This window comes from Ursus americanus, chromosome 26 (genome assembly GCF_024610735.1).
Source record: "Ursus americanus isolate L20-20 chromosome 26, mUrsAme1.1.p, whole genome shotgun sequence".
Lineage (NCBI taxonomy): Eukaryota > Metazoa > Chordata > Mammalia > Carnivora > Ursidae > Ursus > Ursus americanus.
In genome coordinates this window covers 11877623-11933128 of record NC_142152.1, presented here as the reverse complement: position 1 = coordinate 11933128, position 55506 = coordinate 11877623, and the positions used below count along the sequence as shown (strand labels likewise).

The 55506-nt window shown below is 43.7% G+C and overlaps 2 long non-coding RNA genes and 1 pseudogene across 2 annotated transcripts; 2 read left to right on the top strand and 1 right to left on the bottom strand.

Moving 5' to 3' along the window:
- The first annotated feature begins 9860 nt into the window (after positions 1-9860).
- Positions 9861-10333, top strand: LOC123800595 (LYR motif-containing protein 4 pseudogene; annotated as a pseudogene).
- Positions 10334-12271: 1938 nt separating this feature from the next.
- LOC123800724 (uncharacterized) lies at positions 12272-26283 on the top strand. Its single transcript, XR_006781993.2, has 3 exons — positions 12272-12397; positions 23669-24051; positions 25966-26283. It is a non-coding gene; the product is annotated as an uncharacterized LOC123800724 (long non-coding RNA).
- Positions 25476-31576, bottom strand: LOC148107685 (uncharacterized). Its single transcript, XR_015721719.1, has 3 exons — positions 31414-31576; positions 30338-30540; positions 25476-25770 (listed from the first exon to the last, which is right to left on the bottom strand). It is a non-coding gene; the product is annotated as an uncharacterized LOC148107685 (long non-coding RNA).
- Between the last annotated feature and the right edge of the window lie 23930 nt (positions 31577-55506).

Below are 55506 nucleotides of genomic sequence, written 5' to 3'. Positions count from 1 at the left end.
TGCATAGGTATGGCCACATGACTAAATTCTGGCTGTTGAAATCTAAGTAGAAATGTTGTATGGGACATCTATTAAAAAAAAAAAAGTCATAAAAAGAAAGGGAATATACCCTCTTATCTGTTCTCTGCATCCTATTACCTGGGCCATAATGTGATGACTGGAGCCCTTTCAGCCATTTTGGACCATGAGGAAGAGAGCCAAACCCTGGGGTTAGCGTAATAGTGAGGAAGGAGCTGGCTCCCTGACAACTTTGTGGCACCTCCATGCCAGTCGTGGGATGCTACCTCCGAAATTCTTTCATGTGAATGAATGAATGAATGAATGAATGAATGAATGAATGAATGAATGAATGAGCAAGCTTCTCTCTTATTTAAGCCACCATTTTCTAGGTTTTTCTGTTACATGCCGCTGAACCTAATCCTGATACAGTGCCACAGTAGTTTGATAAATTACGTTAAGCTGGATCCTTAATGCTCCATAAAAACAGAAATAGATCCAAAAAGATTTGAAAGAAATATAACAAAGACAAGTACATACTACTATATTGAAAATTTTTAAACCAAAAATAAAGATACAGACAGGAAGGATGGGATAGGTGCAAGAGAAAAATTAAAAATTCAGAGAGAAAAATTCCAGGCAAAAAAGACGAAAAATTACCAGTATCACTATGTTATAAATATTTGCTCGAGTAAGAATGGGTCTTGCCACAGTCACCAAAGTTCCAAGGTTCTGTTTTGCAGGGACAAAACTCTATCTTAAGAGTTCACCGGAGGGAAAATTAGATTCTGAGGAGAAAAACTAACTCTAACCAAACTGACAAAAGTCTGAAAGACCAGAGCGTCCCTTGAGGGCAGAGCCCCTGCCTCTCTGTCTTGGTCACAACTAGTACCATATTTGCTGAATGAGTTAATTAATTTTCATTGCAATGTAACTGCCAGGGGGATCAAGAAACGCATAACCTCTGGTTACTCAGGATCTTCTACAGTTCCCATGGGAACGAGGCAGTGTAGAGTCACGGTTCAGAAAGTAGATTCTAACTATATTCGAATCCAAGCACCGCCACTTAATAGTGGTGAGACCTTGGGAAACTTTTTAAAACTATGTGTCGTTTTTTTCATTCATGTAAAATGGGAGTGATAATATTATCTACCTCACCGGGTTGTCCTGGCTATAAAATGAGTTATTACATGTAAGGCTCTTAAGAACAGCACCTGGCGCAGTTAGCACACAACAAATGTTTATAGCTCTACAAAAACCCTAAGCTAAAGCAAGCGTTTGTGGACACTATTATTATTATCTGATCTACATCCAAAGTCAAGATCACATGAAAACAGAATCTCGGGAAGAAAAAGAAGTAGGTGATTGGCAAGGTTTCCTGAACCGAAGGTTGAGTGTCGCTTTAGTTCTGCAGTACATGCTACAATACAAGTGTTGGTATTTAAAACAAAGAGTAAAGGTTCTAAAAACAACCCCCTATAAATTGTGCTGTCTCAGTTTACAAGACTTGTAAACCCACATAGATTGGGTCAAGGGGAGCTAACTTCTATTTCTTTCAAGGCTGATCATTTAGTTTAAAATACACTTCCTGTCTTCTGGGCACTTCTGTCAAACGGCTGAGAAGTCCATCCAACTTACCTGAGCTCTTTAAGGTGCAAGGAACCAAATAACTCGGATGACTCCAAGGAAAAGGGGATTTGAACAGTTTTCAGTTCAAAATACATGAACTGAAATTGACCCTGTGGCTGAAGCACCATCAGATACCAAGGCAACCAGAGGTCGGATCCACATCTCCATCCCTCTCAGGTTCCCTGCCTCATTCTCTGCTCTTCTGCTCTTCTCTCAGTACCGACTGACTTCCAGTTTTTATCCTACCTTTTGGTTTCTGGGGCTCGTGATTTTTGTTCCCTTATAATTTCATCTTTTTCGTAGTATAAGACATAATCTTAACTTTCTCGGTTTCTTGATTCACATTCTCCAGAGAGGGAAATCTTGTCGGGTCTTCATGTCTTTCTCTACTAAGTCACGTCATGGGTCTTCTGGCCTTCAGGCAGGTATCATTCTGGTCCAAACTACTATGTCAAGATGGCGGTGGCTGCCGCTTCAGCAGAGTCTATGGGCCTGGGCACGGCAGACCCTTTAGTAGAAGTAGGGGGTGGTTACACACAGGGATTGACATTCCTGACACCCTGCTGTAGTCCTTTCCCTCACTTTCCCCCTTGGCTTTCAACAACTGTCTTCATCTCTCTAATATTCACATATAGATCTTACCACTCTGTCCTTCTGTCCCCAGTACTTAGCAATCCAACTCAAGCTCAGCCTTCATATCAGTCTTTCCAAATTCCCTGATGCATTGTTTCCAGTAAATGCTCTGTTGATGAAGTCAGGTGGACTCTGTGGGAGTTTATCTCAACGCACACAATCTAGCGTCTCACCAACAAAATGACTCAGCCCCCCCTTACGCTGTCACAAAATGAGCTCAGAAGAAATCATGAGTTATGTAAAGGCAACACTCATGGCTCCTTTTAAAATCAGCGAAAAGGTGAAAGCCCTATGATAATGGAACAAAACTGTCTTCACATAGGAAAGATAGACATTTTAAAAGCTAATTGACAGGCAAGTTTTATTAAAAGCTAATTCTATCTGGTGTTGAAGCAAAGAGTTTATGAATATATACTATATAGATAGCATATAGCTCTTATAGATAGCATATAGCTCTAGGGTGGCTCAGTCGGTTAAGCGTCCAACTCTTGGTTTCAGCTCAGGTCACGATCTCACGGTTGGTGAGATCCAGCCCCAGCTCAGGCACCGCACTCAGTAGGGAGTCTGCTTGAGAGTCTCTCCCTCTGCCCCTCCCACCTCCTTTAAAAATAAATAAATAAATCTTTTTAAGAAAAGAAAAAGAAGTCCTCTAGCTCTGAATTAACAAGGGGGACTGGGAAATACAAAGGGGTACACGGATGTTTGCTGGGCACTGATATTTCTGCCACGTGCAGTAGATGACCAACACAGCCACACGTGGCCCAGCTCTGGATTAAGTAATTTGGTTTTTTTTAAAGATTTTATTTATTTGACAGAGAGAGAGACGGCGGGAGAGGGAACACAAGCAGGGGGAGTGGGAAAGGGAGAAGCAGGCTTCCCGCTGAGCAGGGAGCCTGATGAGGGGCTCGATCCCAGGACACTGGGATCATGACCTGAGCCGAAAGCAGACACTTAACAACTGAGCCACCCAGGCGCCCCTGGATAAAGTAATTTAAACATGACACAACCTGAAGATGAAATGGACAGCAGGAGGTGAATTCTAGAAATCGTGAAAGATGTGATAACAGATTAGGTGAAAAAGTGACTAATGATGAATGAAATTTGGGGCTTGGATGACAACTTATTTGATACCATTAATAAAAGTCATAGTTCAATATAATCACATTTAGAATTCAGTCTTCTGATCCCAACCCAATATTCTGTCAGGCTCAATACTTCATTTACAAAAATGCAAAATCCTAACAAAGGATCATTGAGTCAGATGGTGTCCCCAGTGTCTAGAATAGTGCTTGGTCTATGGGAAATGCTCAGTGAACATTAAATGAATGGATGAGTGAATGAATGAATGAAGAAAGTGACTTTATGTCAACGTAAAGGATTTGACTAAAAAAAAAAAAAGTCTTTACATGTTGTTAGATCCTGCAAATGGTTTCCAAGGCAGTTGTAATCCCTTTTAATAGCTATTTTTAAAGTATCCTAAGAAACCTTCCACATACTTATGTCCACATTCCTAAACAATAGAAGAAATCCAATTAACTTTGTCTTTCCTTTTATAGGAGTATTTTTCATTTCTAGAATAAGGGCCTAATAAAAGAATCTATGCAGCCCTTTTACTTTTAATATTCTGTGTGCCTCTAAGACAAAATGTGCTTGATTAGTTCCACCCTCCAACTTACAATGAATGTATTTACCGACTCCTCCCAGATAGATATGGCTGTGGTGATCACATTTTACTCACCAAATGGAGTGAAACTAAGTCTAACAACTAAATCTAGTACTTAAAATCCGAATTTTCCTGAAAGTCTAAGACACATGGACACCACAGGGATGAATCTGAAATATTTATTTGAACTCTGCATGATTCCTCATGACCTTGTACTTCAAGTGTCCTTGTTCGTATATCAGGGCTGCTATTCACCAATAGGGCAACATTCTGATCGGTCAGAGGTCTATTTTGATTGTCTGAGACCATGCAATAGTATTTTGAATATTCGAAGAGTACCTTTGTCTTCTGTGAGCTTTAATTTGTAACAGGGAGGCTAATTGAAGCTCTGGTAAACAAGATTGCACTCAGATCATTTTGATTCTGTGGTAGGAGAGTTTTTAATCCTTTCGTCATTGTCTCCCAATTACCACTTACCACTTTGTTCATCAAAGAATGTGGGATAAATTTTACACTCATTAAAACAAATCTAGACTCCAGTATTACATGTAGATGAAGTAAGACAAATTTTTACAGACACAAACTAACTTGGATGTGTGTATGTGTGTGTGTGTGTGTGTGTGTATGTGTGTGTATATATATATGTGTGTGTATATATATATTTAATGGTTTTAGGTTTAAGTCAGTCATACTCTGACAGAGTAGCGTGAACCATATAACATCTGGAGGTACCCCTGTATTAATGACTCATAATTTCAGTTCTAGAAACATATACATTTCTAGAAAAACCAAACTGCTAGATAGAGATGCTCATTAAATTGCTTGTACAAGAAAAAGGATATTACTTTTTTTTAATTATAGTTGAAATGAAAGTTGAATAAAGTGCATCGGATTTCCCCTAATATCCTTACAATCATCTTCAACTGCTAGAATCATCTTCCAATGTTTTCTAGACTCAGCAGCACAATTTACTCTCATCCTTCGTATTTCCCAGCCTCCTTGTTACTCAAGTTGGAACCATGTTCTAGCCAATGGGCTGCAGACAGAAATGATATTAAGTTAATTCCTACTCTGGTTATAAGTGCCCCTGTAAGAACCTCCAGCTTTTTCTTCCCCTGGAGGCTAGATATTTCAGATGATCTCACTATAAAATAGGTAGGTTGCCAGGATCCCTGAGTGTCCACTAGGAGAAGAGCCACCCTACAAGCAGCGGACTGTGACATGAGCAAGGAATAAATGTTTATGGCATTAAGCCACTAGTGTTAATTAACCAACTATGATAGTGACTAAGAGGATAATGGGGGCTGAAATCTAAGCCCTGGTTTAGTACCAAACCATGTAGCTTGGCAGACCTTCACCAAAATGAGGGCCCTGGTCCGCATGCCCTCAGGGGAGTTGTACCTTTTGTAATTCTCATGTAGATGCCATACGGACTATCAATAGCCCTGACTGCATCCCCTCTCAATTGATCACCCAGTCTGCACTCTTTCTCCCCTTCACAATCCCTCTATAAAGACCTGCCAGACCAATATTCCTAAGGCATAACCCTGATCATGACATTCCCTGCTCAGAAACCCCCAGAGGAACCCCATTGCTTTGTGGATTAAGCCCAAAATCTTTAACATGGTCTCCAGACCCTCCGCAATTCATTGAGCAAACCCACCTATGCATCCCAATCACTACCTTTGTCTTCTCACTCCTGTGTTCTCCATCTCTGGAAGCTAGTGTGACATGGAACCAGGAGCTCCCTCATCTTGACTCCACATAGCAGGCGCGCCCCAGCTCATACCCAGCTTACAAAACCTCCACCTTCACTCCCTCCACGAATTTCTATAGTGTGGAATTTCTTCAAGTCCTCCAGCCTTCAGGAGACACCTTTTCCTTTAATATCCAAATCTAAAAGCTCAACTTCCATCCTATGTATGATAAATTCACCTCCATCTGGTTTATTTGTGGGGGAGAAGGAGGTCTGTCTCACAGTTGTTCTTGAGGCAAGTCAATCTATAGCCTGTTCCCCCATTCTGGCTCTGCAGCATAGCTAGAATTCAGCTGTATTCTCACCCCTTGTTGGAAGGTGTCAATAGCAACTCATCTTACTTGTGTAGAAGTCCCTACTTGTGTGGAAGGTGTCAATTGCAACTCATCTTAGCATGAGGGAACCAAGAGGTAAGGGAAAAACAACATAAAATGCATCTACTCCTACTCTATGAGCAGCTAGGATTGGCAGATAAAATATAGAATATCCAACTAAATGCGACTTTCAGATAAACAACAAATCATTTTTTAGTATAAGTATGGCCCAAGTATTGCATAAGACATATTTATGCTAAGAAATGACTTGTTGTTTATCTGAAACTCGAATTTAAGGGAGCATCCTGCATTTTTATTTGCTAGATCTGGCTCCATAGTAGTGTCCTCCCTTTTGTTAAATTCTTGATCTTTGGCTCATATTGAGGAGGAAAGCAGGACTCTCCCTGCCAATGTATAATCCACCAAAAACACAGCCATATACGTATATATTTATATGTATGGCATGTATATATAGTATTATATAGTATCCTTGTATCAAAATAGCATTCCCCCTTCAACAGCAGTGTTTTCCTTCCTATTATCCATGTGATATAATGATTTCTACACAATAATATCTCCTGTATGACAAAAATAAGCCTCTTGAAGTCAGGAATCTTATTCTTCATATTCTTTCATTGGCTAGTTAGATCTTGGAGGCAGCTTTCTGGCATTAACTATCTACTTGCTACATTGGCATTTCAAGAATTCAAAACTAGCAACAGCGCCAGAGATTTTAAAGCAGATAACAGTCAGAAGAAAATGCCTTAGGCATGTATAATAGCAAAGCCCTAGCACTTTTTCTGACTTGCATCAGCCTTGGATTTTTACTTTGGGACTTGCACATATGTTTCCAAATATCTTCCAATGTCTTCCAGGAAATACTTGGGTGGGATTTACGTGAGGTGCGTCAGACACTCATAGGAACCCGCAAGTTATGGCTAAAAGTCATTCTCTTAAGATAGCTTTCCAAAGGTGTCACTCTCTTCCTAAAACAGTCTAAGTAGCATCCCCACTTTGTGGGTGTCATTTCACTCGTACGAACGTACTTACACGCTACCTGCAGTGCTGGAAAGGAGCAACCTGGCCACAAGTTAACATCTTGTGAAACACACAGCCTCACTGTTCAGCTCCTACATCCTGTGCTTTTTTGGTAGCACCTCTGGAAGCCAGAAAGAAGGGTGGGTTAGAGATTAAAGTTAACTAAATACCGTAAATGCTATATAGAATCATGGAAACAAATGGCCTTGTTCTTTCTCTCCCGTATTCAAACAAGTGCAATGGTCCAGATGCTAGTCGCTTAGGTGTCTACCGTGATGATGATTCTTTCGCAAGGAACAAGAAATTAATTACAGCCATGGAGGTGCCCTGGAGTCATAGTAGAAAGAGTGGGTATGGTCTGGCTTCTGTAAGCAAGTGATCCAGAGATGGGGGACATTTCCCAGACTGCTTTATGGAAATCTAACCCTTTTAGAGAACTTTGGTTACTTTGCTGAAAAAGAAAAAGAAAAAATATATATATGTATGTATGTATGTATATATCAAGTAGCAGCAGTTTTTAAAATGAGATAACATATGCACATGATAAAAAATGCAAAGGGTATATGAAAGGGCATAAAGAGAAAAATGAGTCTCTCCTCCACTCCGTCCCCTAGTCCTCCTTCCCTGAAGCATAAGTGACACCAATTTCTATATCTTTCTAGATGTATTCTCTGATGTGTATAATTATATAGCCCTTAAACAGATTTTACTTATATATAATATATATTATATAAAATAATAGACTATTATACACATTGCTTTTTCAACTCCTTTTTAAATATTTTTATTGGGAAATATATAGGTAAGCTAAGGGTAAAAAATTTAGATAGTGGTCTCATATTTGTATTTAACAACATCATTTTTTAAAAATTTTTATATAAGTTTAATTGATTAACAGATAATGTATTATTGGTTTCAGGGGTACATGTCTGTGATTCATCAGTCTTATATAATACCCAGTGCTCATTATAGCGTATACCCTCCCCAATGTCCACCAGGCACTTACCCCATTCCTCCACCCCCATCTCCTCCAGCAACCCTCAGCTTAACAACATATTTTCAAAAGCAGTCCATATTAATACATGCCACTCTGCTTCAGTATTGTTATTGTTGTATAATAATCCATTATATCGATGTACCACTAACCAATCCCAATGTTGATGGGTTTTTTGTTTGTTTCCAACCTTTGCTATATATTGAAAAAGCTATATATTGCTCTTTCAGTTATTTTTCCTTCTTAGAAAAATGGCTTCAAGTATCAAATAAGATATTCAACAGATACTGATTGACCACTCACTATGTCCAATACATGATACCTAGGCCCTGTAAACAATAATGAAACTAAGACTATTTCTATACATTTCGCCCTCTTCAAATTGTTTGGTCATTTCACAGGTGTGTGCTATGGGATTTGTATTGACCCTCCCAAGTCTGTAACTTAAGATCCCTTCTTCATCCATTAAAAACAAATCTTCTCTTCTAAATTTACCTCACCATGGCAAAGTAAAAGTTTCATAGATCCAGAACTTTAAACTATCACTTGAAGACTATATATCAGTTTTCTCTGCAAAGGTAAACCTATGCTTAATGATATAATTACAGAATTTAAGAACCGGGGAAGGACCTAATGATCCTACAGACCGATCTCTTCACTTTACAGATGAGGCAAGTAAAGCTAAGAAGAGGTTAAATCACTGAGCCGTGGTCATACTCTAGCTTATTTTTCTGATACAAAATTGGTTCAGTATACCTCCCCATCCCCCATTTAAAAGTCAATCTGACTTTCACTTGTGGCCATGATAGAATAACAGGGACCTGATTTACCTTTTACCATAAAAAAATGGAAACCATTTTGATGGTTTGAGTTAACAATTGAGTTAACTATTAACAATAATTTTCAAATATTGGACAACATGCAGCAGAGGACAGTGATCTTAGAAAGAAGAGAAACAAATGAAGCGAAACTATTATTACCCCAGCTTACTGCCTACAGAGAGTCCAGGCTACAGCACAGGCAAGGGAACCCCAACAAAGCCTGGCAATTTTCCTGAGTCAAAGAGACAGAAGTGAGAATTCAGATTGGCTAAAGCAGCTAGAATTTGTAGGGTAGATGACCAGAGGGGAGAAAGCTGCACACACAGAAAGTACTGGAGATCTGCAGGGGATCCCCCTTGAGTCTTAAAGTAACATACATGTGTATGGAAACTATGAGGCCAAGAAAAAAAAAATACCTGAAAGGAGCAATTACTGGCATCCACCCAGGGCTGGAAATACTTCACATCCCCAACAGCCTAAATGGAAAAACTTTCTAACACATTGAGCATTGGCTTGAGTATCAGAAAGGTATTGCCTCTTTAGTAGGCCAAATGAACCCTTCGTTCTAAAGGCTGGTCTGCTCCTATCAGCATTTAAAGGCAAGCTTCAAAAGGATCAAACTCTTTCCTAGTAACTTAACTGTGTCCCAGAACATAACTCAAAAATATTTAAAGGAATACAGAAAGAAAGAGAGAAAGAATCAAGCAGCCAATATTGTGAAATTCATAATGCCTGGAATCCAATATTTTTATTGATACCTTTTTTTTCACCAAGCATGCAAACTGAAGCAGGAAAATGCAACCCATAATGAGGAAAACCAATCAATCAATCAATAGAAACAGATCTGACAGAGATGGGCTCCCGGAGATCCAGGCCCAGCCCTCTAGCAAGACAGAGCCCCACGGCATTTTATTTTCTTTTGTTTGTGATTTTACATAGACTGAAGTTTTGTGGGTTAGGTTAAACTTGGGACCTCCTCGAAGAGGACCCATTTATTTATTTATTTATTTCCAAAATGGCAACCTCCAGCAGTGCACAAATGTTAGATCTGTAACAGGCGATGCTGAGAGAGAGCAAGCATTTCAGGACCTACAATTAAAGAACTTAAGATGTCAGGAGGATAATAAGAATGTAAGGGGTCCTATAGAAATTCAAACCCTAATGAAAAAAGTCAAAGAGACCTTGAAATAAATCATCGACAGGTCCACATCGGCCAACTGTATTTGATTGACAAGCTTATCATTGAGAATCAAGAGAAGCCTTGGACCTGGGGAGCTACAACTGGCCCCCATTGGCAGCTCTGGACCACCTTCAGCATCCATTCTGTGCTTGGTATGGGGGCTCCCAACAGACTACTCGTGGCCTCTTCTATTCGCTTAAAATAGCCTCTTGCTCTGCCGGCCCTGTAGGAGCTGATAAACTGAGTCCGGTTTCCATTCTTCTGCAGCCTCAGTAAAAAAGGATGGCTGTCCTTGGTTCAACTGTTAGAATTAAGAGCTGGAGCTCGCTCAAAATAATGCTGTGTATTATTGGGTCTTCTCTCTACCTCACCCCTCTTTTGTATCTTATCACCACTGGTATAGAGTACCTCCACACTTTGTTTCTTGCTTGACAATAAACAGAATTGTCTCCCTAAAAAAAGGATATGACACAGGTGATAAAATTGTAGACAAAGACATTAAAACAGCTGTAATAACTATGTTCCATATGTTCAAGAGAGTAGAAAGAGTGAGCATATTAAGGAAAGAAAAAGAAAGTTTTTTTTTAAAAAGAGCAAAGTTGAACTTACTGTGAAAAATACAATATTTGAGATGAAAACTCAGAACTTCTATGACAGTTATAATTTTTGCCATTATTTCTATCATTAGTAATGTCACAAATGTAAAATAACATTTTCATTGGGTCTAAAAATACTCCTTTTCATATAGAAATCTCAAACCCACATACCGTTGTGCATCAAAACTATCAACGTAGAATAGTGTTTGCATAGTAAAAATATGTTAGCTGCACTTGCTACTGGTATTTGTAAAGAACAGACGCACACAGCCTTTTCTGTATGCAAAACATGTTAAGCCAAGCATAACTTCTATTCAGAAGAGTTTAAAGTCCAATGAAGAATAAAAAATTGGGTTCTGCAACTTCATTTTTAAGCTTGGTGCATGCATAAATTAAAGAAAAAACCTTTTATATGAGCCACTTAAGACAGGGAATAAAACTAGAGACCCTTGCCAGAGTCAGTGACAGCAGTATTCCCAATTTGAGGGTGAGCTGAGGCTTGAAGTATCTAACGTAAGAAATGTAGTAAGAAGAAGGAGCAAATTAAGCAAGAAGCTGAAGAAGACCAAAAGGAACTCTTACGAAGAGTGGAAATGTAAAAAATGTGAGGACTACGGTTTACAAGTATGTATGAATCTCCCTGACAGAGGCGGAGAAGGCGATAACATGAAAATGCAATTAAATCCAACCAACAGTTATTGAGTGCCTGTTACCTGCAAGACACTGCGCCAAATGAAGTACTATCCCCTTCCTCCAGCTGCACGAAATATGATGCAAGAGATGGATGCAGATACATAAATAATTGTACCATAAGTCAGACTGATAGCTGCAGTAACATAGACATAACAACAGCTAAGGGAGCATAGAGGAGTGAAATAATAACTGGATCTTGGGGCTGGAAAATGAGGGAAGATGACATAAAAGGCAACTTTCGAACCATGTCCTGTAAGATACAAGGGATTTTACTATATATAAAGGGAAATTCTGTAGTTAATTTAATCTCCCATTTAATTCCATTTATTTCCATTTCATTAATTTCTCCATTTAATATCCCCCTCCCACATACCACCATTCATTTCTCTGCCTCTCTCTGCCCTACTTTATAATCTAGAGACCATACCATCTAACCATCCTTAGTGGTTGGCTGGCTTTTAGTTGAGTTTGGCCAATCAAAGACACTTGCCAGAGATTGGAGGGCAGGAAGAGAGAGAGGCTGGGGTATTTATTCACTCTCCTCTCTCCGGTTCAGCACTGTGGTTTGGCAATGGCTGCAACCTTCCCAGTCCTCCAGCTTCTACTCATGGCCCCCATTCCTATGGCCCCAGCTCTCCCCAGGCTGTGGTGACAGTATTTCATCCCCTTGGCCCTTCAGGCCTATAGAAGGTAAGAACTTTCCACTCTGCTAGCGTCTGGATGTCTTAAACACTCTTGTGGCTTCCCTTTACCTTGATTGTGTCTCTTAAATAGTCTCTTCATTTGGACAATCCAAGTTGAATCCAGTCTTAGAGAGAGTAATATAAGCAAAGGCAAGGAGGAAGCCGTGTCATGATTGAGGAACCATGACTGCATTATGGGGAACATCATGGAGTGGGAATCTAGGGTAGAGGAGAGGAGTTTTAGAGAACTGGGGCTAGATTGCGAGGGCCTCGGTAAGGAATTTGGACTTTACTCGTGGGTAAGAGAACTCCAGTAGTAGTTACTGAGTGGATACAATCAGATCTACTAGTAGGTGGAGGAGGGAATGCAGAGGAACAAGACTGAAGGCTGGGAAGCCAGGTAAGGAGTTACTGCAATAAGGTCCTAAAATGGGGCCTGGATGAAGGCAGTGAGAATAGATTTAAAAGTGGTCAGCAATACAATCTATAGCGCGTGGCAAATAAGTGAATTGAGGGGGGATCCAAGGGAATTTTTAAGGGTGACTTCTAGGTCTCCAGCTTGGGAGAACGGTAGCCCTATAAACATAGAGGAAGAGGTTCTCAGGCTTGGGAACATGAGTTTCATCTGGACCACCTAAAAATTGAAGTTCCATGGACCATTAAGGCTGAGAAGCTCAGCAACGAGTTAAAAAATTGGGTCTGTGTAACAGGAATAACGTAAGAACTGGAGATAAAAGCAGATATTACAGAGTTCTTAGTCCTAGTGGTCCTTGAGAATCAGCTGAGGAGTAAATGTCAGGGTCCAACCCCCAGATCAATTAAGTCTGATTTCTGGGTGGAATCAGAAATCAGACTTACTTGGTGTATATTTCAGGAGATTTCATCTGGGTTTGGATTTTTAGACAGCCCCCTCGCTAATTCTTAGTGCCCCCAAATCAAGAGCAAAACAGAAGCAGCTAAGAACAGATGCTGACCCGGGAGATGATAAAGAGTGGCAGATAGAGATAAAAACAGCAAGAAAAATTTTCATCAGGTGAGTGGATAAACACATCACATGCCACCGACAGGTGGAAGAGGAATGAGAAGAGGTCGCTACATCTGGTAAATAGGTTCTTACTGATCCCTGGGAAAGCAGTTTTAGTAACTGCAGCAGCCAGATTGCAAGAAGCAGAGCAGAGAGTTTAGATGAGGAACCAGAGGGAGCATAGACCACTCTTTCAAGAAGCTTGGTCCAGTAGATAGGAGAAAAGAGCCAGTAACTTAGGAACAAATGGTTTGAGAGAAGTTTTGTGGAACTTTATGGTAGGGCACGTCAGCTGACTAAGGTCAGGAAACATCAGAGAGGAAGAGGTGAAGATACACAGTGGAGGGTGGGTGGACTGGAAGAACAGGGCCGCAGGGGAACCTGGGGGTGGTGGGAGGTTATCAGAAGAGTCCCCCCGAGCAAGGGATATCAAAGAGATAAGCTCTAAGTTGAGAAAGGTTGAGGGAGTTTGCGGCATTGTTTTCATAATGCAGTGGACAGCAGGGGTGACTAGTGAGAACAAAGGAGGTAGATAGGAGAGGGAAAAGCCAGAGAACAGTTACTGAGAACTTTCCATGTGCCCGGCACCAGGCTGAAATTCTACCAAGTTACCTCATCCAGTAATTTAATGTACTACCGAAGGACAAATGTCACATGGGACAAGAAGCAAAAATTAGGCCTGTTCTGCCCGATTTCAGCCAACCAGTCACCTTGCTCCTGTGGTACCATTACTAATTAATGGCCCTTTAAAGCTTAACCTGCAATCTGTTTTAAGTTAAATGCTCATTTCTAGCTGAATAGGGAAAGATTTCAGCTATGATAATATTTCCTTAGTTTAGTTTAAGGAGAAGAGCCGTAGAAGAACATTTTAAAGGAAGAGAAAAAGCCTATTATTGAGAACGCTCCATTAGCAAGGGCAAAGAAAGATGGGGCTTTAAAAAGATAGTGTTTAATGGCCCAAGCTAATGGCAATTAATAAATATTTAGTAAGTGGAATTAACCTGCATATTTTTAAGTTCTCCTTTGAAATGTAAAAATGTTAACGTTAGATTACAAATCTATCAGGACTGTGCCACCTCTTTCTGTGATGCCTGGACAACTGTGTGAGCTCAGGGGATATCAGTGAAAGACTGAGTCATCCACATCACCAGGCAGCCCCCGCCCCGCATTATTATCCATGCCGTATGGTACAGGCAAGCAGGCCAGTAAGCTAAATGGCTTCCAATTTTCCAGATGCAGATAGAGATAGGAAACTCATGATGTTGGGGGTCCTTTTCTCTCAGAAACACTTTCCAAAATTGGGATCAGTAAATTTAGAAGTAGCTGCCGAGGGTTTCCTTCCTTGACACCCCAGTGAACCGAGTTGGGGAATGTGCATAACTGCAAAGAAAGGCAGGAAAATTGACCAACCTGCTTGAATGAGCCTTGGGGAACCCCAGAGGGATGATCCTTCAGCTGCCAAAACTCCAGTGGGAATAGAGGTGGAGACAAGGTTGAAGAGGGCTGGGATGAACTCAAGGTAGCACCCCTACTTGGCTCTCCACAGCTTGAATACCGAACCACTATAAATTGTTTCTAATTTATTACTTATGTCTAGCCTACTTACAAAAAGCAAGTTTTACATGATCAGGCCTCCCTCTCTTAAATCCAGAAAGTATGAAGCTTTTAAGTTCTGCGGAAACTGGCATCCAGTTTACATCACTCACCATGCGATCTTAGATCTAAGCACAGTGCCTGGCACGTAAGGCAGTTGGCACTCACTAGATATTTATAGAATGTTTGCATTTTGTGCATATGATCCTGCTTTCTTGTGTTTCTACATATACTTCCTTGTAAAGTGTTTTTAAAGGTACTACTCTACTTTTCCATTATTCCTTCCGTGGAATAGTCTAAGAAAGACGTTGACGCTGTAAGGATGAGGCACTATGTAGACGCAAAGACATCTGCCTAACTCTCCCATGGACATCTTTTACCTATAGCCCTGGAAGTGTTCTAACAGAGGTGCGCTGCAGAAATATTAATCTGAAACTCCAGGGTTTTCTGTCCTCTGTCTCCTAAATAAATAGCTTTTCAAAGTGTTGTAGCTGGAAGACCGTCCAGGGTTGTAGCACCTGACATTTACTTAATGCATTTCTTGAGCGGAGTCTCCATTTCTCTCCTAGAGTCTCCCAGAGTTCTCCATTACATCTTGGGCGGGTAGATACAAGACAAACATTTTCATTTCGTCTCCATTCTAAAAGGTCAAAATGATGACAAAGTCAGAAATAGAACCCACGCCTTTGGCTTTATTGCAGATTTCAGCCTCCTTAACCTTTGTCCAAACATCGGCTTCCTCGCAGCCTCTTCCTTAGCAGTTCATCTTCCTAACTCGTGACCACGCCAGCTGGGTGAGGTGACGCCTAGACTATAATAACAAGAATAGTAAACTTAATCTTATATAGGACCTTTCACACAGCTCCATTACAAAATGCTGGGCCGACTTACGAGTTGTAGAATTACAGAGTGGCGCTACTGAATTAAGTAACAACTGATACTAATAATTAGCTTAATTTATGGTCTAGTCGAACTGTCATAACTGAGGCAGCTTCCCCTCCACCCCTCATCTCCCTGGCTTTTCCTCCTCCTCCCTCCTCCTCTGGCAACAGCAACCAAATGATGTGCTGAGATGGTCACATTAGTCCATCATACAGTCAAGTCACTTCTTCCTTTACTCTTAGCTTTACGACATTATTATATCAAGAATTTCCAACCTTTTTGGAGTTACATCACCCACCATCGTTTAATTTCACAACTGCTTCTCCTGACGGCATGCACTGGGTGGGAAGGGCATACCAGGATGAATTGAAATACCCCGAGACTCTGCAACAACTTCAGAAATGCGCTTGCTTTCCGCAAAATCAAGGTTGGCAATGACTCCTCTACATGGTAACCTTGGAAAGAGGGTTCTCCTCTCCACTTAAACCAAGGGACTAAAACTCAAACACATCAGCAGGGTACTATGGGGTCATGTGGCAGAAATTGGGAATGGCTGTTTTTCCAGTGTCTGTGCCTGGTAGCTTTCCTCGGACACTCTGAGCTCGTTGGTAATTGGAAGTCAATGACCAGTCAGAATTCAAGAATGTTCTTATATGAACTTGATCTAAAAACTCACGCAGCTTAGATTTCACACAGAATACCCAATTTTAACACATTTCATTATTATTATTTAATAACACATTTAACACATTTTATTATACCTATTATACCCACATTTATTTATACCCATTTTAACCCATTTATTAATCACTTATCTCCCTACATCCTGACCCCCAGGTTCTAAGTTCTGAAGCAGGAATATGGGTCGTCTTTACAATCAAAATAATGTAACCTGGTGACCAAACTCTCCAGGGCCACCAAAGCTGCTCCCTCTGTAAGATACGTTCTTGTGGCCAAACTGAATTAGGACTCAAAGGCTTTTTAAATGATCTGCTGCAGAGCGAGGGGTAATTGTCAGTGCCCTCTATGCTCTGATAAAATCGCCAATTTACCTGAATAGAATGTATCTCAATAACACTCCATGCTGGGGAGGGGGCCCCAAGCAGGAAGTAGCACTAACCATTTTATGCATCTTTTATTATTGCATAAAAGTGATTAACAATTTATTACTAGGTTAAGACATCAAAACAATTAAAATGAACATAAAAATCCAACATTGTCAGATTCTTCTGGACTACTGGAGAGTAACTGACATATTCATATTCCCCCCACCCCCACCCCATGAAACTCTTCACAGGAACTCATGTTTCTCTCTAATACCTCCCTACCTAGAGGTGACAGATGGGCCCAGATCCGAGTCCCATCAAGCTTGGGAGTTGCTTTTTTATTTTTGTCAGGGGGAAGAGGTCTCTTTGTTTTCCTGAAGAAGAGCTTGTCTGCTATAAAAGAAAATGCGTGCTCTTTAACTGTGGACTGAACCAAGAGGGATTTCCCATTCTTGCCTCTTGCCACCATATATTTTTTCTGATTTGGTTTGGCCGATATCACAACCAAAACAGAAGCCTTCCTGACAACCACCCTCCCAATTCCACTGCCCTGTAATATCTGCTAGAAAAATGATTCATTGTGTAAAACCATGTTTGGCAAATAGAATGGGAAATTTCTGTTTGCTGAGAGTTCTTTGGTTTTACCCTTTGCTTTCCCAGAACGAACTCGGGCCCTTTCAGATTCTTAAAATCAAAGAGGGCCGAAATCCTTCTCTACAAGTCAGTGTCTGATAAACATGAATTTAAATTCACTGGCACCACTCACTTGCCACAAGGCTCCCTGAGCCTATTTCATCATCTGTAAAATGGGGCCAAGTCTAGTGAGAGCTGTTGGCACTCCTGCCCCATTCTTGCTATTCACTGCCAGTCCTTGCGATCAGCAGCCCGAATTTTACTGCCTATAATATTTACCACAAGTAGCAACTAGTTTAATTATGACAAGAGTTGATAGAAAATCATTTTTGGAAGTAATTGGACTACTTTTGAAATTCCCTGGGCTCATTTCAGAGGTTGTTTCCAAGAAAACAGGCAAAGACCAGAGTTCTCAGTTCTCCTTGAGCCTTGGGACCTCTCACCTTCCAACTTAACAAATGACCCTGGATGTTTATTTATTAGTGACTGAAGAGCTTTTGTAAACCAATTACCATGAGCAAACAGCACTTATTGTAAAGCAATAAACAACAATAAACCTTGCCCTTATCTAAATTCATTGCTCTAAGCCACAGACCTGCAGGGAACAGTTAGGTTTAAAACTCACAGTTGGTTAAGATTGAAGATTTATAGACACTCCAGTCCAGCTCTCCTTGGGGAGCCAACAATGCCAAAGTACCAAGTCTAGAAGGCCAAATAACCTACATAAGGGTCACCTTTGGTCTTTCACTGGGGGCAGGAGAGCAAAGGGAGAAGAAAAAATTCTGGGTTTATCCAAATACCCTTTTTCCCAGGACGTATGAGTATGCAACACATTACAACCAATTTCTCCTCCAGGTATAGTGACCAATAAAATAAATGGAAAAATCACTGTTGCCAAGTTACACAGGGCAGATTGAACACTCACATTTATCTCTATTCTTACAAAACAAATTCAGCAAAAAAAAAAAATTTTTTTTAATGACATAAACCCACAAAGACTAAAAGAGCACTAGACAAACACACAGCAAATGAAAGAAAGAAATGATAGAGGAAGTTGAAACCTAAACAACCTGGAGAAACAAATCAGTTAGAGTCACAGAATCCCAAAGACTCAGACGCTGGGGGCAATGGATACCTCCACGGGTCAGAGTTCTGGGCAGGCCTGAAAACAGAGGGATTGGTTGAACATTGAAATAAAACCCATTCAGACCACTTCTAGTTCCCCTCCCCCTCCCCCACTCCTCCAGGATTCTGTTCAGGAAAGGGACAGCAGACGCTTTGAAGAAGGCAGGACGGTGGCCCTGAAGATAGTCTGCACACCTTCCTGCTTCCCACACCTGGCTTATAGCACGTCAGCAGTGGGCTCATAACCACAAGGGCAAACTGAAGGATTTTTCTCTGAGAAAATGGACAAGCCCAAGAAAAACTGAGGTCCTATTAGTTGACTCAGATCCTAACTAGGGTGACCAGATTTAGCAAATAAAAATGCAGGATGTGCAAGTACATTTGAATTTTAGATAAACAACAGATAATTCCTTCATATAAATATGTCCCATACAATATTTGGGGCATGCTTATATTAAAAAGTTATTTATTTTGGATCCAAAATCCAAACTGAACTGGGCATCCTGTATTTTACCTGGCATTATGTCCCCAACCCCAAATTCCAGTTGGCTTCTTGGTGCCTCATTCTTCCACAAGAACAGAGCCTCAGGACCATCAGATGTGTGAGAAAGGCCCCCAGCAGGAAAGACAGAGAGGTCAAAACCAACAAGGACACCTGAAAGAAACAGAAACAGGGAAAGCAAAGGAGAGAACTAAATGAAGGAGAATGAATGTCATCTGGAAGATAAGAGAAAACTCGCTTCCACAAAACAGGAACAGCATTCTATTAAAAAAGGAAAGAAGAAAAGAAGGAAGTGAAGAAGAAAGAAAGTTCAGAAAATGAGAGAACACTTGGTTATTGAAAATACGATTTTTGAAATTCAAAATTTACTGTAAGGGTTGGAAGATAAATAACGGAGTCCTGGCATGGGTGTTGGATGAGGACAGTATCCAAGGGGGGATACCCCAGCACAAGGCAGGAAAAGTACAAGATGAACCTGGACAATACGTTGTGCTGGAAAGCAAGAAAGTGCTTTCAAGAATGATGGGCATGTGTCAAAAGGACACAGAAGGCAACTTGAAGGGACTCCCACTGCCTAAACTGGGGACAATTTCAGCATCAAAATACACAATTAATAAATTAAAAGTTTGATGAGGAAAGGGATATTTGCAGAGTTTTTAATTAACTCCCCGCTAGCTACTTATTAATTATGAAATAAGTGTCCTGTTATTTCCAATGTGCCAAGATGGCGTACATCAGACTGAGGACCTCCTCTAGACTGAAGGAGACTGAAAGCATGATCGAGACAATTGTTCAAACTTGAATGCGATCTAAGTATCGGGTAACAGTAACATAACTCTTGATGTTTGTGACTGTGTTGTGGATTTTCAGGTTACGTCCATGTTTGTAGGAAATACACAATAAAGTCTGGAGGATGACAGAGGATCAAATCAACAATTCACTGTCAATGGTTCCAGGGGAAAACGTTCTATACACCGTCCTTGCAACTTTTCTGAAAATGTGTGATTATTTCAAAACCAAAAAATAAATACATCATGCAGTTGTCGGGATAATTAAACGGGCTCGTGTATATAAAAGACAATGTGTGTTACAGAACGGTGGTTTCCTGACATCTGGGTTTTGTGGTCCAGTAAAACCTGTCTTGAATTGGGGGCGCGGAGGCACTGTAGTCACCACCTTTTTATTTAGCCACAGAATGGCATGAAGAAGAATAAGACTACCATCCATTACTCCTATTATTTCATCAATGATATTTCTATGAGGAGCAACTCACTCGCTTTGGCAGGGACACAATCTCAAAACTTAAAAAGCAAATACATTTGCCGCTAAGTAAAACTTGGCACACTGCTCTTATTCTTGTTATTTTGCTATTGTACCAACTTGGGAAAATGTCTTCATGAACCAGACCATGTCCCTGTATTTGAAGCCCAGTCTCTCCCCTTCCCCTGCCCATTCACATATAAGGCTGTACTGTCCTATATGGCCATTAGCCACATGTGGCTATTAAGTACTTGATATAGTTTTTAAATGAAGTGTAAACATAAGTATAAAATACACACAGGATTTCAAAAACATGGTATGAAAAAATGTCAAAAATCTCCCCCAATAATTTGTATATTGTTTACATGTTGAAATAATAGTATTTGGGGCATACTGAGTTAAACATACTATTAAAATTAATTTCTCTTGTTTCTTTTTACCTTTGTAAATGTGGCTACTAGAAAATTTTCAGTTATGTATGTGGCTCACGTTGTATTTCCAGTGCACGGCACTGCTCTAAGGAGCAATCCTGTCTTTTCCAAATCAGTTTGTACGCTTTTGTTGTGCAGAGCTGGGAGATGAGGAGAAATGGGGTTGGAGAGGTGGGAGGAAAGAGAAGAGGTGAATGAAGACGGGACATAAACACATGGCCTGGGCATTGAGGACAATTTGGGGGATTTGGTGGTAAAAGTCTCTGTCACATGCAAATTGAGGAAGAGAGAAAAGGGAATTTAAGAAGTGCCCTTTGGGTTATAAATCAGATTCCCTTTAGCGTTCTTTGAGAGATTTGCAGCGCTAAAGATTAGAACGCAGGTTTCATTTCTTCTTGGCTCTGGGATTACCTTCTCTGATTTTGATTCTGGGAAACTGGGCCTCCTGAGGACCTCAGGATTTATTCGGGTTACTTTATTATTCTAAATATTCATTGAATTAGTCCACAAAACTCTTTAGGACTTTTTTTTCCATCCCTTTTCCCCATTCTTTCCACCCTGCCAACTGGGGCCTGGGGTAATATGAGGGTAGCTTGCTCAGTGCTGGAAGGACCCACCTACATTCCCACCCCTACCCTACCTGACCCCATCTCTTGTTTTGTTAGACCTCACACAGCCATCCTACGGGATTGACAGGTGCCGGTGGTCACATTCTAATGGAAGTCTCATCCCATTAAGGATTTCTTACCCACTAGGCTTGTTCTTAAAGGTGAAAAAATCATTTGCTTAATGAGATGTCACTTTCCTACCATCCTCATCCATTAATTATTCAGACCTTCCCTTTACACTTCCTCTGAGGCAAATGGTCTCGGACACACACGGCTTCCTCCCATGGGGAAATCCACCTTCTGAAATGTAGGAACAAGTCCTCAGGACAGGGGCAGAAGAAGGAACAGACAGCAGCCATAGCCAACCCCTCTGACCAACTCCAAGTGTGTCCGAATTCCTCAAGCTCTGGAGAAGTCTAGACAAGTGGCAGTTCTTCCAATAAATTGCTCAAGGACACCTTCCTCCCTTCAATTTCCCCTTCCTTCAGCTCTCCCCTTTCCCCCAACTTTTCTTTTCTAGCTCTCTCCAGCACTTGCTTCTTCCTCTCCCTCTTCCCCTACAGAAAGCGGCTGTATCCTCTTTCGAACCCTAGTGTGTAGGCAGGGCCAGTCTGCTCCTTCTCCAGAGGGCACTGCAGGGAGGCCTTTTCACTGGCTCTAGAATGAACAACTGGTTAGAAAGACTTCCAGTGTCCAGGATGTATTTGGAAAGTCCAGAGTATTTTGAAGGGTAGGAGCCTCTCTCAGGGCTCTAAAAGCTTAACACTTTACTAAACTGCCTAATTTAACTGGATGAAGCAGGCCTTTTCAGGAGTCCACTCGGAGGGCTCCCTCGGCTTGGCTGCCACCACTGACAGGATGCTCCTTTGCAAAGGGGCACACAGTTGTGGCAGGTCATATCCTGAATTCTCACTGTGGCTCAGTGTATACCAGCAGTAATCTTTATAATGTCACCATAAGTATAAGACTTGCTAAGCATTTCTTTTCTCTGCAAAATATCACAGAAAACCATCTGGGGGACAACTCTTTCTAAGGCCGGTTCGTTCGAGTCTCTCTCCAAATATCTCTTCCTCAGAGATGCCCTTCCTGACTACCTTGTCACTAGTAGCAATTCTCCAGCCCCAACTGCCCTGCGTAAACACTACAGTGGGGCACTGTCATCATGTTTACCACTCCCTTCAATGTTCTTGCTCATATTTACTCCGAGAATGTTAGAACATAAAGTCCATTAGAACATAAACTCCCGAAGAGCAGGAATATTGTCTATCTTACGCTGTCTCTCCGATGCGTGGCACATACTAGGTGCTCAATGACCATCTCTTGAATGGACGAGTGAGGTAATGAGAGAGAGCGAGCAAGGGGGAAGAATTTGGCTTCAGGAGTCATGCCCCTCTTGGCTCTGCAGGCAGCCAGGGTACCTGCAAATGCTCCGAACGTGCTGGATATTTAACAAAACCACAGTGGCTGAGGGCCTCGTAGGTACGCTGCCCTGCCCCATCTATCAGAAAGAGCAAGGTGGAGTGCTTTAACTGGAAATGATACTCCATTACTTTATTCCAAGCTGAATATGGCCGAAAAGGGTAGAATACCCTGGAAAGGTACTTGCCAAAAGGATTAGAAGAAAGGGAAGAAGAAAAGATTAATGTGAAGTCGATCACTCTAAACTTCAAAAGGTACATACTGTACCTGGGAACACGGCCAAAACACAAGGGGTGGGTGTGGACCGCATAACCTCAGGGGCAGGCCTTGGTGGGGAGAAGACCCGTGTGGCCCAGGACTGATGTGATATGGTAGAAAATAGGGCAATGGGGTCATTAGTGATACAGATGTACCTACATTTCAAGGAGGACTTGGGCCTATAGGAGGGTCATCCCGGATGCCTTTTTGGCCAGATTTCAGACAGAAATGTCTGGGGGCCTTACAGCACTCTGTTAGGAAGGGCATAAACCTAGCTGGGCCAGTCTGAACCGAGTAGACAAAGGCAGGTCGGGGACTTCCCTCCCTGTGAGTGCATCCGTGCAAGGGCCTAGTGGCGTGGAGGCAGGATCCTGCCAGCTGGAGTCTGCTCTGTTGGGGCAAGAGAATGCTGAGAGGGAGGAGACTGCCTTGCACTGGTGTGAGCTCTTTATCCTCAAAATGGTTTGGGTCCAGTATCTTATTTTACCCCCATTTCAAACCTGTGGGGCTGGGAGGGCAGTTACTGTTTTCAGGGCCATTTATGAGCAGGGAGACAGAGCTTGGCAACTTTGAGGCTTATTTAGAGTCAACTTGCTTAAAATAGCAGGGGAATGGTGCTCTCTCTCCACCAGGTTTCTAAAATGTGGAAGCCCTGCATCAGAATCACCAGGGAGCACCTTTAAAATGACCCACCCCAGAAATCCTTAATCAGAGGACCTCTGGGGTCAGAGTCCAGAAATCTGCATTTTTCTTATGAATTCCAGGCGATTCTTATGCCTACTAATTATTTAGCCCGGCCTACCATCCTTAACTCTAAATCAGTGTGCAATCCATTGAGCCATTCGCTCAATTCTGAGCCCATCTATTCCTGTATTCTTTTTCTCAAACAGTCTCCCTTTGAACTGGAAACACAAGGAGTTCCTTAGAAGAGAGGATCGGGTGGTTGTAAAGTGAAGCACGAAGGAACGTTGATAAGGCCTATTTGAAGCTCTGCTGAGGAACGCTTGTTGAAACAATCATAATTAAAGTGCAGACCGTAAAACACAGCAAAGCCTGGGAACCTGCTCTTCAGTGGTTAAAGAGACACGCAACCCAACTAGCCGATCGAATGCTCTGGGACTAAAAAGAATGGACAAAGAGCTTCGGAGTCATTGCAACTGGCAGAACCAAAGCTCCATGGGCAGGCTGGGGACTGTGGAAACAAGATACGTTGCAACAAGTTCCAGAGCAAAACAAAGAAAGCATTTTCAAACAGCTGTTGGGAGTTTATAAAGTAAGTAAGGGGGAGGCTCTGCCACAGCATCCAGGGCGGTTGAAGGAAATACCCAGGGCCGACGGAGAATGGATTCCCGGGCACAGGGGGGCGGCAGGAATCATAATCTGTATTTTAGTGTAACATACCATGAGCTTGTAGCAGTAGAAGCGAGTCGCTGAGAACAGCGTCCTTTACTCTAGTAATCCCTCGCATTTGCAGCATTCTTATGGCTTAAAATCCTCCATACAGCCTTGCCTACGTGACCCGACAGTACCTTAAAAATACAAAGCCCTGTCACTCTCCTTCGCTAGTTGTAATCTTCACCCCTGCTCTGCAATAGTCATCATCCCTGTTTTGCGAGTGAGAAAGTTGAGGCTCATAAAATGAAGGGATCTACAGAAGATCCCCCAACTCAGTTGTGGAGAAGCTAGGACTCAACTTCAGAGATCTCCCTTCCCTGCGCCCGGCTCCCTCTTACTCATTTCTGCAAGTAAATAAAATGTAGCTCGGGCAACCATAGCAGGTGAGGGCTGTAAGCCAACCTCCCATTTGGCGGATGAGAAAACTGAGGCATTGAAAGTACGATTGAGGCTCCGTGCCGGGTTGCGTGGGTATCAATAGGGCTCAGACACTGGGTCCCATCTCCGATCATCCAGTTCAGAGCATTCGTTCCACTCTGCCTTGCTTCCTCTCATAGTTTATGGGTCGCTAGATATAAATCACCCATGTTCATTTGGAGACTTGGAATAAGTACACTTAAAAAGGGAAGTAGGGGAGTCTAACAGATTAAAAAGTCATTACAGTGATTTAAAAGGGCACCTCTGGCCTTTTACATTTAGTGGCTTTAAAAGCTCGGACCTTCCGGCTTCCACGCCTTGATATTAGAATCAACATACTTGCCACAGTGAGCAGTACAGAAATATTTGCTGAGTGGTGTCCAGATTTCTCCTATTGGTGTAGGTGGTTATAAGCCCCAGACAATGACAAAACTGCAAAAGTCGTTTTACGTTAGACTCTAGTACAGGGAGAGAACAATAGAAAGGAAAACTGGATTCAAAACATGATTTCTAAAGTTACCAGTTACTAGAAGCCACATGAGGGCTCGCCCCAAGACAAGGTAGGAATGAGTGTGCTTTGCAGGGGTGTGAACAGGTATGTGAACGCCCATGCTCGTAGCAGCATTACTCAATAGCCAAAAGACGGAAGCAACCTGAGTGTCCATCAACAGACGAATGGATAAGCGAAGTGTGCTGTATTCGTACGTACAATGGGATGATCTGTAGCTGGGAAGAGGAAGGGAATTTTGACACGTTACAGCATGTCATTATTTCCATAACGAAGACATTTATGCTAAGTGAAATAAGCCAGTCACGAAAGGACAAATATTACACGATTCCTCTTAGATGAGGTTCTTACTTAGTGAAATTCATGCAGACAGAAAGTAGAATGCTGGTCTCTAGGGACTGAAAAGTGGTGAATGCGGAGTTAGTGTTTAACAGGTGTCAAGTTTCAAAAAAAAAATGAGTGTGCCTTTTTATTTTGTTTCCTCCCTCATTTCCTATGGGCAACAGGGCTATATGTCCTTGGGACAGCCTGGGGACTCCAGTTCAAGTTCCAGGTTTTTTTCCTCCCTTTTCAAAATGTCCGCTGAACATAGCACTACAAGCAAACAATAAGACAAATCCAGAATGTGGGACGTTATATAAGACAGGCTGGCCTCTTGAAAAGTCGGTGTCCCTAAAAAAGGAATGAAGGGGAGGTTATTCTAGATCGAAAGAGACATAACGAAACACAATGCATGCATGAGCTATGATGGGTTCCTAGTTAGAAAAGAAAAAAAAAACTCTAAAAGACATTTGGGGAACAACAGAAAAGGTGTGACTATTGACTTAGCATTAGGTAATATTTAAAGATGATTGTCATTTATTCTAGATGTAGTAACGGTATCGGGGTTGTGTCGGAGAGTCTCTTCATTCGGAGGACCTACATGCTGAAGTATGGAGGAGTGAAGGGGCACGACGTTGGCAGTTTTCAAATGACTGTGCACACAACAGCAAAGTAACTGTACAAAACCCACAAATAACAGCAAAAATGGCAATCATGAATAAACCAATTACTGAATCTAAATGATGTGTATAAAGGTGCTCACTATACTACTTTTTCAACAGTTTTGTATACTTAATAATATTTACTGTAAAATGTGTAAAAATTGAGTGTTTCTGCATTAATAAAGACGAAATCACTAATGGATACCTTCTCTCGTCAAACCCACCATCATTGCCGGTTACTGAGTGTTCAGGGCGTACCCGGCACTTTGCTAACCCTTTACACATTATTTCGTGCAATTCTCAAACACTCTATCAGGAGGGTACTTTCATAGTCTCACTTCTACAGATGAGCAAGATGAGGGGCCCAGATTATGTAGCTTCTCCAAGACTCTCAGCTCGTGAGCACAGTCAGGATCTGCAAACAGTCTCTGCAAACAGTCTGGCTGCAGACAGGATAACCACCTGAGAACTCCTGCAAGAACTGGAGACAATTTTAGGCTTTAAGGCAAGCCCATGACGGAGATGTGTCTGGACCAGAAAGCCTGGCAAAGCCCGTCAAGCTATGGCCATTAAGGGTATATTTCTTTTTTTTTTTTTTTCAAGTAAGCTCTAGGCCCAATTCACAACCCCGAGATCAAGAGTGACTGAGCCCGAGGGGCGCCCCGAGGGTGTACTTAACCGTGTAGGCGTCAGGTCTACTTGGGCTGCAATGTCCCCAGGTAAAAGCCTCTGTACCGGGATACTAGTGATGAATCTGGGTATTTTGCACCCCCCTGCCGCCCCACCCCTACTCAGGGAAATTCTGGGTGTTTTACAGCTGTTATCTCACCTGTAGTCTCAGGCAAACAGGGAGCAAGTAGAATTAATTATCTCTAGCTGCAGCTGCAGAGGCTCGCCTCAAGTTCTTGGCTCTGAGACCCACCTGGCCTTAAACAACGACAGTAACTACAACAGTTAAAATTTATCCAACACTTGCTACGTGCCAGGCACTCTCCTAAGTGCCTAAATATACTAACAAATGCCCACACCCCTGTGCAGTAGGTGTGCTATTATCCCCATTTTAGGGGATAAGAAACTGAGGCACAGAACATAAGTGCCCAAGGTCACACAGACCAGAAGTGAAGGAACCTGATTCCAGCCAGAGTCTGCTCATAGCTTCTGTTAATCCTGATGGGACCCAAGAGTCGCCTAGTGGTACTCGGCAGTCCCGGAGAGAATTTTGTCTCAGTGTTTGCCCCTGACCATGGGAGTTGAGGCCTCTGCCAGTTATGTGAACCTGTGTTCTGATTCTCCACTCGTTCTGAACTTGGCCTTGAAGGTCTTGGTTTCTTACAAAACAGCAGTAACTCTTACGTGGTTTGATATCTGAGCTGATCACCCCACCTTGCTACCTGCCTCGGATGTGGTGGCCCTGCCCCTAACAAACCACAGGAAACCTGCAAGCTTATCTTCAACAGAAAGAAGAGAAGGCTTTCTGGTCAGCGTCACCTGATCTAACCAACCACAAAGCCAGCCACTGGACCCAACTGCAAAGTGGGACAGAGCCAGGCCTGTCCCTCCTCTGGCCCCACCTCCTATATTCTCCCACCTGCCACTGTCCCACAGTGTCAAATGAACTCCTTCCACACAGTAAGCTACCAGCCATGCTTTTTTCATCTCCAGAGGACACATCTTAGGATCCCGTGCAGACAACAATATCGCTCCCAAAGGAGTAACTCTTTGGTGGCACAATTTCACGCACGACAATCAAATGACGCTTAGTTTCCTTTCTGCCATTGGAAAAAAGATTTAAAAAGAAAAAAAAAACCCACACAATTTCTGTTCCTGTTCACTGCCAACTAGCCTGACAAATCAGCCAAGGCTTTGTGTTCAGTGATCTCGGCCCCTGGTTCTGTCTTCGCTGGTGGCCACAGTTAGCGAATAGCTTTTCTCCAATTCAAGGGTCAAGCCCAAAAAGGAATTAAGCTGGAGGTGCTGGAGAGGATGGGGTGGGGACCAGTGGAGAGAAGCTGGGGCTTCCTGGATAAGGGACAGAGTTGACTTCTGCAAGCTTGGAAGGACACTTAAAGGGAGGTGTCCTCAAGTGCTGGACATCCGTGCCTTTGCTCAGTGCTCTGGAGGCTTTAGGGCTCTGGGGCGGCAGTTGGCGCCTGGCAGGCAGGCCTCCAAAATGTCTCTGCAGGAGGGTCTTAGTGGTGGCAATCTGGGGAGAGGAGGAGGCTGTTCTGTTTATGTGGCTCTATACATGGGAAGGAGCAAAAATTAATTATCTATAGTGAAGAATGGAAGACACTGACCCGGATTATTTGGGGGAAGGTCTAAAGTGTCCTCAAAGCTCCTTCCACCCTCCCTCCATCCCAGGCTTGGCCCATAACTAATGCCTCAGGGACAGTCTTTAATTATACGACCTTGAAAACACGGGCAAGGGCCTCTGGCAGAGTGTGCAGGCAAAGTAGACACTAATATTGGAAAGCTTTTAGTCCAATAGTTGCATCTTGTAACGAAAGAAGAAGTATTAATAATGGTGGCTATTTTATTGACTATCTCAGACCCCTGTTGCACTCTTCTGCTACCAAGTAAGCCTCTAGATTTTAGTACTGCCCAGGGGAGAGGAAGCAGGAATTTCGATAATAATTAATATCGAGGATCCCACCAGCCAGGCCAAGGTGGGGCTCAGAGCTTGATTCCAGTTGATGTGGAAGAATAAAAATTTGCTCCTTGATGAAGTGGAGCAAATTCATACCTGTTGTTTAGGCAGCAGTGGGAGGGCAGCAGTGGGGAGGAGGGGGTGGTTTGAGTGATCCTCAATTCATCAGGCATCTGGAGAAGCTGCCAGGCTCTGCCCTCCTCCGTTTGCCGTTAGTTGGCAAAAGACAAATTAGCCCAGTGCCTCCCGAGCCAGAGTTTGCAATGCAGAGTCTGCAAGAATGTTTGCTTGGGGAGCCGCACTGTTCTTTCTCTCAGCAGGTATAATTCCATCACATGATTGTCTTGGATCTGCTTTCCCTGCTCCAGCCCAAGCTTGCCAATTCAGACAAGCATCACTGAGAAATAAATAGTCCTTCTCTGTGTCAGCCCAGAAAACACTGGGGGTCTCTTCACATAGAATATAATGAGAATTTCCTGACTTCTGGAGTGAGAGAGGGCCTCTCCCCTTATCCTAAGGCCTACACACTGAACTTCCTTGTAGCAGGCAACTCACTGGCCTCAGTGGGGAAGCCGGGCTAACCCTGCACCCCCCCTCCCAACCCTGTCCTGAGCTTTACAGGTCACTGGAAGACCAATCAAAGAAAGAAGACTTCAAAGAGAGGCAGAGGGCCCAGACCCAGGCCTCCATAGAGATAAGAACTGTGCTGCCTTGGAAACTTCCAGGACAACATTGCTGCGTCTAGCCCCAAGGGTTATTTCTGTTGCAGCATAAGGTTACCTTGGGCAGGTAACTATCACTGTCTGGGAACTGCAGACAAGGAAACCAATAGAAGGGGCCTTCTCAGCCCAAGTCCTAAAGGTTCAGCCACTCAGCCCAGGAGAGGGAGAAGGAGAAGCCTCGTCAATGGTGGCTGCCTGCCCATTTGTACTTTGTGTGGGGTCCTGTGAAGCCAGGTCAGGGTCTGACCTTTCAGGCCACAGATGTTCCCTCTGGATGTCTGTTGAGGGCTCCGTTGCCTTGGGAGACTCTGGGATTCTGAGCAGCCCGGACCGGGACCAAGAGAACTTAGATCCCGCGGTTAAGTTCCACGGACTCCTCGGGACTGGGGTCGGACTCTGTGTTGACCTAATGTTTTACCTGCTCTGAACTCTCTTAGAAGTGTTTTTAATTTAATAAGCCCCGATGTGAACATTTTCATAGCAAAAAAAAAAAAAAAAAGTTTTAAAACTCAGAACACGCCACCAACCAATTGTTCTCACTTGTCTGTTCCCCTGCCCTTTCCTTGTCTACACGCGTCCGCCCTTGATGTAGCACCGTTTCCTCGCACAGATAAGTCTTCCACTTTCCTTATTAGATAACGGCTACCGCCGCCCTTCATTCTGTAGCTCGGTGCTCCTGAAAGCTGGGTGTGCGTCCTGTGGGATGTTTGCTTAAAGTTCACATTTCTGGGGCCCTTTCGGTGTGAGACTTGATTCTGTAGGCCTGGGCGTGGGACAAAGGATCCTGTTCCCCACCCCGGATACAAGACCGTAACATTTAATGACAATATGTTTCTTATAAACCTATGACAGGGAAATATAAACAAGACGGTAGGAAAGCAGATCACCTTACTGTTTTCTCCGGTGCTGGTGAAAATACACAAGGGCCGCCCCAGCTCCTTAGCCGTCTCTCATGCATGCTGGATGGTCTTCATGTGCCCCTCGAGATCCACTCTTCACCCTCTTCCACCTGCTCTTTGCCCCAAGAGGCTGAGCCACAGGGACTTGCGTTGATGGGCTCCTTTTGCCCTCCAGCCTCCGGGAGGACAGGCTGATGAGATTGGCATATTTATTTCTCTGGTTCCTTCCCAGGAGCCTGCCCTCCCCATCAGCTTTCTTTCTGGGCTCCCTTACCTGGTTCTGCCCCCCTTGCCCTTTCAGACCTTGTGGTGCTAAGGGTTCCCGCACTCACCAAACCAAGAGTAGGGCACCATCCCCTTTTCTCTGTCTAAGCCCAGCTTTTGGCTAGCAAGTAGTGCCCTTATCACGCTTTTCTCAAATGACTCACTGCAAGGCTCTCTGTTGCCAGGACCCTGATTGAGGTAAGCTTTAGAACATTTTGCTTTTATTGCTATTTCTAAATTAATATGGAGAAAATTTTAACTTAATTTTGCCCTTCCCTAAGCTTCCGCAAGTGGGATTTTATTTTCCCTTGGTAAAATTTTCCCTTAGTAAAGCTAAAGTAGCTTATTTGAATTTTAAAACATAGAAAATAATCTGTGGTTGGTTGGGAAAAGGAAGATCCTTACTACTGTTGCTTTCAAAAGATAATTTGGGGTTAATAGGAAAAGAATCTTATAAACTGTGCGTTTTGAACAAGACCTGTCACGTGGTTCTGAGGCATGCTGGTTTAAGGAGCACTGGGTAAGGAGGCCCTTCAAGCCCCTCACAAGCAGCCTGCTTCGGACAGCAGCAGCCCTTCTGAAGGGCGAGGGTGTCCCTCCATTAGGACCCATATCAATGAGTTTGAAATAAAACAACTTTATGTGAACGTACAGCCTGGTCTATGGATTTTGGAGAATCTATCCTTAATGCCTGTTTTTGGAGTCCAGGAAAGCTGTGCATACATTTTTTTTTTTAAGTCTTAAACTCGAGGCTTTTTCTAAAATATACATTCCTCCATATTCCCTATTTTTAAAATTACCTATTTTCTCCCACGCTCAGCAGCAGCTCCTCTGTGAAGCTCTTGATCCTTGTACATCTGGAATGAGAATACCTCAAGTGGCTCTGCTTTGGCAGATGGTCCTGTGCCCAACAGAAGCCTTAGCCTGGATTCAGTCCCGTATCTTCTTTCCCAGCACAAGCACCTGACTCAGCCTCAGAAAGGCGGAAAAGGTTATAGGACATCATCCTAGTCTGCCTCCCAGGACTCCAGTCCCACCCACTTACCCTCTCCCAGTCTAAATGGACTGTCTCCCAAATTCAATCACTTTAAAGATATTCAATAGGAGATTGATTATAAACGTAGTGTGCTCGTTATTGTTCTGAGTTCCTTATTAGAAGCTCTTGCCAAAGGGCGCCTGGCTGGCTCATCGGTAGAGCATGTAACTCTTGATCTCAGGGTAGTGAGTTCAAGCCCCATGCTGGGACTTAAAAAATAAAGATTAAGGGGGAAAAAAAAAGAAGAAGAAGAAGCTATTGCAGAGTACTGTGAAATACCAAGCTTTGTTCCTATTGTCCATGCCCACCTCCTAGAAACATCTTACACGGATTAGACTAGGACAAGTTCCAGTACATGGGAACGATAGAAAAATCCGGAACAGAGGCCAAAGGTGACCTTGGGAATCAAATCCCCTTTATCTGTGTGTGTTCCCTGCTCTCCTCAACAACTTCACACTGGCCACTTCTTAACAGCTTACCTTAGAATTGCCTGTGATTTTCCAAACCTTATCTGCTCGGACTTACACCCTCTCTGCTTGAGGCTCCAAACGCTAGTTGTCAGGCTGCCCTGGCTTCCGTCCTCGAAGCCGTCCCAGCGAGCTCAGAGCAGCAAGCTGCTCCCTTGCCAACTCAAGCCTGGCCTGAGCGCTCTTCTGGTGAAAGGCGGGTCCTACCTGTCAGCTTCGTCTGACCCAAAATAATGAACGACCGCAGCCACTTACTCCCCAGTAAGCAGTAAGAGTCAGTATCAGACGTTTTGAGGCAGGTGATGATTTAATCAGAGCTTTGTTTAGGGATTTTTTTTTTTTAACAGGCCATAATGAAATTCAGCCTTGCCCCTAGCATCTGTGGGGCCCAGGGCATGAGTGCAAATGGAGGCCCACATGCCACATGTCAAAAAGTTATAAATCAAACGAACAAACTATTAAATAAAATACATTCCCTCCCCCTATACTTAAAAATAAACCTTACAGTGTGAAAGGCCAAGTTCAAACATAGAATTACTGAATTTCTCCGAGTTCCACGTTGGGTAGAATGGGGGAAGGCTGGTCGCTGGGACCTGGCGCATTCTCAGTTCAAGCTCTGTCCCACATGGCAAGGGGCCTTGAGCACATTCAATAGCCATGTCCAAGCCCCATCTACATTCCCACTCCCACCTCACCCTATCCTCCCCAGTAAACAACTACCCCTTGGGTACCTTTCAGGCCTAGAAGTAAGTACATTCGTGGTGTGGTCTGTCCTCAGAACAATGTACCTGGAGGAAAGGCCGGCCCAGGCCCAGCAAATAGGCTCTAGAAGGGAATGGGGACTTTTGGGTGGGAACATCTCATAGGCCTGTGGATTCCTTACCCCATGGAGAAGTACAGCTAAAGTGGGCTGGGGGGGGGGGGCTAAAGCATGGGACCCAAGGCAGAGGAGATACAGTTGAAATAAAATAGTTCGGATGGAGGATATAACCAGCGGCAAGGAAATCACTAAAGAGGTCATGAAGGCCTCAGGTAAGATGATAGCCCAAGAAAGGAGAGGAGGGGAGAGATAAGAGATATCCAGGAGGCTGAACGTGAGCGGACAGGACAGAGGCAGAGACCAGGGCCTCAGCCAGCTCTGCCTGTCTTCCTCGGAACCTGCTAGGTCCTGGGTTCAGCCCCGACAGAACTCACGTCTGCACTTGGCTTTGTAGACACTTTATCATGCAAACTTTCCCTTTGCCTAAGCTAGTTACTGCACTTGAAAGAAAGCATGTCTCAGCAAAACATTAGTTGGTCCGTTGCAAAAGAAATGAAAGTTTGCCCAGAGAGAGGGAGAGTAAAGAAAGAAAAGGGCTAAAGACAGGTTTGGGGGAGTCATAAATTTGCAATGCAGAAAAAAAAAGAAAAAGAAACAGAATCATCAAGGAAGTAGGAGGAGAACTAGCTCACTAGGGTGAGCATTTAAGAAAGAAGGGCTGTCCGGTGGAAGATGAGGCCAAGAAAAAGCCGCTGAACTTGGTGACTTCAAGGTCATGGGTGACCTTCGGGAAAGTACAAGTAGTGACAAATGTGGACAAATGGACACCCCCAGATGCTGGGGAGATGGAGCGAGCTATAGCTCTTCACAGATGCTGAGGTCTTCCTCCTTCCCCGGTATTGGCAGCGGGTATGACTGCCCCTTCTTCCTCACCTCCCTCCACTGGGCATGCTGGTGAACCCAGGCATCCTCAGGGCCAAGGCTGGTTTGAAATGTGTCAGAGAACAAGGAATGATGTGCCCCAATCCTGGATGGGACTCCATAAGGATGGAGTCACTGGAAAAAAACAACCAAACAAACAAGCAAAGAACCACTGGATTCTTAAGGATTCCCCCTCTTCACCTAAAACTCTTGCAATTCCATTTCGTCTAGCTCTGCATCGCCCTGGGAGAGTTAAAGACAAACCCCAGCCAGGGTATCAGCCTCCACTTCCCCCGCAGCCAGCCAAGGCAAACCAACTTCCCATCTTGCTGATCTTCTCTCAAGGGTGTGTGTGTGTTTATGTGTGTGTATGTGGGGCTGTGGGGGAGCACGATCCCCTATGGAATCTTTCTCCCAAGTCTCGACAATTCAGGAGTAACAACAAACAAGTAAAAATAACTTTATATTTAAAGAAGCACATCTATGGCTTCCTGTTCATACAGCTGACAGCAGAAGAACCGGGCTGTGAAGCCTGCAGAGAGTTTTCCAGGGAGGTGGATTGCTCACAGCTGAAGAAAATGAGCAGGAAGGACAGCCTGTGCCCAACTTGTCCACTGTGACACTTGCTCAAAGACAGTCACAGAAGAGAGAATTTCAGATGTGAGAGAAACGACCCTGAAGATACAACAAACACTCCGATTGGCTTCCTGTCCTTTGAGCCCCTTCCTCACCCTATCCTTACCCCATCCCACTCCATCCGACCTCAGCCCCCAACCACAACTCCCAACCTGAGCGATCGTCAGGCTGGGTGGCCCCCAGCACACTTCCTGCAAGAAGTGAAGGGAGGACAGAGTCCACCGCCCTTTCTCTGATGTTTATGAAAAGGGAACATAGCAGCACAGTCTCAGCCCCTCCAGACACCCCGACAGTGTGCTCCATGAAGAAATAAAAAAATTACTGCTCAGGGTGCCTGGGTGGTACAGTCAGTTGAGCGACTGACTTGGTTTCTGTTCAGGTCAAGATCTCAGGGTCCTGGGATCAAGCCCTGTGTCGTGTTCTGTGCTCAGTGCTCAGCACAGAGTCTGCTTGGGATTCTCTCTCTCCCTCTCTATCCCTCCTCCTCATGCTGTCTCTCTCTCTCTCTCTCTCTCTCTCAAATAAATGAATAAATCTTTAAAAAAATTACTGCTCATTAGAGAAGTGGGAGAGAGCTTGATCTTTTCCCATTGATTTCCCCCCTTTTTTGATTCAAATATCTGCAGCCCCTGGGTGTTGGGAGTCCCTCTTGACTTCTTCTGTGGGGCTATTCCAGACAGAATGTTTTTAACCCATGGGCTAAGTCTGCTTTTCTCCTCTGAGGAACTGGAGGGGGTTTACTAACCAACACACTGGTATACATATTTCACTCGATCCTCTTAACTGCCTGTGGAGCAAGGGCTGTTGTTATCTTCCCCTCACAAAGAGAAACAGATGTCCATTCCAGAAGATGCAGTGACTTGCCCAAGGCCGCTCCGATAATGAGTCCTGGAGCCTCAGATTGAACTTCTGCCCCTGGCTCTACTGTCTGCGCCAGGCTAACCAAATCTAAGGCTGGGGGGCTGGCTTGCAGTGGGAGGACACCCTGGGAAGCAGGACCTCTCAGCCTTGTCTTTCCCTCTTGTCAGGGAGCCCAGGCAGGAGGAATAGAAAAACACAGACTGCAAAGAGAAATAGGAAAGAAAACATACCAGCCCTTGGGACACTGGCTTTAAACTGCTTTGACTGTCACCCATAGTAAAGAACACATTTTATATCTTGACCCAGGACCTCATATAAACAAATTATATATATACATGTATATATAAAGTTTTACCAAGAGCAATTCACTCTGATACATTTTATTCTACCGTATTGTATTTTTTCCCTTTTCTTTCTTTCTTTCTTTTTTTTTTTTTTTAAGATTGTACTCATTTATGTGCCAGAGAGAGAGCACAAGCAGGGGGAACAGCAGGCAGAGGGAGAAGCCAAGCAAGGAGCCAGATGTGGGGCTTGATCCCAGGACTTTGGGACCATAACCTGAGCCCAAGGCAGATGCCCAACAGACTGAGCCACCCAGGCCTCCCCTCTTTTTCCCCTTTTAATGATGGTTTTTGACTCACAAGATTGATTTCGCTACCCATGACAGATCTTGACCTGTAGTTTGAAAAATGCTGCCTTAAAGCATAAACTTCACAGAGACAAGCTCTCCTACCACTCTTGTATAAACAGCCAAGCGGGATGGTGCCCAACACCTGATATGTGTTCAGGAAATACTTGTTGAACTCTGGACTTCTAAGGACTCAATAATCCACGAATTCAATAATTTGTTCTGGAAACTCTTCAGTTGGCTTCATGTGAAAAAGATAATCCTGATTCCAAATCTCAAGGGACAAATCATTCCCAAACACAAAACTATAAATTGGTCTCTGTTGTGAATCCAGACTTGAAACTCTAAACGAAAATACTAGCAAATGGATGTCATTCAACGAGCATGAGTTAAGTGTTCTGTACTGTGCACTGTCCTAGGGGCTCAAGAGGCAGAAACAAATCAGACCCAGTCCCTGCCCTCGAGGAGCTGGGTTGTGGCAGGAGATTGAGAAGTGAAGCCAGAACTTCTGCGAAGTGTGATGAGGGTGGAACGAGCTGCCATGGGAGTGGAGGGAGCTCCCTACCCACCCTAGAGACCCTAGAGGAGACAAAACACGTTTCCTCCAAGCCTCGCCAGCCTATACTGGAAAGAAGAATGGTGGTTAGATGGGAGGATAAGTAGAAGAGAGCTATATCAGGCAAAGAGAATATCATATGGAAAGTTGTGACAATCACAGTTATTGTCCCCCTACAATGAATCCACGAATCCACGTTTCCTGTCAGCAGTGCCCTAATTTTTGGGAAGTGGGGGTGGGGCAAGGGAGTGTCCACTCCTACTCATTATCATTCAAGGGAAAATCCTGATTAACATGAGCCACATATGATGGTCCCAGGCTCCTTGCCAGTTATTAACTTAGGAACAGGCATAAAACCAAATCTGACTAATGGAGATTCAAGGGCATATCTTCTAGTGGGGACTTCAAGACAAGTTTCCATGTTCTTAAAAAGAGGCTCATGGTAAGAAACAGCGGCTCTTCTACTGGGTCTTGCATTGCCTCGCTGTGATGCCTGGCAGCCATCTTGTGAGCAGGAGATAATCTAGTCAGAGGATGGCAATCAAAAAGACAGAAAGACCAGGGACTTGATGGCCTTGGAGAGTAGCTGAATTAGCCAACTCTTGAACTACTCTATCCTAAGACATGATGTCATATCAGATAAAAGATTTTCCTCATTGCTAAAGTCAGTTGAGTCAGGGGTTTATGTTACCGGTAGTCAAAACCTAAAGGGATACAAAAACTGTGTAGATAGAAAAGGCATGTTCTGGGTTCTGCAAGGCAACATTGGATACAAAGTCCAGGTCATACTGTACCACAGGCTTCAGCTTGAAAATGAGATACAAGGGACTATTAAACATCTGGAAAACTCAACCTCATTCTTAAAGAGAAATGCACTACAAAACTAAAATGAGATGCCATTTTTCATCTCCATATTGACAAAGATCCCAAAGCTTGATAATATCTGATATTGCCAAGGGGGGAAAGGAGCACACCATTTGTTATGAGGGGATTATGCATGTATACATCTACGGAAGGCAGTTAGGTAACACCCACCCTCGACCCTCGCCTGACAGTCTGGCCACCCCTGAGGCCAATCCAAGGAGAGACCATGTGGTGGTCGGGCTGACTTGAGCACCCTGATCCAGTCAGAGATCGTATTTTATTTGTAAATTGCTAAACCTCAGTGTCCCATTCCAGTTCCGGAGTATCTCTGTCAGGCCCCCTGTCCCCTCCCTTCCCAGCCCCACAACCAGCTAAGGTACCAATGGCGGCTGCACTGCAGGCTGGTTTGCTGCAGTGCCTTCTGTGAAAACCTTCCGAGACAATTCTCCATCTCAGAGTCTGTTTCTACGAAACCCAATCTAAGATACTATATATGTGTGCAAACATGCATACATATATACACACATTTCTTCACAAAGGAAGCTACGAAACCTTCTGCGTTGTCTGAAAAGATGTAAATGAATGGAAAAATAGATGTTCCTGGAGAGGAAGCCAAAATATTACATAAATACCTGTTTCCTACAACTTCAGTTATAGATCTAGCAGAATCTTGTTTTTAAAAAAAAACTAGAAGGATGTTTTTAAACATATGACAAAAAGAAAGAAAGGAAAATTCTAAACAGGCAAGAAAGAAAATGTGTTGGGGGAGGGGAGTGAAAGAGGAATTGATATCAAAAGTAAAACCTATAAAACAACAAAAGTAAGATAGTGAAGTCTGATTGTAAGAAGAGACAAATTCCTGGAATATCATAGAGAAGTCAGCGATGCATCTTAATTTTCATAGAAATTTTAGTATATAAGAAGATGTCACAATACAATGAGGTTAATTTTTTTTTTCTATAAATGGTGGAGGGAAACTGATGAGCAATTTGGCAGGAAGGGAAGAATTTAGATCGACCTTTGACACGGTACATCAAAGTGAATTCCATTTTATTTATTTATTAAATAATCTCCACACCCAACATGGGGCTTGAACTTACAACCTGGAGATCAAGAGTCGCCTGCTACACTGATTGGGCCCTGAATTCCACTTTATTTAAAGACTTAAGTGTGCTTAAAACTATAAAGTCCAGAAGAAAAAAGGATTAAATATTTAACACAGTGCTAGTGGGAAGGCCCTTCTGGTGACTTTCTTTCACATTAATGTATTTTATTTTCTTTATCACACTTACAACTTCCTGGAATTATTTGTGTTATGTTTCCTTCATTGCCACCTAACTTTCTTCCACACGATGATGAACTTCACGAGTACAGGATTACTATAAAGCAAGGACGGAAGTACTTGACAACATGAAGATTTCAGAAAAGAAATTTTGCATGTTAAAAAAAAATCACTAAAATAAAGGACAAATAACATACTAGCAGATATATTTACAAAAAATATGACCAAAAAGGGTTAATACCATTGTTATCTCAAGAATTTACACAAGCTGATAAGAATCTTTTTTTAAAGATTTTATTTATTTATTTATTTATTTATTTATTTATTATTATTATTTTATTATATTATGTTAGTCACCATATAGTACATCCCCGGTTTCCGATATAAAGTTCGGTGATTCATTAGTTGCGTATAACACCCAGTGCACCATACAATACGTGCCCTCCTTACTACCCATCACCGGTCTACCCCATTCCCCCATTCCCCTCCCCTCTGAAGCCCTCAGTTTGTTTCTCATAGTCCATAGTCTCTCATGTTTCATTCCCCCTTCTGATTACCCCCCCTTCTTTGTCCCTTTCTTCCCCTACCAATCTTCCTAGTTCTTATGTTCCATAGATGAGAGAAACCATATGATAGTTGTCTTTCTCTGCTTGACTTATTTCACTTAGCATTATCTCCTCCAGTGCCCTCCATGTTGCAGCAAATGTTGAGAATTCGTTCTTTCTGATAGCTGAGTAATATTCCATTGTATATATGGACCACAACTTCTTAATCCAGTCATCTGTTGAAGGGCATCTCGGCTCCTTCCACTATTTAGCTATTGTGGACAATGCTGCTATGAACATTGGGGTGCATATGGCCCTTCTCTTCACTACGTCTGTATTAAAGATTTTATTTATTTTTGAGAGAGAAAGCAAGAACGAGTGGTGGGAGTGGGGGGCAGAGGAAGAAGCAGACTCCCCACTGAGCAGGGAGCCCCATGCCAGACTCGATCCCAGGACCCCGGGATCATGACCTGAGCCGAAGGCAGACACTTAACTGACTGAGCAACCCAGGCTCCCAAGTTGATAGGAATCTTATTAAGACTTCAGCTAATATCAGAGCAAAGACTTGTAATAACATAATAATCAAAAAACAAACATTTGTAAACATGTGGAAACATGTTCAATGTTACTAGTTATCAAAGAGAAGCAGATTAAAAGAAGTATGGTATTTCTTTCACTAAGTTAACTGAATTAACATTAGTAAATTAACTCTTACTTAATTAACCCTCCGAAAATTAAGATGCAAATTCCCAAATCTGGAACTGGCGATATTGGCACCTGTATTCATGGTGGTTAGTATTATAAATTGATGTAATAGATTAGGAAAATAATTAAGAGTTCCCAAAATGTGTATGCCCTGTGACCAATGTATCTCTCTTATTTATTTGTTTGTTTGTTTATTATTTATTTATTTATTTATTTATTTATTTATTTATTTATAGGCTCTATGCCCAATGTGGGGCTAGAACTCACAACCCCAAGTTCAAGAGTCACATGCTCTACCAACCGAGCCATCTCTACTACCTGAGCCAGGTACCCCAATATATCTCTTTTAGAGAACGTGTCTATAGCACAGCAGCAGAAGCACCAAGCCATTGGCAAAATCCAGCATTCCATCCTGATGTGGCCTCCCTTCCCAGACATATTTCTGTACTTGTGCTGTCCAATATAGTAGTCACTAAGTAATCACTAAGCACGTGGCTACTGAGCGCTTGAAAGTTTCCTAGTTCAGGGACGCCTGGGTGGCTCAGTCAGTTAAGCGTCTGACTCTTGGTTTCTGGCAGAGTCATGATCTCAGGGTCGTGAGTTTAAGCCCTGTGTTGGGCTCCATATATTTTTAAAAATATATATATAAAGATTTCAAAGACTTAGGGGGAAGAAAAGAAAAAATAGATCATTAATAATTTTTATATTGATTACATATTGAATTGATAATATTTTGAATACATTGGTTCAAATGAAATATGTTATTAAACTTAATTTGATCTTTTTACTTTCGTTTACTTTTTTAATGTGGCCATTAGAAAATTTTAAACTGCCTATGGGGCTCACATTCTATTTATTTTGGACAGCTCTGTCCTAGAATTGCCCTAACCTAATGTGACCAGCATCCTGGGGAATCACCTTATTTCTAACTGACACTATTCCTTCTATCTAGTGTTGTAGCAAGGCTGGCTTTTTTCTAAAAGAAGGAACAGGGAAGGCTAAGTGGATGGCTCAGCAGAGGAAGGGCCTCTGCCAATATTATTGCCCTAACGACCTTATTCCCATGCCTAAAATTCTCAAATGAGCCACAGCGTGTGATGGGTTGCTGAAATGAAAGGAAGTTACCTGTCAGTGTCAGTCTTTCCTAGACCTACAGTCCTCTATAAGGACTGGGTCTTCGACTTGGGTCCATCCATGATGCCACCACACAGATCTACAAATGTGAACAGGCTATAACATATTCCTACTTAACATGCTCCGAAGATTCTTTCTTTCTGCCTGCCTTGGCCACAGAGCCCACAAGACCTGACCTGGCTTCTCTACCTGTCCTCTTCTTTCTCCTCTCTCCCTAGATTCCAGCCACACGAGCCTCATTTCACTTTCTCAGCCTGGCCAGCTTCTTTCTCTCTCTAAGCCTCCAAAACATACCATTTCCTGACCTGAAGTGGCTTCTCTGGTCACTTGCTCTCATATCAGTGTATTCTAGTTCCTTCATCACATTCATAACTTCCTGAAATGATTCTTGCTGTGTTTCCTTCATTACCACTCATCTTTCCTCCATAAGATAATAAGCTTTATGAGAAGGACCCTGTCTACCTTGTTCACCACAGCATCCCAGACCTCAGAACAGTGCCTGGTGCCCGGCGGGGGCTCCGTGAACATTTGTTGATGGGTCTACGAATGAATGACAACTTATTCCACCTACTCTTCTCCAGACATGCTTTGAGTTTTCTTGTCTCAAAGAAAGTCTTGCCTCAAAGTGTCTTTCCTTTTGCTGTGTCTTCCCATCTACAAATTTTATTCTAATTATCTAAAATGACATACTTTCCATTTCAAATATAAACCACACAACTCAAAAGCATTTGATGATTAGGAGGTTTTTTGGGGTTTTTTGTTCTTTTAATCACACATAATAAGTCCAGAAGTGGTTCCATGCATTCCAGAGTTGCCTAATTCAGTGGTTTAATGCTGTCCTCAAGGAACCATGCTCTCTCTAACCCTTCCCGTCTGCTACTCTTACCGCGCCAGCTATTGACCTAAGCTTCTCCCTTTAAGTTTGCAAGATGGCGACCGCAGCTCAAGCACTATGTCCTTGTACAACATCTCAATTCCAGAGCATCTCAGACTTACAGAATTTCCCACAAGTCTCTTCTGCAGAGTTCCCTTTTATGTTTCATTGTCCAGAATTGCAGTACACGCTGCTTACTTCTAATCCAGCCCACTTCTCAACCAATTACTGGCAAGAGGTAGGAATGTCCACGATGGGCCTAAAGAATCAAGATGAGCTTCCCTTGGGCTACTTCATGGGTTCCTGGTCCCCTGGGGAGAGGCTGCTAAGACAACAAAGGAGTGGGATCGGGTGGGGGATGGGGTCCGGAAAGACAAAATGGTCTCAGAATAAACCACTGAGAGTTTACAAGCCACAAAACCCTACTAGGTTTTCAAAGTACAGCTCAAATCTCGGGTCTGTCATTAATCCTCTGATTATCTTAAACAGAAGTAGGCACTCCCTCCTATGAATGTAAAACCTTGGGTTCAGGCCAAAAACTTTGTGGAGTCTTTCCTAATTTCTCTCTTCATTCATAACCCCATACATTAGCTCTCTTGTCTACAAAACACATTCAGAATCCAACCTTATCTCGCCACTCCCGGTCCTATTACCCGGGTCAAGCCACCACCATTTTGCCCCTGGATTATTGCCTGCTCGCTGGCCCCAAGCTTCTCTTCGTGCACCCCTAGAGTCTGTCCTCACACAAAGACACCTTCCAATATGCAAGTCGGATCATGTTACTACTCTGCTCAGTACCCTGCAAGGGCTTCAGAATAAAATCCAAAGTTCTCATCACGGCCTGCAGGACACCGATGTACCCACTGCTTCTGTAACCTTGTAGCTGATCCACGCCCTCTTGCTCTCTGCCTTCCAGGCACCCTGGCCCACCTGTCCTTCTCAGAACACACCAAGCACACGTGGCCTTTGCACTAGCTATTCGGCTTGCTTGGGAAATTCCCCCAGATAGTCTGATGACCTGCTCTTTCTTTTTGTACAGATTTGGACTCAAATGCTACTTTCTCAGAGAGGTTTTCCCTGACCTCCTATCTATAAAAAAATAACCTCACTCTGCTTCATTTTCCTTCAAAGCACTTGTCACAGGTTGATGACTTATATGTTTACTCATTTACACCCTGTCTTGTCTCATTAGAACCTAAGATCCATGAAGCCAAGGGTTTTATCTGTCTTGTTCACCGGTCTAGCCCCCGTGCTTACAACAAAACACAGCATGTAACAGGTGCTCGAGTTTCATGTACCGAACTAGCCGCACACACTCCTTTAGCCTCTGGTATCTGTCTGCTGCATTTCGCCTGGTCTCAGGCCATCACCTTCGTGTGTGCACACGTCCTGTCTCTTCAACAGGAACATAAGCTTCTTAAGGCTCAGAGCTGAGTCTTTACAGCACAATTCCTGACATAAAGAGGGAGCTCAGAAGTTTACATTGTTGACAGATTTAGAGGGAAAACACATTAGGGCAATAACAGTTGTTATCATTTTCCCTACCCTGTGCTTGGCAGGACTCTGAAAAGATGAAATATGGGACAGGACAGCACATTCAGGCCGGGGTGTGGAGCTTGGGCTTCTGCCCTAGAAGAGGTCCAAACTAATTCCTTGAGGAAGAGGGGGACAGCATCTCTCTGATACTGAAAGAAGAATACAAGGGCGCATTTCCTACCCCCCACGATTTCCCCCTGAACTGGTCTCTCCAAGTTTGTTTACAATCTCAAAGTACTTTGCAATGGAATAGGGCCTCTCGCTTGTTAATTGGTGGCAAAGGTCTCTACTTAGCAGATGCTAAACAGAAGCAGAGCAAAACCAAGAGTGGTGTAAGGTCACCCAGAGTCGCTGCTCAAATTTAGGAAGGAAACTCAGACTTACTCCAGGTCCCGCCCCCCAGCTGCAGTGCACTCCAGCCTCCCAAATACACTGTGGAGGTCCCAAGAGGGGCGTCTGAGCCCCGGCGGAGGAGGTCCTGTTAGCCCATGCTCTCACTTCTGCTCACAGCGCTCTCACGCTAATTCTAGCAGCAAAGGCCAATTACCAGACTCAAGGGAACCAGACCACTTTCAAATGTCGGTAGCATTACATTTGCCAGAGGAGAAAGGGACAAATGAGGAGACAGAAGACAGTGCTTTAAAGAGAAGAAGAAAAAGATATCATTGGATGTGCGCTAAGCCAAAAAAGCAAATGCCAGGAATAACTGTGAGCATTGTTTGAAGCCAAGTCTGCGCAGAAGGGCCCCAGGTGGAGGAGGAGGCAGGAGGTAAGGTGGTCTGAGGACGAAGAGCAAATGCCCCACAGGGCGGGGCAGGAGGAGAAGGACATATTTTAAGCAACCTTAGAAGACTCGATTTAGCATCCTGCAGGAAATGAAAAGCAGATGGGTTGGTTTGGAACTTGTTTACGTTTGACTGGCCTCGAGAGGCTTCCAGGGCAGAGTTAGGACCGGAGAGAAGGGGTATTTTAGGCAAATATTGACAGGTGTCCATTCTGAGAGTGGGGCCTCTCTTACTTGGCTCATCTGCCCACCACCCCCCCCCAGGAGAACCAGGCACCGAGGCTGGCAGATCCTCACTCCCCCAGTCTAGCGCGGGTCTGGCTGGAATAGATACCAATCCGATTTAACTACGGATCTACTTGCACCTTCTTAAGGGAACCAAGGTAACACATCTCTCATGCCTTCACATCACACCCCACTGAGTAGAGAAGCAGAAACAGAGGCCTGGACATGGGTGGGGCGGGGGGGGGGGGCGGTGAGATACAGCATGGTTCACACCAAAGGTCCTGAAGTTTGTAGAAAGCACCATGTTAGTGATGAGGTACAGGTGAGGTTCAGTGGGGTGGAGTTCAGAGCTGACGACCAAGAAAGAATTCTTGAGGCATCTTTGGTGCAAAATGGTGGTTTACTGAAGCACGGGACAGGACCCATGGGCAGAAAGAGCTGCTGCCCCAGGGTTGTGAGGAATGGCCTATTTTATACCCTCAAGTGGGGAGGGGGCTAGGGATAGCGTAAGTCTCTAAGGAATTTTGGAAGCAAGGTCTCCAGGACCTTGAGGGGCCTAGCTGTTGTTGGGAAAGGGCCATTTATTACCGTCTCATAAAACCTTAGTCATGAGACCCTTCAGATGTATATCGGTGGGCCATATGCTTGGGGGATGATTGCCAACACGTATCTTGGGGGGCTAGAGATAAAGGAAGTTTCCAAAGCAATTTTTATACGTTAAAGTAGACTTACAGGATCTTGGTGGAGGGAAGGGGGTCAGGCTAGGACTGCCTTTTGCCCTTAGCAAAGTATTAACATCGAGGCAGCTGAGTTCCTACAGGAATGTCACCGTGCCTGTTTCAAGGACTTGTCAATGGGCTGTAGGTAGTAAGGACTGTTTCTTTGTCCTTTAGGGCAGCCAGGAGTGCCTGAGGAATGTCACATACATCCCATGGGGGGGGGGGTTGCAGGGTGTCAGCTTCTGCTTTGTCTTCAGCTTGCCTTCCGTTCCCTCATCATTAGGACCCAGATTCCTGGGACCCACCAACGGAGTTTCTACTCAGTAGACCTGGGAGGGGTCTAATGGCCACACGTTGGAATCACCTGGCAATTAAAATATACTGCTAGCTGGGCCGCATCTCCTAAGATTCTGATATCAACGGTACCGGTGTGACTTGGGCACTGTTTAAAGCTCTCTAGATATTTCTAAGGCACAATCAAGGTTGAGAAGCATTGATCTTCTCTCTTGCCTGCCATTAGGATTGTAGCCCCAGCTTCATTTCAATTTACCTTCATAACGTGGCCTCAGGGTGGTTAGGACCACAAGAGACCACAGGATCCAAATTAAGCTTAAACCTAGATTGGGGGGAATGGGCTAAAAAAATATAGCTCTCTGAGACACAGACTATCAAAAATTTATGTAAATTCAGGCAATTACCCTTTTATGTAATCTGTCCAGGAAATAGCACTCCTAAAAAATGTTTCGTAAGTAAGTTGCTGCTAAGAGGCAGCGAAAGTAATCATCTTTAATGCTTATCGAGCACTTATTATGTGCCATGTACTCTTCCTAGTGCTTTCGTTTTAAACCCACTTAATTCCCACAATAACTCAATGACTGTCGTCATCCCCCATTTAATAAATGAGGAACCAGGGCACTGGAAGGGGCCGTCATCTGTTCCAGATCACGCAGTTAACAAGTGGCAGGGCTGACTCTCAAACTTTGGGGGCCATCTGAATTACCTCCAGATGGTGAGGGAGCAGAAGGCTGGCTGAAGACAAAGCATAAGCTGACACCCCGCAACCTCCCCCCACCCCCCACTCTTGGGTGGGACATCTGTGACATTCTTCCAGGAAGCCCCCAACCATCTTAATGCTCATGCTTTGCTAGAGGGAAAAGCAACCTTAACTTGACAATGGCAAGGCCTCGGGTATCCTGTGAGTCTTCTTTAACATATGAAAGTACTTTCTCAACCTCCTTTTTTCCTTACCTTCCCCAACCCTATAGTATATAATCAGTCACCCTTCACAACCTGGGGTAGCAGCGCTTTCTGCCCACAGGTCCATCCCTCAGCTTTAATAAACCACCATTTTGCACCAAAGACCCTCAAGAATTCTTTCTTGGTCGTCGGCTCCGGACTCCACCCCACTGAACCTCACCTATATTCCAAAACCACATCACAGAGACTATTCAAAATACAGATGACCTGGCCCTGTCACAGACCGGTTGGATCAGGATCCCTTGAGGTAGGTCTTTATCAAAATTATTTTTAACAAATTCCCTGGAGAGTCGGTTGTTCACCAAGGTAATGAGACCACTGTTGGGATGTAAAACGAAGGCTTTGGAATTCGATTCTCCTGGATGTCATTCTTTCTCCACCACTTATAACTGGGATCTTTGAGCAAGTTACCTATCCTCTCTCCGAGCTTCCATTTCTTCACCTGGAAATGGGAATGGCAGTAGTTTGGGGGGATCGTTCTGAGGATGACATGGGTCTAAAATGCACGTAGCGCAGTGATTGGCCCATTGCCAGTAGAGCTGAAGAACACATTGAGCCTTCAACTGGGTCTTCCCTGCTACCATCAACATCACACACTTCACTGTCCTCTCCCACCCTGCAGTCCAAGACATGCCCTGCCCCAGGGAAAAGTGGGGTGGATACAACAGGAATGCCAAACAAAATAAAGGCAGTTGCTTAGATTTTGAGATTCAAATGAGATCACCAAACACAAGACCTAGACTTGGGAGAAAAGTATTTCTGAGCATCTAGCAAGTGTTTGGCCCGAAGATTGGTCCAAAAGAACTCCCTTCCCCTTCTCCATGCCAAGGTAACCATCCCTCAGGCACTATAGTGGTGTTACCTGGACTGTAGGGATATGTGGTTTCCCAGAAAGGCCCTAGCCCCATCATCTTCCCGGGGGGGGTGGTCCCCTCAGAAGTGAGAGGACTGTGGTTGGGGGTAGAACACCAGATAAGCTTTGAGGAAACTGAAAGAGGCAGAGATTCATGTGTACTTCCCATCTCGGGAGGGTAGCTAACCCCACAGCTGTGCTTATGCCACAGTGAGATGGAGTCAACAGAGAAGAGATGGTTGTATGGGTGAAGGGAGAAATGAACAAATGAAAGCCTTGTTTTCGGTGGCCCTGAAGAGGTGTGGGAGAATTACCGGACCCTCCTCGAAACCTGGAAAGGGCTCAGAAGTTAGTTAGCTGAGAGTACAGCCAGTAGACCAAAGGAGTCCGGCCGTGGAGGAATCACCATGGATAAGCTGAGCAAACGAGATGGGCACACAGCCATCTTTGAGGAGAACTCTGGAGGCCGGTCGGGAGAGATCCCATGATCAAAGATGGGGCAGTTATTCATCTTGGAAGCTACCAACTCAGAGCATATGATGTTATATGGTTCCCCCTTCCTCAATCCCCTACCACTGGGATTCCATCTGAAGGAGAGCAAGAGAAGTTTGAGTGTGAATTCTTCTCCTCTGTAGTTAACAGATCGATTTTTCCGCATCAAATAGAATGGGAGTGTGAGATAAAAATTATGTTCTCTTTTAGAAAATCCAAGATACACACCTGAAACTATCTCATAAAATCAATACATACTAATTAAGACTATCCAGTTTCCTGAAACTCAGGAAGACATCTACTATGACTCCCTAAAAAGTAGCACAACCGTCCATCCAAAATGGACTTAATCAGCAGCTGTCTTGGAAATGGCAGCATGTCAACGATAAAGAATAAGTATTTGGTAACTTTAAAAAAGTTGTGAAAACTAAACTTTGAAAGAGGAGAGTTGAAGCCCAGCATCACCGAGACACTGACTGGGCTGCTACTCCAGGCTCCGGGCAGTGTCCCGCAGTCAAACACCCGGCTTCCTTCTACGGCGGTCTGGATGTGGAGCCCAAGAGCATCCTCAACTTACTTTGCTACCGTTTGTATTCACCAAACAATGACAAACGTGGTCTTCCAAACACCAGAAGAGAGTGGCACAGAGAGAAGGCACAGGGCTCTGACACATGGAGAGATGTGGCCTGCCTCAACACACGTTGGTGTTCTGATGTATAAACAGGTCTCTGGAAAGATGGTTACTGGACGTGTCCTGGATAGGGTTGCCAGATTTAGCAAATAAAAATATAAGCGTTGTACGGGACATACTTAAACTAAAAAACTTATTCATGATTTATCTAAAATTTAAATGTAACTGGGTGCCCTGTATTTTTTCTGTCGTCTCTACTAGAGTCAGCCTCATGTTGGGGGGATGGATAAAATGGCGGTCCTGTATGCGCAAGGCTGAAGACCAATGCTGTCTCCAAGACCACTTTCCCCACCATGATGCTGCCCACGGAGGGCCCTCCTGAGGAACCAGCTCAAAGTTAGGCCTAGTTTCCCTCTCACCTCATAATCTTTTATTCATTCAAATCCTTCTCTTCACTTATACGCAAAATAAATAACTTCCTTCAGCTTCTCAGGTTTTTTATCACCTGCCTGTTTATTCCGAGACCAAATTTACAACTTGGACAAGAAATGTGTAAAGTTGAAAGTCGCTTCTTGATGGAATCTAAGGAGATAATTAACATTATCAATAACATCTACTATAAGATTAGTTGCTTCCCTGCAGTAACTATTACATATGAAGTTTTATTAACTTTCAACAAAGATGTTTTCTATTCCTTGACCTGAGTCTTATTTTTTCCCTCATTTTTGCCTGAAGCACCACCCTAGACTTTCGCACACTGGGATCCCCGGCCTTCAGGTGACCTTATAGAAAAGGGAGTTGATTGCTCCATGTAGGGCCACTTCATTTGTGCCTGGGGAAAATTAAAGCAGGAAGAGACCACAGAAGAAGCAGAGGAGCAGATTTAGTTTATGATTACGTGAGCAAGAAAAGATCTGGGAGCACCTGGCTGGCTCCATCGGTAAAGCATGCAACTCTTGAGTTCAAGCCCCACATAGGGTGTAGAGTCCACTTAAAAAAAAGAAAAGAAAAGATGTTGTTCACTTTTTCAAGCCTGCTCTCCTCCACACTAACATATCACAGGGTGTCAGTATCTTAGACTTGACTGTGGCTTCCTTTTGTCAACTACTAAAGAGGTTTCTGCCCGGAGAGAGACAATATAGATTCTTTAATCCCAGACCAGTTGGAGCTAAGTTCATGCTACTTGACTCAAGACATCATCAAGCTCCTCCATCCTAGACATAAAGTGCTATTTCTGCTGAGGAACTAAAGACTCTCTGGTGAAGTGTGATTTAGGTCATTCCTCTGGAATTCTGGTTTTAATTCATTGCTGGCATTTCTGAAGTAGCTTAGGGTGAACATCTGAGATAAATGAGTCATCTTGGTCCTTCTATTTCTTCTGTTTCCCATTATTTTCTAACTTAAACATTTCAGGACTAAGGATTAATATATCCTCTCAGCATTGGCAACAGGCAAGTCATTCTATAAACTATATTGGGAAATTAATGGACTTCCATTTGGGGAGAAGTAAACAAAAGTAGATAATATATATGCCTGTTTATCTATAGACACACAGTATTGGGAGCTGAAGAATGACCGACTAGTTCTAAGACAGGCTTGTCATTAGGTGAAAAAAAAAAAAAAAAAAAACCCAACCAGCCAACCACCAATTTGGTTTTGTTCAAGCTGTCAGCTGGATGGAGGCCGAGAGAAGAAAAGTGTTTGATTGAACCTAAAGGAGATTTGGAGTTTTTCAAGCGATGTTTTAAGAAGTTAAGAAGATGCTGCATTGGCTCCCATGTTTTCCACCAAGTCAACTCTCCTTGTGTGGCAATGAAGGCTGCCCTCAGATTCTGGGCTCCCAGGGGAAATTGGGAGGATTCCCTGCTCCCATTGTGACTATGGGCTTGTGGTTTAACAGATATGCTTAGAAAATCTCCTCAGATTAATCACCTGGGTGGTTTGAGGGACAGCGACAGATAGAGGCAGCCAGAGGCTTTACAGGCTCCTTCCTTGGTGGGCTCTTGACAGCAGGCAGGACCAACCATGTTGTCAACCGCAGCGTTTGCCCTTCCCCCATCCAAAGTGCAGACACGTCTCCTCAGCCATGACGCAAGAACATTATGAGAAGCATCCGATCTACTTCTGCATAAACGTAGTCCTCACACCACATATGATATTTTGATATCATTATCGTTAGTACAGCACCCTACAGTTTGTAAAACACCCTTGGACACATGACTTTATTTGACCCTGTTGTACACAAACCTCATCAGGGTGAGTGACTATCATGAGCCATCAGGAAACAGTGGAAGTACCGAAGTTCTCCAGAACGTGCAGTCAAGGAAACCCTGCAGTATTATCTTATGAAGAATATCAGTTTATCTGACAACTGAAAAAAATTACAAGATAGTTTGTACAGTGTGAACCCATTTATGCAAAAAAAAATATGGGTATGGCTATATATGTGTAGAGATAGCTTTATTTGTGTACCTATACTCACATACACAAATATTTTTTGTGGAGCATTATTTTTATGTTATTTGTTACATATTTATAACACTCATATTACATAATATTTTATAATTAAACATTATAATAAGGAACATTTAAGAAAAAAGCTTTTTGTGGTGCTCACTCCACAACGTACTCCAATATCAAATCATTACGTTATATACCTGAAACTAATATAATGTTATATATCAATTATACCTCAATAATAGGTAGTAGGTCAATAGAATAATAGATAGATAATCTGGGGTGAAAAAAGAAAGAGGATAGCAAATTAGTGTGAACATTTCTTTTTCTCACCCTCACTCAAGGGAAGAAAGGTGGTCATCATGTTTAAAGGTCTAGGGTGTGCTGCATTTGGAAGACAGGCCTTAGAAGAGAGAAGGACTCTGACAGGAAGGCGAGGACCCCACTCCAGTAGTTTTGTCCCCCTGGCCCTATACAAACCCAATGCTTGCCCAGGGCTGGCATGAGAGCTGTGCTGTCCGAGAAGGTTATCTTCTGTCCCTGACAACAGCTCAGACTCATCCAAAGGCGGTCGGGTCATGTCCGAGTCAGAGGGTCAAAAGCATCAAGCTTTACACACATTTTCTCGGGCCAGCTTAGCAGACAGCCCCAGGCTTGCACATGTTAGAGCAGACACAGAAAATGATGGCAAGTCCTGTGCCCTTCCCAGGGAGGTAATGCTAGCAGGAAGAATAGGGCATTCGAGTCTGGCCCTTTTGCATTTGGACAGCAGCACTGCTGCTTACTTACATGTGTCCAAAGGCACAATCATAAGCTCTCTGGGCTTCGGTTTCCCTCTCTGTTCAATGCGAGTAATAATAGCTATATCGGAGGGGTATTTCATGGACATACCTCAAGCTTTGCTCTATAGAAATGATGAATCGCTGCTTGTCACAGCTCAGAAGCACACCGGGTGACCAATCAGATTTTGTCGGTATCCCACGGTCACTGCACCAGATTGAATTTCTGTCTCTTTGTGTACATTGTAGGGTCACTCCTGTGGCATCTGCAAGTATGAATAAATTGGGTGTGTTTGTCAATTCTCCTACAAACAAATGAACACACTAGAGGTTGAGGTTCTGCAAATAAACCCCACATCTCTCTAAAAAGAAGGATGCTTTGAGAGACCACTAGACGAAGGAAAAAGACTCCCCCAAATGGCTCCCTTTCTTTTCTAATGTAATTTTCACTAGAAGTCCCCTGCCCCTCCCCCACCCATATACTTCCAAAGACCAAGAATAACGTACCTAGAGAAGTGGACCCTGAAAAACAAGACAGTCTTCCTAACCATCTGGGAGATTCCTTAGAAAAAAGAAGGTTTGGGTGCAAGGAGATTCAATTTGCAGACGTGTGTAGTCTCTTTGGTCCTCAATTTCCTCAGCTATAAAAGAAAGAATTAAAGATTACTAAATTCTGTTATCGTTTTGACATGCTATGTCTAGAATCCTCTTTCTCACGTGGTCCCTCCTGTATTCCCCTTGCTCCACCTGCATTGGAGCAACCAACACCTCTTCCCTGGGTCATGGCAGCTGCCTCTAGCCTTGCTCCTCCGAAACCATGCCACACGTAGCCTTGCAAAATGGTCCTTCCAAAATGCACATCTGCCTCAAGTACTTTGGTGGCTCTCCATCACCTCCAAAATAAATTCCAAATTCTCAGCACAACCCTCAAAGCCTTGTCTACCTTCCCAGCATCGTCTCTGATCACATCACTTCTCATGCAACTCTGAGCAAACAGAACTTAGAGTTTCTCTCTTGCCTCCATGCTTTGTATATCCTATTTTCTTTAAACCGAATGTCCCTCCCCATGAACACCCAACATCTGGCAAGCCAACTATGCCTTCACAGTTAGCTCAAGGAACACCTTCTCCAAAAGGCAATTAGATGCCTCTCCTCTGCACCCCAATCAGACCATGTGAAATAAGTCTATCATAGTACTCATCACATAGCATGAGAGTTTTTGTTTTCTAGAAAGAGGCTACCTTTCTGCTCTGGCAAAGGACTCAGTACTAGTAGCATCACTGGTACAGGTGAAACTCAAGAAAGGGGCAGGTATGCAGGTCTCCGTTCTCCCTGGTTCTGCCAGAGAGGCAGGGTCAGGTTGGGATGCAGCTGGACATACCAGAGGGCAGTGCTCCTGAGGAGAAATCCCTTGTTGGTCTTCCTTTTCATAGGTCAGCTTGAGAGGAGCTTTTCTGGGTAGGGGGCAAAGGGAGGAGTATTTGGGGGTTCAGATACTAAGCAGTATGAGTTTAGGGGCCCACTGCTTAAGGAACTGCTTGAAATGTCCAGCTAGAGGCCTTGAGGACTCCTAGTCCCATGGGAAATTGAGGTTGGGTACAGCCAGCCCCTCCTGTTGGAGAAGAGGGAGCTAGCCCATTGCCAGGCCACCCCAGAGAAAGCCCCTAGGGCCATTCACTCATCAATCCTACTTGTCAACAGCATACTTCCTACCCACAGCCCCCAAACCTAGCTAAGTATCTAATACATAAAAAGTACACAATAGGGCGCTTAGGTGGTTAAGCATTGATTTCTGCTCACGTCATGATGTCAGGGTCATGAGATCAAGCCCCGAGGTGGGCTCCAAGCTGAGTGTGGAGCCTGCTTAAGATTCTCTCTCTCCCTCTCCCTCTGTCCCTTCCCTCATCCCTCCCTCACCTGCATATGCTCTCTCTCTCTTAAAAAAAAAAATAAGGTACTCAATAAATAACTACAGCTACCACTTACTGTGTGCCTGTTGCATGCACGTAACTTGACATTTTATTACTAGTTTTCTCAATGACTGTGCAAGATAGGTATTATTAGCTCCATTTTATAGATGGGGAAATGGAAGCTAGAGAAGGTAAGTCCCTTGCCTAAGGTCATATAGCTAGTGGGAACCTGAACCCACATGTCTATGATTCCAAAACCAGTGCTCTTGTCCCCAGGTTGTGTAGCCTGAAGCACTTAAACACCCACCCCTCCCCCCATTGTCTTTCCCTGTCTCTGGCTCTGTCCCTATCTCTCTGTCTCCATCTCCCTCTTGTCTACGGGTAGGCCCTCCCCACCTCTCTGCCGGGGGTGCCCTCCTACTGAGCTGTGCTTTTTCCAGTGGGGCCTCCTGAGTCATCTGGATCGTCACAGGCGGGCCTGGAGTTGTTTCTTTGCCTACTCCCAGTCTAATCTGATCTCGATTTTCCGAACCCAGGATGCACTTGAAAAGCAGTGCTTATGTGCTGTTAGTAGAAGCTCCGAGTAAGATGAAAGGTAAACTGGGGGCAGGAGCAACAAGGAGGCTGAGAGACAGGAGCCGCACCGGGTTCCTTGGCAGGGCCGCTGGAGACAGAATGACCCCAGGTCAGTCAGGCCTGGGCCCTGAAGCAGGAAAGGCCTCTGGCCCTTTCACTCAGCAAGATGTCCAGGGAACAACCCAGAATGTGATGACTCTGGCAGAGGCAGCGGCTGTATTCCCCCAGGGACTTGTAAACCCTAACAATCGCTATCTTCCTCCCCCTCCTTCTCATGAAAAGCATTTATTAAATAGCCTAATTATTAAACAAAGCAGGTGGAAGAGAAAGGTGGGAAATTGGAAGGTTGAATTGAGCTTTTTAAAAAGCCAGAAAAATGACTCGGTGTGTGTAACACTTCATTTGGAGAACAAAGTGGATGTTCTGATCCAGCCGGGTGCATTGTTAAACCTGTAGGAGAGAGATACGGAAACAGACCATTTTTTTCCTCTCTCAGTCATAAACACTGAGCTCAGAGCTGAACTGGCAAGCTTCTAGAATAAATTCAGAGGATTTATTCTCCCAAGAAGGGCCAGAAAACTGACAGAATTACAGGAAAGAGGGCACCTGGGTGGCTCAGTCGGTTAAGCATCTGCCTTCCGCTCAGGTCATGATCCCAGGACTCTGGGATGGAGCTCAGAGGTGGGCTCCCTGCCTCTGCCCCTCCCCCCCACTCGTGCACACGCTCTCTCTTGCTCTCACTCTTGCTATCTCAAATACATAATGAAATAAAATCTTTTTAAAAAATCACAGGAAAGAAAAATATATAATACCTGTTCCAGTCAATGTTTAGAATATGGGAAGACACTTTATTACCAAATTAACTAGACCAGAAGCTCCTTGAGGTAAGAAATTGTGCTCTAGTTTTGAATTCTACTATGGATTCCGTCCTGACATATAGTGGATGCTCAACAAACATTTTCTAGAAGAAAACTGAAGGCAGGAGCTGAGTCTTCTGCAATTCTGAATTCCCCTCAGTGCCCAGCTCTGGTGAATGAGTGATGGGGACATTACTGAATGGGAAATGCAGAGTTTTAGATTGGTCTTTGAAGGAAAGCATATGTGCCTTTGAAAGCACTGGTATAATTTCCCTAATTATACAAGAAGTCTGTGTTCAAGTCCTAATATCAACTTGATTTTACCCTCTTAGAAGATAGAACTCTTGGTAAATAAATCTGGCTGCTAAAAGGAGACAGTTCTGGTGGGTTTTCTTCATCCTCCTGACAAGTCAAGCAGTCCTGAACACCTAGAACCATCAAGGCATTTCTTTTGTTCTTGTCTGGGCACAGGTCAGACTCCTGGGATTCTTGTGAAAACTGGTTTAGTTTGCCTCCAGCTTTTCTGGTTCCCTCCCTTCTGATCTCTC